The sequence below is a fragment of the Channa argus genome, chromosome 10 (genome assembly GCF_033026475.1).
Source record: "Channa argus isolate prfri chromosome 10, Channa argus male v1.0, whole genome shotgun sequence".
Taxonomy (NCBI): domain Eukaryota; kingdom Metazoa; phylum Chordata; class Actinopteri; order Anabantiformes; family Channidae; genus Channa; species Channa argus.
The window spans coordinates 16855598-16912412 of NC_090206.1; the positions used below are offsets into that span (position 1 = coordinate 16855598).

At 41.1% G+C, this 56815-nt stretch overlaps 1 protein-coding gene and 1 long non-coding RNA gene across 4 annotated transcripts; both read left to right on the forward strand.

Moving 5' to 3' along the window:
• Positions 1–4059: 4059 nt before the first annotated feature.
• Positions 4060–42178, forward strand: LOC137133988 (uncharacterized). 3 transcript variants are annotated; one of them, XR_010915362.1, is made up of 6 exons: positions 4671–5089; positions 24042–24136; positions 24399–24522; positions 24616–24714; positions 24888–25004; positions 32912–42178. It is a non-coding gene; the product is annotated as an uncharacterized lncRNA (long non-coding RNA). The 3 variants fall into 3 exon arrangements; XR_010915361.1 differs by lacking the exon at positions 4671–5089 and adding an exon at positions 4060–4652 and having other exon boundaries at positions 24042–24522; positions 32912–42176; XR_010915360.1 differs by having other exon boundaries at positions 4675–5089; positions 24042–24522; positions 32912–42175.
• On the forward strand, positions 12946–14790 carry sox3 (SRY-box transcription factor 3). The gene has a single exon (XM_067518253.1). The coding sequence runs from the start codon at positions 13162–13164 to the stop codon at positions 14062–14064; it is 903 nt and encodes a 300-aa protein (XP_067374354.1). The 5' UTR covers positions 12946–13161; the 3' UTR covers positions 14065–14790.
• Positions 42179–56815: the final 14637 nt, after the last annotated feature.

The window sequence follows — 56815 nt, forward strand, 5'->3', positions numbered from 1 at the left end:
TGTCAGTCCCCCTGTTGCTGAGGCCACAGCCCGGATTGAGGGGACTACTGATAATAGTTTGACCTCTGGCTGTTTTGACCTTGTTGAGTCAACAGAAGCACACACACAGAAAGAGAGAGGGGGAAAGAGGAAGAGTTGGAAAAAAGGTTGTTTGGTTATCCAGTGCACCGAGTTTCTTCAGGAGTTGAGCCAGGAGATTGGAGTGCAGAACTGTTGCAAGCGGGGGTGTTTTGGGGAAGTGTGAAAAAGATAGGAGGTGAAATGTTAACAAAATCTTATAAAATCCGTAGTTTGATAAATTTTCGCATTTTGAATGAACCAAAGGCGGCTGTGGCTGTGGAGGGCCTTTGTTGGAGGTCCCATTTTCTCTGGCAGAGCAGCACGCTCACAGGGTCAGCGAAGTTACGAAAGTAATTAAAGCTCGGTGATTCACTGCCTGCTGCAGAGAAAAGAAAGCAAGCTGTCATTCTGATTTAGAAAAATAAATTACAATTTTAATAATGGTGGAGGATGGGGTGCGAGAACGTCTAGAGCCTCTGTGGGTTGGAGGGAGGTGGGGTGGGCATGTTGGGTGGGAGGAGGGGGTCGAGGGGGTTGCTGGCTGCCTACTTATCAATAGTTGCAATTTTTTGAAACCGCATCGGTAGTACATTGCGAGAGCACAAGTGCCCTTAAAAAAAAGAAAACCCTGGAACATTAACATACTGATTTCATGCGCATGGCAAAGGGCCTGAGCCAATATCAGAGAGGACTCAGCAGTCCTATTGTCTGCTGGGACTCTGGTCCCCTCTGATATGAAAATTCAATTATTTTATAACTAGATCTGGTGCTGCGTTTTGACAGTCAACGGTAGCGCCTTGCCAGCTGCATCAGTGTGGGGGACAGAGGCTCCTGATAGCGAGAGGGAGGCCTTTCAGACATTGACATGTTTCTGGGGGACAAGATTGCCTAAATGTGTTGCATTTAGGGACTGAAAGTTAATCTAATGCACCACCATTATCTCACCCAGGTAATTCCAATACCATCCTCAATCTATGTTTACGCTCATGCACGCACCCGCATACTCGCACATCTATTCATTCTTCAGCACTTTGAATCTGATTCTCAGGCTTTCTGCATCCAAACAGGTAATGTATTTATTTATTTTTCAGCAGCACACATTCTTGGGGAGCAGGAAACTATATGAAATAGAAGTTGTTTTCTATGAGACATCAGCAGTTTCTAGGTAGTAATTCTGTAGGAAGACACCCAGGTAAACATATCCAATATGAAGTAGTACTCAGACTCAGAAATGCTTTTTTTAAAAGAATGGTTTCCCATGTACTATTATATTTTTTTACATTGCTTTGTGCAAATAGTACATACGTACAGAAGTTATAGTTATATCAAATTCACTGTGAAATACATATTACCCCCCCTCCAAATTTCCGTAACTATCTTTGTCTGAATAAACAAGCAAATAAAAACAACATAATTTCCACTAGTGTGCAATGTCTGGTAGTCATGCATATTGTTTAAATCTATAATTTTCTCTGTGTAGATAGCCTATCAGTACATACCCTAAAACTTTCCTGGTGGTATCCACACAGACACGTAAGCTGGCCTATTTTCTGAGTTTACAGGACCAATCCTTTCATTACTCCATGGCCCATTTTGAGTTTTCTGAGGGGGGTCTGTTAAGATTGGGGAACAGGAAGCAGCCTCCTGGTATGGCCCTCTTTACTCAGACCCCACTGTGTTGTGCTTATTAACCCAGCCTGGGAGAAGACGTACCTGCCTCCCCTCATTAGGCCGTGGTGGAGTACACGCTCAGCCCGCAGAAGAATGGAACATTAATTAGTATTCTCTGCAGGGGGAACTGCCATTAGCACTTAATTAGCAGTAAGAGTACCATTCATTCAGGCAGCCAGTCAGTGTCTAACACAATGTGTTCTGTGTATTTCTCTGTGTCATGGTAAAACACTGATGTAAGACCTTGCTGTTTGTGCATGTGTGTTGAGCACAGTGCAGCTTCTCGCTTGTTCTACATGTTTTTATGACCTTTTTCTTTTAATATGCAGTTCATCACACCAAGTTGTCGAAGCTTCATGTCTTCATGGTTCATTTGTGCCAGATTCTTGTTTGATTTCATACAGCCACACAGGCTGGTTGTAGGGCACAGTGCAGACCTGTATTCCCAAGTCAGCATGTCCCTACCATTATCTCTGTAAGAGTAAACTCTGTGTGCAGCCCTGTCATAGCTGTTGACCTCCATCTGCCCGCACGTCTCAGCCTGCTGTGCTAAAATGGGTGGTTAGGGGATTGAGGTAAACTTTTCCCATTGGATTCACAAAAGTTCCTTTGATCTGCTGAGTAGGCATTCTTCTCTCTTTTCTATGTGTTCTCTGTCCAGCATCATCACCACTGGCCGAGGACAAGGGAGGCTGTTAACCCATCTTGGTCCACTTCTTGGCCTCACCAGTCCTCACTCTCCCCTTTTACTCATCCCTCCTCCTGCCCCACAACAGTATTTGGAGGCTTAGGCGAATGGTAGCCTTGCTACCTCTTGCTTCCTGAAATCTGAGAGGCATAGAGCTGTCATTTGCCAATTTGGCCTGAATGGGGCGGACAGCAGATTGAATGTCTTTTTCCCACCAGGTTGCACCATCCAGACCAGCAGGAGAGGGAGGGGGACACAGGGGTCGAGGTGTAATGCTAGAGTAAAATTAGAGCTTTGATGGTAGCTAATAGCATGTGATGGGTGGCACTGACGTGGATTTCCAGTAAAGACGCCACAGGTTTCCTCTCTCATACCCCCCCGACACACCTATAAGATTATGTGGGCCTCGCTGTCTTTCTCAGAGCTGTAATTTCTCTCTGATCAATGTAATTATACATCTATAACTCCAAGCCTGCTTATGTCAAAGGGCCGTACCGGTCCCGTTTCTCTGTGCACCTTCTTCTCACACACCCACACTCAGATAAACACATATATACACATACACAATTTGAGCAAGTGTTAAATAAAGTAAAGTAAAGATGCTGCAGAACCAGACTCGCAGTGTTGCTTCTCATATTGCAGGGCCAGATGAGATGTGAGCAGGCACAGATTATGTTGAAGTCCTCCACTAGGGTTGCAGAAATGATCCATTCACTTTAATGTTTATGACTTTTCTTATTTTAAGATGAACCGGATTTTGAGATGATAACATATTTTAGAAGACTGGTACAGCAAATAATAAATTAGTTCTGAGGTACTGTTAAATAAAATGTCTTTTCATCGGCTCTGTATATTTGATTGGTCATTAAAAGACTTTTAATTGTTTCTTTATTCGGCGTAGTAACAGTGTCTTATGCTCACATAGGCTGTAATTTTTCACTTATTCAAATGTTAACACATCAATAATGTTGTACATATTGTGTTTTAATAGGGTCTGAAGACTTGCCATGTGTTGCATTGGTTTGTTGCTACTGTATCTTCATAACAGTAAAGTAAAAACAAGTTTAAAAGAAACACTTGTAGAACTGCTAAGTGGATTTTTATGTTTAGCCTCAGAGGAAGAGCTAAGTGCTCTGGAGAGTACCATATTTAGATATGGTGGGTTCATGGATTTGAGTCCCCGGTATCGCAGCTGTTGCCTTCAAGGGTTTTTAAAATCTACATTAGTTAGTCAGGGCCCTGAGTCTCCCCTCCCACTTTGAGACATGGAAAAACATGAAACACGAAACCTAGAACCGCCTTGGGGCTACCAGGCACACATTCACCTTTCACACACACACACACACACACACACACATGTTTTGATAGCTTCAGAGGTACAAGCGCCACTGTGATGCTTTGACGTATGGAAGGTTAAAGGCGTCTTAAATATCCATATCAATCTGCAGGCTTGTCAGCTTGACAATGACAGAAACAGAACACCATTAACAGTGTCAGGCAGTTTGATCCTGATCTGCGCAACATTAGAGAAATAGATGGCTCACTGGTAGACATTCCTCTGGACCTTAGCCAAACCAGTGCAGAGAGAATGAGTTATAATTTAGATGTTTTGATTGGTTGTACATTCATTAGACGTACACGTTGGGTTTGACACACTTGTGTACTTTGGTTTATTTTTAGCAGCAATATCAGAGCATGAGTTGCTTCCTTAAGAAACCTTTTTTTATTTTTTTGTCCTTTCGGCTTATCCCGTGAGTTCAGGATCAGCAAATCATTGGACGTAAGTTGATTTGGCATGTTGATTTACGGATGACCTTCCTAACGCAACCCTCCCCAATTTTAGCCGGTTTGCAGTCCTGGGAACGGGCTGTTGGGGGGTTCAGTGTCTTGCCCAGAGAAACTTCGACATATAGCCAGGACCGGTGATCGAACCACTGACACTGTGGTCCGTGGACTACTGCCTTACCAACTGAGCTACAGCCGCTCCTCTTCAGAAACATAATATCCTATTTTAAAAACACTGCACTTTTTTGGTAATTCCTAAATGCTTGTGGCCATACAATCTGACTGTCCTCTTCCTGCTGCACAGAAAGCTTTGCACTCTGCTCTCCCAGGATGGAAGATGTTTTGTTTTTTGAGCTCTTTCACACCAGCTCTCCCTCATTTTTTAAAAACACAATAGCCCTCTCTCCTCGCACCCAGCATGGCAACCCTTTCAAGCAGGAAGCTCCAGGTCAGTTTCCCTTGCCAAGTTTTGCAGCCTGCCATGTTGTCTATTCTGCTCAGCTATTTAAAAAATGTTGAATATCAACAATGGCTTTCACTGGTGCATTGTCAACTTTTGTATGAAGCAATCTTGGCTGAATGAGATGGGTCCCAGTGCAGGGAGAGCTCAGCTGCCGTGTGCACTACCACACCAGTAACTGCCCGGCTCTCTTGGTCTTTATACTTCTTTTCTGTACTGGGAGATGCAAAAGTAGTGCTAGTCTCTTTTGAATGGTCGTAGTTAGAGTCTGGGCTGGAGCTCTGGGTTGAGGATGCCACTGCTACCATCCAGTCTGTGGTCATGCTCCTGGGCCTGCTGACAGCCAGCTGCTAAAGGTGTGTCTGACAGTGGGACTGGGAAGCAGCAGCAGCAGCACCAGCAGCCTTGGGACCAGTCAGAGCTTGGTGAGTGTCCTCAATTTTCTGACCAAAGTGGGAGGAGGTTAGTAGTAAAGAGAGGAGAGAAGAGGGAGGGGGCATTCAGGGAGATGGTGCAGGCAACCTCAGGGGGTGTTCTGTGAGGTACATATGAACTGTATTTTTTAAGATGTCTGATTTATTCAACTGAAATGACTTTTTTTTTAATGACGTGTCACCTGTTGGTGCCATTCTGATCAGATAAAGTAGAATTAAATAGACAATGTAGAAGTTTTGAAATATGAACACAAAATAAAGGTCACAGTTTTGCAGTCATGTTCTAAAAAATACTGACTCCGACCTTAACTTAAGCTAGCTTCTTTAATTTTACAGCCCTTGGTACAGTACCCTTTCTAAATTAAGGTTTGTCCTGTCTGATACAGAAACTGGATGCATCACTTATTTAATGCTGAGCTCTGTGTGTTTGCACAAGCACATACATCTATGTTTGTGTGAGCGGAGAGAAAGATGAAAGCAAGAATGAGAGCTTGCTTCCAGATAATAGTAGCTTAAGCTCTTTGTCCTGCTGTCAGCCAGGAGAGGAGCGAGGCTGGAAATCACTCCAATGCAGTGGCAACATCGTGTATGTTTCATTGACATATCAGTCCACGGGGCAATGAGCCGTCGCCTCTGCACCCCCGCGTTAGTGTGCCTGTGTGTGTGTGTGTGTGTGTAAAACAGGCAACACATCAATGTAGTTCTTTTTTAGTTGTGTTAGTAAAAAGCAAAGATTGATAGGAGTTGAATGTAAGAGCAAAGCATTATTAGTGCTTTACAATAAATAGAACTGAGACAGCAATGATATCTATCATAGCAATTACAGTATATATTTAGAATTAGGCATTAACTAACTATTTAATTTTGTTGTGTTTTTGGTCTTTAAAAAAAGTTAACTTAATATATTTCTTACCTTAAAAATTTTAAGATATTTTGACTTATTTAAATGAGTAATTGTATTTATTTATCATATTAAAAATGCCAAACATGCCAAAACTTTTAGGTGTGATTTCATACTCTCAATACTTATAGGTTTCATTCCTAAAAAATAATTTATTGCAGTAAAAATAAAGTAACTAAAAAAATTATTTTTTTTCAAATATTTGTCTGAAAGGTCTAAATATTACAGTCTCAGTAGACAGAGCTGAGACATCGCTCTTCTTGGGGACCTGTGTTGTCCTCTGTCTCACCTCTCTAGGCTCAAACCAAGGCAAGGTGACCAAATTCATCTCAGGCCAGCCCATCCATTATCTTGTCAACACACCCAGCTTCCCACCTTAGTTTGCTCTTCTCCCAGAAGACTTACTCTAATGAAATACGCAATAATCACCACACTCATCTCATCGTGCTCAAGGTAATTATTATATTTAGAGGGCGATTGCTAACTCTTAATTAAATTATGCCTCCTTTAATGAGACCTTGACTGGGACTAAATTTATGACCACTATCTGCTTTATCAAGTGCTTGGCACACAACAAAGATTTGTCATTTTCCCCCAAATCACAGTTAGATTACACATAATGGATTTCATGATTTATATATCAATTCATGCTTGTTTGTTTCTTTATTTAAGATTTAATAAATCACCTCCTATAATTACCTTACCTAGTTTCTGGTTCTTAAACTCCCAATTTCTGCAATTAATGCTCAGCACTGTATCTCTGTTACATATTCATTTTGGAGGAGAATACAGATAAAAACTTGGTGGCATTAATCATATTACAAAATTGGGTGTATTTAATTAATTAAAGCTAGACACCAAATTAATTGTGCATTCACACAATATTATCTTAAGCTAATGAAGGCCTGACAAAGAATCTGTTTCATTTTTTAAAAGGATTAGATTAGTGGGATCTCAATTATGGTTAAAACAAAAGGGGGCTTCTTGCTTGGGCATGGCGCAAAGCAAAAAGTAACGATTCAGCACCTTCTTCCCAACAAAAAACATAGAAAGTTTCCATTGTTTTTGGAAAAACTGAACATGGCAATGATTCAAAAGATACATGGAAAATAATGGGTGCTGTAATTAGCCAGAGAAGCAATAACAGTATTTAAAATGATCATCATATAGAGGTGCGTGATAATGCCATTCACAGGCAGCATCTGTCTGCTGACACACTATCATAACTTTAACACAGGAGCAGAAAAAAGCATCAGGAGGCCTAATTTAAATCTTTTTGTTGCACATACAGTACAGCATTTGGCATTACTCAGAGTCTCACAATGCATCTCACAATGCTCTGAAAACTATTACCCTTGAATCCAGCAAATGAGATGTAATATGATGTCTCTATAGGATAAATGGAGATTGCACGGATTAGAGGTTCAAGTGTGAGCTGAGCTTTATCTGCGGAAGTTTAGGCAGGAGACTTTGTTCCTGAGCAAACACAGAAGTGATCATGTTGCGCACTAGATGGCTTAATCCAGCCTCACTCAGTGGCTCAGAAGCAAAACTGTATTTATTGAAAATTTACGCCTAATTTAAACTGAATTGAAATTAGCTTTCAGTGGGTAGCGGCGTATAATTCACTGTAATTTAGTATTTTATTTTTCATTTAACGCATCATATACCAAATATTTTAATATGAATGTCTCTCCTAATCTGCTAAGTAAACGTAAGGAGCCTTTGTCTACGAAATGACTTCAAGGAGCTAATAATCATTGTATATTCTTTTTAAAATGCCTCTACTGATGTCCTCTCCTGTGAAATAATTTCATTTGCTTTTAGCTTCATTAGCCAGCAACCACTGCAAAAAATGCTTGTGTTAATTATGGGAACTCCAAGGGTCAGTGAGTATATGAATTTTTAATTGCACACTGCTGCACGTGATTATATTAAGTGGTCTTGTAACAACGATTAACCCTGTGTGTGTGTCTGCATGCACTTATGCCTCGAGCATACTTGATCAAATGTGTTTGAAATGTGCATCCCTAAATGATAAGCAGCTACAACCAAAGAGGGTAAGAGGGCGATGAAGTGAAAAACTATTCCCTTGGCTAAGTGAGATGGAGCAGAGTGTTGGGTGGTCACGCCTTGTCTACTCATGACAGTGGCGGGTTAAAGAGATTACACCGGGTCTGTGTCAGCAGCCTTGGCCCTGCTCACACAAGAACATAATGAGGAAAGACATGCTTGGCCTGCTGGAGAGAAAAAGAGGCCAGAGTTTGAAGCCTTCTTCATAGAAAGCTAGAGGAGCCTAGCAGCTTTTTGCATGTTGTTTTACAAGAAGAGGTCAATAAATAAGACGCTTAAATTCCACAGAGTTGAACTAGGTGGCAGTTGAGTTCAGACATATCACTCGTGGCCTTCGCTCCCCCCACCAACACAATGAAAACACAAATTACTCTGCTACAGTGAAGAGAAGAATGCAGCTTACTCCATTAGCCTCAAGACTTGCAACGCTCCTTTAGAGCTCTCCTAAAAATCAATGCACATTTCCTCAGACTGTGTGTGTTTTGGTTCTTTTGAAGTTTTGAGTGACAGTCCCCCTCACCTACTGACTGAACTTAGGTGCTTTTACTGCCTCAGATGGGCCCAGAGTAAGAGATGGTCGTTGGGGTTGCATCACAACAAGGGGTTGAGTTTACTAATCCTCCTGCTTCATGCTTTCCAGTTCTGTCTGTGATGACTAAAGCTCTATATACAGCAGGTCTATGATGGAACAATGGGAAAAAAGTCATGATCCAGTGCAGCATCTAAGAAAATCACATTTTTCTTAAAGATCTGCTTGCCCTCATCCTCAAACACATACATTAGAGTTACCACCATTTATTCGCCTGTCTCCTCTTCTGTCAGGACAAAGTGAACACTTAAAATTATCAGACTCTAAACTTCATTTTCAATGAAACTCATTATTTCTTCAAGGGTTTGGTCTTTTTTTTTAAACTTGGTACCAAATTTGCAAATTAAAAAATGTTTATTTCATAATAGAATGGGTATTAAATTAAATGCAAAAAAAATCTCCAGGTCTTTCCCAAGAATATATTTGTAGTTTCTTTAAAGAGAATTTATGGCAGCTGCTTTCAAGTTTTCAGAAAAAAATCTGCAGCATTAGAGTGCACAAAATATTGTATAAATATTATGCTCTTAAAAGTCATTACTTTCATGAGGTTTTATAACAACCAACTCATATATGCCTTGCCTCTGAGAAGTACCCGTAAGTAGTGCAGGTTTATATACCTGTTGCTTGACTAGCTCATAATATTATGATTTTATTCGTCTTCTGCAAATTCATGTATTCGTGGAAAATTAGGAATAAAAATGCACTGTGCAGAAGATTATAGATTTGCTTTTTGCAGATTTATTAAAATACATTTTGACATTAAAGAGGTAACGTCTAACTTGTAAAAAATGTTTTAAAGAATAACACTCTACTGGGTAAAAAGTGTCTTCAATCACGACATTAAACAGCACACATTAAACATTGTAAGCTATTTTTGGTAATTATTTTTATCAAAGAGCGCTGTTATAGGTCACATAGGTCAAATTACAATCAGGACTACGAGCCCCGCTTTGTGAAATAAAGAGGTGGTAATAGCAGCACTTCTATTCCTTTAAATGACCCGTGAATATTATTTTACCTGTGTTGAACAGGGAGGACGCAACCATTCACGCCGACACAAAAGGAACAGCAGACCATGCGTAAATTGCATCTTCATTTGCATTTCGAGTCCAAAAATCATGCAAATCTTAATGAGACAGTCTCCATTGTTGCTGTAATTGAAAACCCATTCTTTATTAATTACTGTTTCTCAAAGGCCGCAGCTTTGCTTGTCCGCAGTCACTGAGCTGAAACAAAAAAAGTTATTGATTCCGGAGGTCGTGGGGTTTAAAATAAAAATAATAATTGCAGGCTTGAGATGCGAGTTTCGATTATTAAAAAAAAAAATCCCCTTTTCGAAGAAGATACACCTTTAAGGCCAGCTCTGATTATAAAAATGCAACAAACACAGCCAAAAATTACAGGCTTTCATGTTTAGCTAAACGGCAGCGCTTGTGTTTTATCTTGTAATAATAAAGTTGAACGTGTTTTGTCCGTCAGGAATTGAAACTGTGTGGCCATAAAGCGGCCGAAAGCCGAGCAAACGATGCGGATTCGAAGACAGTTTCTAAAGATGAGATTAATGTCGTTTTGTGAGAGTTTGTTGACCTAAATTCCCCTAAATCTCTTTGCAAACATAACTAACATTTTTTATTGTATTTTCAAAGCCCCATTCATCAACCAAAGCATTTATTTTCTATGATTCATCTCATATTCAGAGCGGCATCAACACAAATGTCGGATTAAAACAAAACACTCACATCTTTATTGGAAGGAAACGCGCACACAGGCAATGATTTCTTTTTCACAGACTTTAATTGTTTTTTAGGAAAAAACGGTGCCTGCACATGCGCAATGTATCCATATTTAAGCCATTAAATTATCTAAATCATATCCTCCTAACAGGACATTCACATATTTCCCAGCACTCAGCAGTGGGCTCCTGCAGGCGCACCCCTCACAGCCCTTTTTGGCTGTCAGGCTTGTTGAGTTTGAATCTGTGCAGACTATGCTGGTGGTCCTGCGTCCCTTAATTAGGAAATTAGCTGCACAGAGGCCCTTATTACCCAACTCCAGGTTACTCCTGGTGTTTCTCTCTCTCTCTCTCTCTCTCTCTCTCTCTCTCTCTCCCTCTCTCTCTCCCTCTCTCTCTTTGCCGCCGGTCAATTTCCATAAGCAGATTACAAGCGGATCAGTATTGAGATCTGCCCAGATAAACAAATAACCGGTCCCTGAGAATTAGATGTCTACTAATTGGACGTTAGTTTTATTGCTCTTGCTCTGTTTGTAACGCCCCATTGAACGTGAAAATTGAATTCACGAAGTGATGTCTCTGTTCAGCTGATTTACTACAACTATATGGCGGAGGGACCATACTGTAAGATTCCCCTCCTGTAAAGATAACTGATCATTCTTCATTCTGCAGCTATGTCTATGTGTGGCATAATTTTAGCCATAAAGGTTACGGGAGCTGTTTTTTTCTTTAGGCCTTTTATATATTTTTTATATATTTATACGATGGATGCTAAATATATTTTTATTCTTAATGTACTACTTTTTTTAAGTAAACTGGGTTTAGGATTTATATTAATTTTCAAGAGATAGACAGATATTTTTAGTTCATATCTAATTTAGAAGCCCCGTATTGAATCAGATGAAAATAACAGCTTTTGCAAACAGACTTTAGTTTTTGAATGTTATCTTCTCTCTTAATAATAGAAAATAATGATAAATAAAAAAATAAAGAGTGACGCTCCGGTGCCTCAGGCCGACGCCCTGCCTTACAGGAGGCCCACAGCAGCTGCATTTGCATTAGGTTGTAGCCCCGGGAGGTGAAACGCTCTAAAATGCACAAACCAGAAAGCCTCCCGCAGGGCTCATCGAAACGCTGAGGTGTAAAAAGTCGCTTTCGATGGGCGATTCGCTCTAATCAATAGCAGGTGTGAGATTTTCCTTTTGGACCAATCGGTTTCAACAGCGACGCAGCGCTTCAGGTGGACTGTAAGGATCCGGATGCAAATGTAGATAACTCCACCGCGATCATTTTAATAACAGGTAATATTGTCAGCAAATAGTCCCTGACGGTTTTAGGAGGAGCCGCGCCTGGAATGACTCTGCGAACGAGTCTCAAACCAAACTTTTCCTCGGGGACTGCAGAGATGGCCCGTCCCCTCCACAAGAGGTCGTTGATGTATTAAAGTTTTCCGTTGTGGGGACCTCAACGCTGCAGTCAGATTAACTTGCCTTCTATAGAATTTACTATTTATCAATAATACAATAAATAAAACATAAACAAAAGAATTAACTTTGCATTTCGCTTGCTTCGAATACCTTATTCGATTTAAAAAAAAACACCGTCTAATTTTCTTTATATTGCTATAGGCAGTTATTTTTTTTTTTGGTTTGCTTTAGGAAATTATTACACACACTGAAAGTTATAGACATTTTTTTATTTATAACGAAACTGAATAATTGGCGCCGTTCAGCTGGAACGTCTTCATGTATTTTGGGAATTCACGCAGATTTTTTTTCATACAGCACCAAATGGACCGAAAAGCTCCTGAGGTAAACTCACAAGCAAGAGGTCCATGAAAGTTCACCTAAACACATTTCAGACAATCGTTAAAAAACTAGTCTATTGAAGGTTTTGACATTACCGACACCCTAAAAAGAGGCCTGGAGTTTTTTTTGGTTACATAGGTTGAGTTAAATTATATAAAAGTATGTCTGGCAGCAGAGAGAAATGAAATTATTTTTCTCTGCCAAGGGCATATTTTATTCTAATATTGCACTTCTTATCTGAAGTATTTGGACTCATTTATATTTCGACTTTGGCTTGTTGGAATCCGCCTCTGTAATTAATTAACTCACGTTGATTCCTTGTGTTTCCTCTATAACCCACAGCCTACACGCTTAGGTACACAAAGTCTTGAAAACTTTTGCATATTTGACTCTCAGTTTTTTCCCAAATCCAGGTGCATTTTCACAAAATAACATGTTTATATGGTTTCAAAACATGTTCACCATATAAAGCAGAGCCCACACTTTAACTATAAATAAACCGGCGGCATTTTCATCTTGTGAATTTAATAAATCAAAAATTTTCATTACGTGTGTGTGTGTGTGTGTGTGTGTGCTGCTGTTTTAAAACTTTACATCTCCCTCCTCCTCCGAACAAAACGCAGCGCTCTATGATCTGGTTGGTTCTACGGTTTTATGGGAGCTGCGCTCTGATTGGTCCCTTGCTCCTGATTGTCAGCCTGCCAATCTACATCACATGGTCAGCCCTATTAACAGATGAGCTTGGCGAACAAGTTTACAGACTTCTGTTTCAGAGCCGTGGGGGACAGACCAGCTTCGAGCGGAAAGAAACCAGAAGCACCTGCAGACACGTTTGCTGCTTTGGGCAGAACTTTTTGCCTCCTCTTATGAGACTGGTCAGTATCTCTACCTCCTCCACTTTAGGCGCTGTTTTGTGAACCTTTTTTATGTGTTTGTGAGTGAACACTAAAAGTCGCCCGAATGTATAACATGATGGAAACCGAGATCAAGACCCCGATCCCGCAGTCCAATTCGGGCTCGGCGCCGGGCGCAAAGAACAACAGCGCCAGCGACCAGGAGAGAGTGAAGCGGCCTATGAACGCCTTCATGGTTTGGTCGCGGGGACAGCGGAGGAAGATGGCACAGGAAAATCCCAAAATGCACAATTCTGAAATCAGCAAGCGACTTGGTGCTGACTGGAAACTTCTGACCGACGCTGAAAAGAGGCCGTTCATAGACGAGGCCAAGCGTCTACGCGCTATGCACATGAAGGAGCATCCGGATTATAAATACCGTCCCCGCAGGAAGACCAAGACCTTGCTGAAGAAAGACAAGTATTCTTTGCCCGGGGGGCTGTTGGCGCCGGGAGCCAGTGCAGTCAACAACTCTGTGTCGGTGGGGCAGCGCATGGACAGTTATGCGCACATGAACGGGTGGACAAACAGTGCGTACTCCCTCATGCAGGACCAGCTGGCCTACCCTCAGCATCACGGCATGAACAGCCCTCAGATTCAGCAGATGCACCGGTACGAGATGGCAGGGCTCCAGTACCCGATGATGTCCTCGGCGCAGACCTACATGAACGCGGCTTCCACATACAGCATGTCCCCAGCGTACACGCAGCAGAGCACCAACGCCATGGGACTGAGCTCCATGGCGTCCGTGTGCAAGACCGAGCCGAGCTCACCACCGCCGGCTATTACGTCCCACTCTCAGCGGGCGTGTTTGGGGGACCTGAGGGATATGATAAGCATGTACCTTCCTCCCGGTGGGGACAGCGCAGAGCATTCCTCCCTGCAGGGTAGCCGGTTACACAGTGTCCATCCGCACTATCAGACCGCAGGGACTGGCGTCAATGGGACGCTACCTCTCACTCACATCTGAGAGCAACAGGAAAAAAGACTCCAAACTCCAAAAGAGAGTATTTCGGATACTTGAACTCTTTGGTTGCTAAAGAAACATCGTTCAACAGTTTGGTTCAGAAACAAAGTTATCTCCGTATCTTGGGTTGTCCATTTTAAATGAAATTTAAATGGACCGAAACTGAACGTTGACCCCATCAGAGTAAATCGCATTGCAAAGAGGCTTTTTATCACAAGTTTAAGCAATCAACTTATGTAGGAGAACTGGACTTCTATATTTTAAATAATGCCATATTTTCACTCTATGAAAAGGCATGTGGCCTCGTGAAGAGGCTAGTGTATTTCAGAAAAGCTGGATGGAAAGTCGGTTCATAAATGTTTACAATTAATTTGTACAATGTCACTTGTCTCGATTGTGTCCAAATTTTGTAGTTTTTTTTTTTTTTTTTTTTTTCTCTCCCCTCATGACCTAGGTTAACATGAATTAAGACTGTGCGGGTCGCAAACGCAAGTTTTATTTATAGTATGCTTTTTTTTTTTCCTTTTTTTTTTTTCTTTAGCTTGTGAACCCAATGTTTTGTCATGTGGAAAATTTTGTTTTTGTAAAATATTTTGTTCTGTGATGGTTTTGACAGTGTCATGTTTACTCATTATCCTGAACGAAAAGGTTTATTTAAACTGACGTTTCTACATATTTTAAAACCATCCTCTATTCTTAAATGCTGAATAAATTTGTACGAAAACAAGAGATTTGTGCCTGTCTTTTGTGTGCTACATGTGGTTTGTGAGAACTTCTGAAGTCTGAAAATCAAAATTGCATAAAGAACTCTGAAGACACTGAATGGGCTTATTTTCATTATGTTCGTAAGGATCGTCTATGCGAAGTTTTGTTTTGTTTTTTATTTTAAATTAAAAATAAAATTACATTAAAACTGGATACATCCATGTTCATCAGAATGTATGCCTTCCAATTTTTTTTTAAAAGCTTTTAAACAGTAAATGCCCTGGCCTGTGTTTTAGACATCAATTAATGATATGATTTTCCTAAACTATGGGGAAAAAATTGCTTTAGAACTAGCACAAAGTCTAACCAAATTTATCTTTAATTTTTGCATTGAAAGTCGTTTATTAGTGGTTTATTTACTCTGTGAAGACTATTCTATGCTGTCATCGCTTTATTTTTATATTTAAGCACAATCATTTACTTGGCTCAATTATACTTGGCTCATTTAACAATATAAATTACAAAAAAAGCTATTTGGATGTGTATTCTCTGTTGTTTTTTTGAGTGTGTGTGTTTATAAAATGTATACATTTACTTCATAAAACACGAGTTGCCATCCGAAACTGTTTTTGAAAAGTTTTGTAAGTTTATTTGTATGTATATCAGTCCTGTGACATACATGCATCTTGACATGGATAATCTAGTGGATGCCTTTTAACTATTAAACTATGTAATTGTTTTTATGCTGACGAGGGATTTCCTCAATTAGCCTTTAATATCATTTATATATCCAACTTCTGTGCTCACACAGTGTTTAATACGTTACAAATAACTTTGGCAATCTGTCTGAGCTGCTTCTGTTATAGTTGCTGGCATCATCATTTTAATATATTTGGTGGATTTTATTTTCAACAAATTGCACTGAAATTGCATCTAACTGATCTATAAACACGCTCGCTGTAGCTGACACTAATGATGCAAAGGTGTGTGGAAGAATGAACCGGCCTGCTGTTGCAGTGTACCTTGCAATAAATAAGCTCTGGCCACCAAGAGGGCTGAAGCAGTGGCGGTCCTGCTGGCCTTCCCACACTCTCTGTAGGACTTGATCCACAGCTCAGCACAGCAGCCTGGATTAGCCCCACGCACTTTTGTGAAGGGAAAGATTATCCAGACCTCCCTGCATTCACTGACAGGGTCTTAAGTCATTCTAGCGTGCCAGCAGCCACCCGTCACCTAATCACACTCTCAAACTCATTTTTTTGTAATTAAGCAGCTTTTCTCTTCCTCTTCCTTAGTGTCAGATGTGTTTGCCATGGGCTGGACAGAGTGATAGTCTTTAGTCATTTATCAAATTCACAAAACTATATAACTACAGGATGACCTTCACCTGCTCACCTCTTATGATAAATAAATCAATTTGAGTGTTAACTTTCTTCAGAAATGCTGAGGTTTCTGTTATGAAACTTTGAATAGGTAAGCAGAGTGAAATGTTTCTTACAGTTGCTGTTCTGTAAAACTCAGCTGTGCATGTGATCGTTGGGACTTCGGCACACACATTTCATGCCCACTGATGACTTAGGAGTGAAAAATCTGTGTTTGGCTAGGTGTGTGGCTTGACTGTGCGCAGCATTGGATTGTGTTTAAATGTTCTGGCAGTGAGGCCATCAAAGTTGGGCTCCCCACCACCTCCACCCCCCACCCCCTCACTCTCCCCCTGCTGTGCACCCAGAGGGCCTCTCTCTCCTGTCATGTGGAGCTGTGCCCACTCAGCAAGTGCAGGCATATCTCACTTCCATCTGCCTATGACCTCACAGCCCCTGTTTGTTTAACCCCCTCTCCAAAAACTAACCTAATTATAGCCCTGTAGAACATGGATTCAGCGGATTCCCAGTGGATTCTGCTACTGTGTGTCTACACACACCTATGAAAGTGCGTGATGCATGCAAGGCTCCGGCTTAACAGCAGCAGTGCCATAGGCCATATTTGAGTCAATCCTGTTTTTCACTCTTCACATATTATGTCAGAACATGCCCTGCCAGTTGCATGTCTTGTGGGAGTATTTGTGAACACGGTGGTAAAAGCAAAAGGAGTGTGTTTTGATGGTCTCTTTTTACGTCAGTATGATGAGTGGAAAACTCATTACACAAATCTGGCTTAAAGACTGACGTTGGTGACATCACTCACTCACCTGTTCGACTGGCTGGGCAAGTTGTAGTAGGAACACACCTAAACAAACCCTTAACTCTTCATGCAATCTCAAACTCTAATCTGGAACCTCCCCTGGCGTGCAGATCAGACATCACCCAGACAACATTGTTTGAGTGTACCTGATGAAAATATGAGTGCAGCTGGGGACATCACCTATGACAGAGTTAGACTGCATTGATTTGCTGTGGCTGGGATCTCTAGGAACCCCTTTGAGCTGAGCTACAAGGGGCCTAGTTTGGCCTGTCCAGAGCAGTGAGACTCGTGTGAGGTACTTGGATTGACAGCAGAGTGATGTGTGTGTGTTTCTGTGTGTGGAGAGGTGGAGGGGTTGAAGGTGGGGGTTAATCTCTCTGAACTGGGGCAGATGTTGTTAACGAGCTCCTCTCAGGTCGACTCCCTGCGTGGGAAAATGGCATCAAATCCTCCTGGGGTCAGGGCTTTTGGGCTGACCCACTGAGAGCCATCCCTCTCCACTGCACCATCCTCTCAATCCCCTCTCCATTCACTCAGTCACTCTCACTCATTCACTGACAGCACTCACTGGAGACACTACAAAATCACATTTGACCATGTTTTATACCTCACCTTTTTTCAAAGTACATCGCTTTGCCTGAACGTATGTGAGCACAGACAGACTTGTTCCATGATGCAAACAGCTCATTAATGATAGCTGTGGTTTGATGGCCGTGCCTGACACAGCCACAAGGAATGCTGAGTGGGAAATGCTTCAAAAACAAGCATGCCGCCACTCAAGAAACTGCATTCACCCGGCAGCAAGTTATTTGTGTTTATGTCAGTGGAAGGCAAATTAGTTTGAATTAGGCCCTTATAGACTGTCAGGCGCCAGGGCTGCAATAACCTAGGGTAGGTTAAAATAACTTTTCAAAACGGTAAAAGAAAAGACGATGTTCATTATTATGCATTATGATCTGATACAGGACCTGTATCAGTCTTGCAGCTTTGATCTGACATAGATAATCTCTGTTGAAGGATAAGCTGACACTGGTATGACAAAACGCAGTCAAATTATTTCATTTAAGGCAAACAGACAATAATCAGTTTTAAATAACTGCTCGTAAAAAGAAGAGAAAATTCCATAAACCACAGTCATGATGTTTATTGACCTATGTATACACTGTAAAGACTGCTGAGTAATATGTGCATGTCTCTTCCCCACACTATATCAATATGACTGCTTTAGGGTTTATCCTGACTTAAGTTTTAATGTGAGGGTCATCCATTAAGGTGTCTGACTCTGAAGGTGTGTTTACTTAGCCCCAGCAGGTGTGTGTGAATATGAGACTTGTCAAATATGAGACAGGATTACCACTTCTTTTGTCCCAAACAAAACAAATACAAATCACATGAACAGCTGAAATGGGAGGATTTTGTTTTTTGGCTAGCTGGGTTGTATGTTTACAGAGTTTTCCCATCAAAGCTCCTTTGACGTTTTGTTCAAGTAAGCGCTGCTGAGGTTTAGTTGAACTTGTTTTCGCTTGTAATTGTGGTTCCAGGAGGATGTGTAAAACCACACATACACAAGCACACAACTAAGAATCAATCTACATTAGGAAGCTTTTTCCTGAATAACCTGTAAGGACAATTACAAACAAACGGCTGGTTCTAATGTGTGTTGAGGATAGCTTAGATGCTGAGAGGGGCTCTCTAGTGTGTAAAACAGTGTCTGCTGCAGATGGCTCCTTTCTGTGGCACTCATCACTTTGTCTGTGAACACTGGAGCATGTAGCGTTGCTTTTAATTTCCTAAGTTTTGACCCCACTTCTGACCTGTCTTGGAAGCCTAGAAAAATGAGGCCAAGTGTATGTGTGCTGATGTATATACTCTGCCTAGGGACAGTGATGGAGTTAAGGGGTAGACAAGGGGGAAGATTAGGCCTCTCATCTAGGCCACAGATATTGATTAGTGTTTGTTGGGGACAGTGAGAAGGAACACAGATTGACAGATACACAATGGTGGTGTATCAGAGGTCCACTGATCATATCACTATTGTCAAAAGCTTTGTTCTTTCAGTTACCCTTACCTCCCATAAACACACACACACACACACACACACAGACTGTGCACCAAAAAAACCCAAAAAACATTTGCACATGTTAATAACAAGGTGTGTTGTCAAATGCACTGAAATTACAAGCAAAGATGTATTTCCCCGGGGGCACTGGTCACATTGGAGGAACTTTTTTGTGCAGCGTGTTTGTGTGTGTGTGGTTTATGGGAGTGTAACCCTGGGAACACAGGGGGAGGTGGACCCACATTTGGCTATGGGTCAGTTCTGACTGACTCTGTCACTTATTGATTAGTTGCCATGGAGAGTTAGTCAGGTCATCTCTCTTGGAGGTGTGTCCCTGAGGGCCAGGAGCAGTGCCCAGATGATCCTGTGGAGGCTTTGTCTGAGGGGGGTTAGCTTATGTGTGTGTATCTTGTGTACATTGTGTGTACTGTGTGTTTCCTCTCTTTTTTATACTTTTCCATGCACTTCAGGCTTCTTTGCATCATTCTCTTGTGTCAACCTCAACCATATCCCAGAGAAAATCCATCAGTGTTAATGCACACATCTACTCCCGTGGGGCCTGTAATAATAGGGATTGTAAACAAATTGTCCAAATTTATTGAGCTGTGAAATCCCCTTACTAGCCCCTGGATTTGCCCACTCATATGATGCTCTCTCTCATCTCTGGTCTTGTGTTGTCATTATTTCAATCAAACATCAAAATTAGTAAAAGGTACCTCCTTTTATTAATGTTGAAGTAGTAGGTGCAGGAGAGAGGCTCCACCTGCAGTAGCAGAAGACAGCACTAACAGCCCAGCAGGGGAAAGTGAAGGTGGGGGTTTTAACACCTTGTTCGAATAGTTACAAGATTGCAGACCACCGGAAACGAATGTGGCAACATGCTACTGTTTACCTTCATAAGCAAGGTGGAGACAAACAATAAACAGTTCATGACTTGTTGCTATAAATTTTTCCCCCTAGATCAGCTCTTGTAATTTAAATGCTGAACTGTATTGATCAGGCAGTGTCAGTGTCCTTCATCTTGTTTTCATAGCTTTGCCCTTGATTTAACAGTTTTATTCGGCATTTAATTGTTGGGATTGGAGAACGTGCAGACATGGCAATGAGTCACACGGGGCCAAGTAGTTAGACAGTTGTGTAAGTTGTAAACAACCCCCCAGAACACCCTAACTCATTTACATAAAACTGCCATCCATCAGATTTAACACCCCCAGTTTTAGACTTGCCATGATCACTTCAGTTGTTTGCACCAAGTGTAACACTGTTGAATTTTGTTGTAACAGTGTCATCATACTTTCACATGTCAGCAATAACTTTGTATAATGTGTGATGAGTATAATGTTTTCTTAACCGATTCAATGTTTTAAGTAGAGTGTTAAAACATATAGGACTTGATCTTTGCTTAAAGCTGTAAATTATAGTCAGAATGATGCAAAGGTCTTCTCCCTTTAAGAATATGCGCACAAACTTAACCCGAAGCCTGACGATGGGCCCCCACTATCCCTCCCCAATATCACACCTTGGATGCATAAACATGCCTGTGCTCCACACATCACCTCACCCCGGGAGGCCTGCATGGCTTTAGTGCTGCACTGTGACACCAATCAGGGGAGATGGCGGGCTCCTTTGTCATGCAAACACCAATCGCTTCTTGTCTTATTCAAATGTCTGCCCTCTCTCTTTCTCCTCTCCTTCACTCTCGCTCAACCCCTACCCTGCTTCACCCATCAGCCCCAACCCCCCTACCCCCACCTTCAACTCTCTATCTGTCTCTCCCTCTTTCTCAAGTCCAAGTAAATCCTCGCTGAGAGAAGAGGGAGCCTCAAGGCCCTGGGCTGCTGAGGCAGGCCTCTCTCCTGGGGGTCAGCCTATGTCTCAGCGCATGGGGCTGTTTCCAGTCCCGACCAAGTCCATTTCATATTCAAATGTTACAATCAGGCCTCTGACCCACAGGGGGCTCTTTATGGTCGCGGCCCCAGGTCGCAGGGTCAAGATGGTGATTTAATAGCTCAGGCACAGGAAAGGAGCAGGGGAGCCAAAGTGATTTAGGGGATGAATGAGTAATAAAAAAGCATTTCTCCTAAGTTGTCATGTAAATTTCAATCCTTATTCAAAATGAAGCTCCCTCTGCGCTAGAGTCCATCCTCAATGGCTTCTTAGTGGACTTTAGTCATTCAAAATTTAAAAAGTCCATTTTGTGTGTTTACTCTTGACTTGTGGTTGGTGTAAACAGTAGCTGACGGTAATGAGCTCGAGGATTAGGGATGCAGATAAGGACACGTTAAAGAGTCATCATGCTTGTATGGAGCCACTGTGTCTCAGATGTCCTCATCCTGTGGAGTGGCCTGTTATTCCTGTCCCCGAGGGTGTGGTCACAGCTCGGCAGCTCCAGTAACATAGGCAGGATTGTGTGTTCATATATGTTTGTGTGACAGAGAGCAACCTAGAGTGAATGGGTGCCATATTATATGTGTATAGTGGGTAACTCGCACTCAAATCAACTCAACACTTTTTCTACAGGTGGCAGCTGGAGTAAACACTTTGACCTGACACGCCAAGTTGCAGCATATTTGCTGTGTCACTTAAGTGTTTTGTCACTGGGCACAACATGATCATCACTATTTTGTGACTCACATAATGTGTCCTGTCCCGTTGTTTCCTTAACCTGACTCATTTAAACCACATACTCTTCAATGACAAGGCTGCTTTTTTCATTTCCCTTTTACTTCCAAATCTAGATTTGAAACTAGGCCTGTTAATGTCCATCCATGTTCTTACATATTTAAAATGTCAATAGAAATGCAGGAAAGTACAATAAGTGGTTTATTGAGGGAGAATTATTTAAGAGAGATTTAGTAGAAGTTTATATAATAATGTGTCACCTACAGCAACAGGAATTACAGAGAAGAACAAATAATGAATGAATGAATTAAATCTATTTTTGTGTCTTGTTAAAAGAACAACACAATGAAATGCAATCACAATCAAAGTAGAAATTACAACAGTTACTCTATAAATACATAGAGGCTGCATATGTAGATTTAAATTCCCACCTAAACCAATAACCACAGTGACTTTGTACAAATTTGATGTTTGAAATGCTAATTATTACTGAAAGTGAACAAACAAAAGACATATTGTAGATTGATCAATAATCATTGATTTGTAAACTGAAAAGCAATTGTCTCGCATGTTGAAATAAATTCTTCAAATACAATGACTATCCTTTCATGCTGACTTTACATTTCACTCACATTCTCACTTTACCAAATAATTAACTCTTGTTTAATGCAAAACAAAACTAAATTAGCTTGTTTTCTCCGATCATTGTATCAGAATATCTTTAGGTTTTGGGCTGTGAATTGGATAATTAAAGTGGAATCTGGATAATTGTGATGAACATTTCTTACCATATTATGTAATTTTAAAGATCCAACATATAATCAATCTATTAATTCAGATTCAAGCATATTTAAACCATTGCTCTAGATTCCGTAAATACAAATGAAACAGCCTTTGATCTTTACAGAGCAAAAACCAAATTAAATAGTGTGAGTTGTTTGAACATGGAAAAATACATTTTTTAGAAGGTGACATGTACAGATCCTTGATTTCGACTAAATATATTCTATTTTCTTTAATATCAAGTATTTGGTGCTTTACAATATTGTCATTTTATTTATCATTGACCATACAGGAACCTCATAACTGACACACTCAGTTATATTTCTTTTAAGAATTTGAGTACAGATAAATACGTAGCTTCAAACATTAGCAGAGGCCCAGAGCAGTGGGCAACATGGTGAGATGAGGCTGAGGGGCCAATGCAGGGCAAGCCTCAGTGGGCACAGCTGTAGCTCAGAGTCATTACTGCTCCTCTGCTGGTTTAGAAGAAAAGGGCCGCTCCCGCCACATGGACACTCTGCCACGCCTGCACCCTGTCCCCTGCCACACACACACATGCACACACACACACACTCAGGAAGTAGCGCCAGGCAGCACCATTTGCAGTTTGCACTCCTCTCATGTGTGGCAAGGCAGTAGTGCAAAACGGAGAGGTGTTGCAGAGTTGGGACAGCGCTGAGATGGAGGCAGGGGTGAGGGGTTGAGGTTAAACCGGGGTAGGGGGGCTCTGTTTCTTCCTCTCTTATCTCCCGGCTGACCATTCTCTTTCCCATCCCCTCCTCCACCCCACGACACCCTCAACTCCCCTTGCCACCCCCCCTCCCTTTTGTGGCCGGTGCACCTGCAGCCCTTGAGTCTGGGCAATAAAGCTGAAGGATTTGTCTACTGGAGGTTGGAGGAAAAGTGGGGGAAATCATTAGACAGCATGGGAAATACAAAAGCAACAGGTTCAAACTGTGGTTGTTTGATATGGTGCTATGCCATATTCCACAATGATGGGCTTGATGTAATGCAGTTTGACACAGAAGGAGGGAGTTTAAGCAGATTTGTGTCCAGATTTATACCCTGTTTGGGTTAGTGTCACTATGAATCAGTTTGATCAGACACAATATCAGCTCTTAACACTTGGCATGCTTTGCTTCTATTTAGGGGTGTCATGTATATTTAAACACCATGTATGTTAAAAAAAAAACCTCAGCTGTCACAATGCATATATGAAATAATTTATAAATAGTTTACAAAGTTAAAATGATCAATTTGAAAATTTACAGATTTTATTTCAAAATGTGAAATGAACAGTAGCTTCCATAAAGTACTGTTCCTAGTTATATTACATCAACACAAATTGTAACATGAGAAAATGTATGTTGTCTGTTCAGGAAGTCTCACTTACTTTAAAAAATATATTTTCCTATGCACATACTGCTCTTAGTAGATAATTTAAGGAAAGAGCTGATTATATCAATTACTTTTGTATTGTTAAGAAGTTAGTAAAAAAGAGCAAAAACAAATGCCACAGAGAGCTGGACAAAGCGGTTATTGGTCTTTTCACAGGATAACTAAAAAACTCTAACACTGCTAAGTTACTTGTATCTATACCATAACTTTGTATTTTCACTGCCTCATTTAGGTGTCCAAAGTGAAAACGAAGTGATGGAGATACCAGGCAGTTCGGACTATGAAGCTGGTTTAGAATCCCCCTGTGAAGATAAGTGTGCTCCAAAAGTAAAAAAAATGTTCAACCAAAGTGAAAATCGTGGTTCAGTGTAATGAGAATGTATAGTAAAATTGTTCTCATATATGTCTCTGTTCAATTCCCCACCTGTTGTAATGTTATGTTCAGTCATGTAGAACTTTTCTCTCACCCGCTGTATGCCAGACCCCCCACATTGTAAATCGGCGCAAAGGGAAAAAAGATTCAGCTCTTTCAGAGTGTGACCATGAAGGCAGAGGAAATCACTCTAAACGGTCTTAATTCTGCCATTAGATGAGAGGGAGCGCTGTGGGGATTGGCTGGCCCTATGCTCCATATTCACAGAAGCAGGATGAGGCTGAGAAGCCTGCTGAGAAAATGGTGTCGTAATCAGGAGCCGGCAGTTCTGCCTGATCAGGTACACTAGCCCGTCTTCTTGTTTCCTCAAATCCCTCCCCCTCCTCTTTGCCCCCCTTCCCCTCATTTCTCTTCTCTTCCCTTTCCCTGTAAGGAGATCCTAATAAGAGTTTGGATGTACTGAGCTCCTCTTATGTGAGGACCTGGCAGGAGAGAACAGAGATGAGGCCTGACGTGGGGGTTGAAGCTCGAGGTATGGAGTTGTGATGGTGGGATGGTGGGGGGCTTGTTTTTTTGTTCCCACATTTGATTATTCAGGTTGGCTGAACTAAACTAAACCCATAAAATTCGTATCCCCTCTGGGGAACATTTGCATATATTTCAGTAACCCCCTCCCTCACATCCCAATTCTCCTTTTTTTCTCAGAAAGTGAAAGAGAGGGTGAAGCAACCAGGCCTGTCTAGGCTTTAAGATGTCACCGTGGTGTGAAATATGGGCGAACAAGCAAGGTCTTTGAAACTAAAACGAACCCCCCACCAGCCTGTGAGCTGCTACTACACACACACACACACACACGCACACACACACACACACACACACACACATACACGTACAGTCCCACTCATCCTATTGCACTTTACTTGTTGCAGTACTCGAGTAGGAATTCAATTTCATGTCACTGAGTAGTTTTTTCTCACCTTTATGCACCTGAGATACAATCAGGTAACACATGAGTACCGTGCACTGTAGTATTTGTTGTAGCATTAAGAAAGAGTGATAACTGTACACATTATAAACTGCTCCTGTTAAACTTGAGGATGATTCTGTGTATATATATTAAATATACACAGGGGAATGTTCAGGCTTATTTTTAGATATTTAGATATATTTCAACTGTTAGTCACTTGTCCATGTGCAGCTATTTACTAAATAACATACGCCATGACATGTCAGACTGCCATTATATCATCGGGGCAAACTGCTGGAGGCCAGGAAGAGATCCAAATCTTTGATAAACATGTCAAAGCAGTAAAGCCTGGACTTGTAATTATGCCAATTTTACTCTTACTGTTGTCGATGTAGGGGATTAATTTTCAGACAAAAATGTTCTAAAGCCAGGTCTTAAAATTCCATTTAGGATGTGTGCCCCGCAGCATAAAGATGAAGGGAACACACATGTAGCTGGGCACCCAGAGAAACAAGTGGGGTGAAGGCAGGGCTCCACATCGCCAGTCAGCCATAAGAGACACCTGTTCGTTTGTTTGGCTCATGAAGTCGAGGTTTTGTTGTTCACCGTGCCAACCAGGCCTCGCTGGCACTAGTTTTGGCCATCTGTATGGATGGGTGAAGTTAGACGATGGTCTTTGGAAAAGTGGAGGAAGGGGTGGGGGAGTTGATACTTGATGGCATTTTGGTCACATGGGTGAGTTGCTGTCATCCTTTAACCCTCCCCCCCGGACCCCTTTCCCTCCCCCTCCCGTGCCCACTCCGCAGTGCACAGGCAGAATGCAGTGTCAGGAGGGTGAGCACTGAGTGCCCATTGTGTGTGCTAACCAAAGCGGAATGCCCGGGTGACAAAAGGGGGAGGAGTGGGCTCAGGGCACACAAAGCCAGGGGGAGGAGAGGGATGGGAGGAGGATGAGGGGAGGGAAGGAGAGGGGGGCAAACTGCTGGGGGCTAAATAGACCCACTCAGCCCCAAAAACTCTAAGCACCCTAAAAATCTTCTCCCCCCCCCCCCCCCCCCCCACTGCCTTCTCACCCTCAGGAGGCCTTCCTGCCCCTGCACTGGGTTGTACAGTGCACATGCTGCTGGAAATTTCCCGTTTGTTCCCAGCAGCGAGAAAGAGGAGAATGCACTACTGAACTTATTAGGTGTTGGCTTAGGTTTTATGAGTCATGCCGCCAAGGTCTAAAACAGGATGTATTTGCCCACAGTAGTCATGGTTTTCAATCTCTGTCATCAGTCACGGCTGTCCTGTAAGCCACATTTATCACTGTGTGGGGTTTACAAAACAGAATTCTTCTCTAATTGCAAGCATCATTAAACCTAATAGTAACTTTTGTTTTTATGCTGAAATCCACTTTCAAAGTTGCACGGCCAGAATTCAGTTACATAAAGTCTGATTGCTATGTGACATTGTATCTGTGTTAGGTGGAAGGGTGTGCATGGTTGGGGGGGTAGGTGGAGGGCACATGTACTCACCTGCCTCTACTAGAAGCTCAAAGTAATATCAACTGTGCTGCATTGCATATGAAATCCGGGTTCTCAACCCCCACACAGGACCTGCGGCAGCAGTGCGGCCACAGGAGACAAACCCTGAATTAACGTCTTCTGAAAACCAGTATATCTCCTACAGGTGCAAGTAGCAGCAGATCCACTTTAAACACAAACCTTCCAGGACCTTGAAACATTTAAATCTGTGTGTCAGGCTTTGAATATCTGTCCATGGATGTAGGTCTGATGCCCATACATGAACAATGACTTGCATATGAAAAAGAACCTACATTTAAATCATAAATATCCCTCAGCCGTGTGTTTACATGAATTTAGAGTTATTAATTATCAGAGATTATACTCCAAAACTAAGAGAATTAAAATAAAACAAAAATATATAAATGTCTTCCCTGCTGAGCTCATATAATATCATTATATATTGCCCATACCTCTGTTTTGTGGCTTTTTGTATGTTTTTTAATTTTTTAAAAACTTAAAATGAAATTATTATACATATTATATCATATACATATTATTATACAATATTAAAACAACATAGTAACAGCAATCTGTGAAGCCTTTAACATAAAGACATTCAGAAGCTAATATGTGAATTCAGATGGTTTTGTCACACTGGGTTTTGCTCATTTTAGTGAGAACTGGACCAGTGATTATCTGCTGTCAGCTACAGCTAATTTGTAAGAATAAGGGGTTTGACTGTTCTCCAGCTGTCTGTGCAGAGCAACAGCAGCAGCATGTTGGACTTCTGGCATGTTTGAAAAATCTTTATAATGGTAATAATTCATTCATATGATGATATATGTAAGTACTTTAACTCAGTAACTCTCAATACAAGTGGATCAGAATCAAAACAACTAGTAGCTTTAATCTGGGAAGTCCAAGTCAAGCACCATCAGAAGTGTCATTAACGGCGTCATTCCTTCAAAACAAAATGAACAAGACCTGGAAGAGAAATAACACATCTTTCATGCTATAGTAATCTCTTGATATTATAATATTAGTTCACCGTTCAAAGATACTGATATATACTGTTATAGAAAGTAATAAACTTGGTACAAAAGATATAAGCTAAGATAAAAAACAAACAAAATTTCCCCAAATGTTTTGTGTAGTGACAATGTCTATCTAGACAATGTAGAATATGTAAAGAAAAAAACCCCAGTGTGGTGTGTTTGTGTTGTAATTACATAAGCATGTGTCAAGATAACAAATATTGATATAAGTAATAATTTATTTAATTCAATTCAACTTTATTTATAAAGCACCAATTTACAGCAAAGTCATCTTAAGGCACTTACCATAATAAAGTGCCTTGAGACCAGGTACCTGATTATTGCTATGACAAGTAGCATGGCATCACTTTATTACATATTTTTCCCACTTATGGCTCAATGCACTGAAAATAATAATAAATAAATTGATGTATTGTAACCAAAAATGATCTAATGCACCCCCTAAGAGTGGATGCTTCCAGTTGCACTGAAGCTACTTTGGTCACTTTGAAGCAACCTTTCATCTTTTGAGGTCCTTCCTTTTTCCCAAAATGATGACCAAGCAGATCAAAGGGGATGCTCCAAAAAACTCTTGATGGTGACCTCCCCACCTCCCTGCTCCTATCTCCCACTCTACTCATATGCACACTTAACATATGAACTCCCCCTTCTTTCATTCAATCCTCGCTGTTTCCCGCCGTATTTACATACGCTACTGCAGGGCAAAGGTAGTTTTCTATTTGTTTTGGTTTATGTGTTGGTGGTGAAATGCAGAGGGTCAAATGCAAGCCCAGGGGGCACGTTTAGGGAACAAAGTAAACCTGGTAAAGTCAATCACAATTGCTTTCTGACTGATAGAAAGTTTTAATGTTTTTATGACTGTGTGTGTGAGGGTGTACATGTCTGCATGTCTGCTCATGCATGTATGCACATCAGGGCATGACTGTCAGGTGAGTTTGCGCTGTCTGTGCTGGTGCAGCTTCTCCATCAGTGCTGACCCAGGCAGCCATCATTGTTCTCAGGCTGTAAATCACCCTGCTGCAATCAGGGCCCCGATCTAGACTTCTTTGAGCCCTCTCCACTCCAGATGATTCCCCTCCTGATTGGCCTAACTGGACTCCTGTCTAAGGTGGCAGATTAGCATGAATTGTTTTTCCCCCTGGCATACAGATTGAGCCGTGTTAGCATTCACACTTCCACACAGTGCACCAGGGATTTGTAAAGGATCCAAACTACAGAGGAAAACCAGACGTCTGTAAAGGTCTGATAACTTAGAGGAGCAGATGAAATGCAGGTTGTGGACAAAATGACAGGGACAAAATAATACTTCAGTTATTTCATACTGTTTCAGAGGGTGATGATTTCATAATTAATGTTTCTGAAGCCTTTGTTCTTTGCATCAAAATGCATCAAGGTATTTTCCTCAGTATGTAATGCATTCATTAAAAAAAACAATAAATAAAATGCATTTAGATTAGACACTTGTTTAATTAGTCTCAATAGTGGGATGTTGTCAGATGTAAATGCAAGGATTCTATGTGGTTTTAACTGGTAAATGCTAAATGGTGTATAGCGCTTTTATCCAAAGCACTTTACAACATTGCTTCTCATTCACCTATTCACACAAGATGCTCACCTGACCCACCGGGAGCAACTTTGGGTAGAGTGTCTTGCCCAAGGACATTTTGACACGTAGCCAGGAGGGACTTACCAACTGAACTACAGCTGCCCCTCTAAGGGGAAAGCCTAGGGGTCTTTTGCTCTCGCATTGATGGGCCATTAGCCTGAGGATCTTATCAACAACAATTGGGAAGGTAAGCTCATTGCCTCCTATGGAGAGATCCACGTTTATCTATGCAATTGTTATGTGAATGACATTTGGTCTATGATGTGATACCATGTGCAGTTTGGAAATTAGAAATGTATGTTTTGGTTTGGACCAGGACTTAGTTTGTTATATTACAAACACGTTAAACAGCTTAAATAGGAGCTGGTGCAGTGTTTTAGGGTCTCTCATACACACACACTGTCTCTCTCGTTCTCTCTCTCACACACATACACATAAACACACACACTGCAGCCCGTAACTGGTTGAGTTATGTAGTCATGGAGACGGTCATTGTGTAGGCCTCATGACATCACAGTGATTCCAGGCTGTGTGTGTTCAGTGATCACGAGAATCATAGGTATAGGTACTGCATAGGCACATTAAGTACACCACAGCCTGACATCCTCAGAAATGTAACCACAAATTGTGGCCACACAGACCCAAACAACTGTCCATATCCTTCTGCTGCAATGGGATTATCTCCACTGACGTGTGCTCTCTCTTCTGTGTTGGAGTCATTTCAGTGAAAGCAACTACCGTTCAATATGTATTAACTCCAGCAATGTTTGTAGATGTATAAAGGCTCGGATTGTCGTGGGCCACTTGTGTAGCCTACAGTGTAGATTCAACAAAGATTTAAGATTTACAAAGAACACACAAACACTTCTAAGAACATGCAGCAACTTACATCAAAAACTGACATTGTGTTAGGGGAACTGCAACAACCAGTAAGATCTGTGTCCAGGGACCATTCTATTTCCAACCTAATAAGTTTTTTTAATTGAGGACTACCAAGTAAATTATATTATATTGTTGCCAAAAAAGGGGCAATGGAGTAAAAATAAAACTTTATAAAACTATTGGAAACAGGTTGAAAGAATCTCATTGTACTGCGATTTTTAAAAAATAACCTTCAAGGCCTTCGTTTAGGAGTATAATATCAAACGTTACAAAATAAAAGTCACAAAATGGTTAGAAACTATGTATGTTAAAAAAACTCACATACAGTATATGAAAAAAAAATTGCTAAACATTGCACTCTGATAGCAGAATATTAGACAGCTGAATTAAACCAAAAGCGACAGAGGATGCTCAATGCAAAATCTGACAATACAAGTTGTTAGTCAGACTAAGATTATCAAGAGGAATTCTGCAAGGAAAGAGGCAGACAGAGATCGGGTGTGGGGGGGTTAAAGAAATTGCCTCTGGTGTACATATTCTCATGTCTGATAATACCGCCCCATGTGTCTGAACGAGGCTCTCTGACATGGGAGTAATGGTAATTATGGTGATTTACGACTAGTTCTTCCAGTTGGTACCATTATATCACATGGACTGGATGTTTTTCAAGGAAAGGAGCTGAGTGGCTCATAATAATTATCTGTAATAACAAAGGCTTTGCTTTGATTTAGATGAACTGTACATTATTTGTTAACTTGGCCCGAGCAGTTTTGTGTGTGGGTCTGTCTTTTCTTTGCACGATAAAGGCGAGTTTCTCAGGCTTGAGCGTGTTTGCTCTAGTGTTTGCCTGTGTAGTATGTGCTCAGGTATTATGCATGTGTTTGCTTACCGTGTGGGTGTTTACCTCGCTGGGTGGGGCGAGGGGTCCAGAGGGGTGGATGGGTAAGGAGGTGGGTGGTGGTGCTTGGACATCAGCTCGCAGGAAGCTTTTGGTGCTCCGGAAACCTGAGCCTGCTAAGACAATGAGGGGAACACGTGAGACTCTGGCACATGGTGACTAAGGTTACCACTTCACTCTGCCTCACTCTGAACTTTTGGCCTTAGGAGCAAACCCTCCCCACCCTCATGACTCGTATGCTACTCCACCTGCCTTCTTGCTCTCTGTTCACCCTTGAGTTTGTCCTTCCCTTTATCTAGCATTATTGTAAGCATATTTTTCCAAATCATTTGTGGCTGACAGGTTTGTGTCCTCCCTCCTGAAACTCCATATTGCAGGTGCCTATACAGTTCTGCCCCCTGCTCATACTCCGTCACTGTGTTACAGGCCATTATGAAAAATGATCTAAGTGATTTGCTCTCCGACAGAACACCTCCGTTTTTGGTACGATTGTGTGTTTGCTGTCTGTCTCTCCAGACAAAAGACAGGCTGGGGCCTCGCCATCAGATTTCCATCCATCTATAGGTGAACTCCTTCCACCAGCCAGGCAAACCTGACTTTCAAGTCTCCCACCCACACCTATTGGACTGCTGTCCTCTCACCTGTGCAAATATGAAAGAGAGAAAGATGGAGAGAGGGAGGGTGGAAATGAGTGAAATAGAAAGATATCCAGACCTTTGGTTACTGGGTGGGGCGCAGAAAAGAATACAGCACAGCTGAGCAAACCTCCATAGCCATGGGACTTCACCTGTACACTCTCCACTTTTCTCCTCTCTGTTTTCTCTGCTAATCCATTCTCTCTTTCTGTAAATGGCCCCACAGCCATAGCGGGTTATGGTATTCTTTTATGGCCACTGAATAGAGATTTCCTTTGAGGTTATGGAGTTGATACACTCTCCGACGTCACTTTTGTGCTGTGGTCGCACACAAGGTAGAATGATTCACTGCCTTAGGGGACATCTTTAGAAGTGTTCCCATATAGGTGTAGGTATTATGTGGATATTATTCAGGAAATCCTTTTAGAACAATATCCACAGCAGAGGTTTGGCTTAATTGGGAAATGTAGCCTGCAATTACAATCACATACTCTACTAAACCAGCCTGATGAGTAACTCCCCCAGCTGTTGGTGTGGATAGTAGCATGTTTATTTTATAGGAACATGAAACTGAAAGTCTGGAAGCTTAATTAAAATAAAAGCTGAGCTGTGTGAAGAATTAAAAGCTAACTTAAATGTTAAAATCAGCACCACGGGTAGCCTACGTTTTGTACACATTCCTGAAATGCGTGACTGCTGAAATACAATGTGTTCATCAACAGTGTTGTGCTTGGCTGAGAAGGCAAAGCAAAACAATGACACCCAGCACGCTTGCTCTTTGCTGTGTACGATATGAATCTGAACAGAGTCGTAAGGACAAAATTTTGAAGCTGTCTCGAGTGGAAACTTTTACCATCCAACTGGATGCGAACAAGAAGTACATACTATATCTGTAGACATATAGGAACTCACTTTTGGTAGTGCAGGTGTAAATTAACTTGGAGCAGTATACGTTTAGCGGCCTCCCTGTTCAGCATGTTAATTTCCCAGTTCAAAAATGGGACACAATAATAAGTCGGGAGGACCTGTATTTGGTTTGATGTTGCTGGGAGCATTTAGTGATGGTGTGGTAGAAGTGAAGCATATCACACGAAGGCAGGCAGAGTCTCTCACACCTATTTTCTTTCTGTCTCTCTCCCCTCTGTCCCTCCATCTCTCTCTCTCTCTCTCCTCTGCAGGTTTGGGCCTGAAAGACGTGCCAGACCTGCTGCCAAAGCATCGGCCTCCACCTCACCCTGCAGACATGGATGAACACACACATGCATACACACATAAACATGCACCCATGGTAAAAAAACTAAAATCTGTGTGTGTTTTCTAGCATGTATGGATACTTTGCTTTCTCATATTTCCATACTTTCAACATGCATATATGCCCCAGCTTCTTTTATATGCATGCACACATTCTCCCCTTCTCTACATCTCCTTTATCTCTATATGTGACGATGAAGTGGTCACACACTCTCATGCCATGTGACACACCAGACAAGTTCAAGTCACATTCACACGGTCTTCCTCCAAACAAACATAAATACTCACATGCATTCGAATTGTCAGTTGTATCTCAGGCATGCCCTATTTTTAAAACTTGTAAGCACACCTACACACATTCTCCCATGATTGGGCACACCCACTGTGGCTAAAGTCATGCTATGAGACTCACCTTGTCTTGGAGAACACTATAGACAGTTGCAAAGAGGGGAAGATTTGTCAAATAAAGTAAACCTTGACACCTGACACTAGTGGTCTCTCTTTAAAGTTGTTTGCACCACCGCCCCCATACTTGATTGCATGGCACCTAGCCTACTGATTATTGCATGCTTGGAGCGAGGCTGGTAATTGCACGGTACATACCTGTTCGGGGTGTAAGTCTATCCGCTGAACATGGGGCCCCTCTGTTACATGGCTCAAGTTATTGTTGTAAGTGAGAAAAGAAGCCATCTATCTGTCATTCAATGTCATGTCACCATGTCCCACAGTTGTAAAAGACCAATCACAGAAGGGTACATACAGACAAGTAACATTACCACATTTACTAGTTACCGTGTGCCATCAGAACAATTCAGTAATGCTTGACATTGAGTCTACCAGTATTTGAACTTGAAGGATGGCATACTTTTTCCCTGAAGGTTTTCCCTTATTTGTAGTGTTGTGCGATGGTTGGTCAAAATTTTCCGGTAGGTGTTTAGTTTGATTGATTGCTCAATGATGCATAGTCTTTCTCAATGACAGTTCATCTGATCATGTGACTTATATGACCTTAAATGTGCTATCTTTGTATTAAGTGGTTTATGCAGTACAACCCTACTATAATATCATTTTCTACACTGTAAATCAATACAAGTTCATTTAACTTGAAACTGTTAGTTCCCTTATTTCCTAAAAAACATAATTTAACATTGAATAGTTAGTTTGGCAACAAGATATCTTCGTTTGACATCCAGTAACTTAGTTATTTCCTAAGTGTCTGCGGCTCACAGCTGTCTTCAACCTGAAAGTTGATCATAGTTACTATTATTTTTATTATAACAAAAAGAACGAAAGTCAGCACAGTTTGCATGTTTACACCAAGTTAGCAACATAAGCCTAGTTGATTCTATAAATTTCTTTATAAAATTTTAAGTGTGTGTAAATATTGACGGTCTGTTCTTGCTGACAGTCTGATCAAGTCCTGATTCAGGTAAGTCTGAAATTCCGGTACTTGAGGTAGAGTTGCAGAAAATGATTGTTACTCTTACTGTACTGACCCACAGATGTAAATAAACTTTACTCACTTTTTCTACTGAATCATTGGTCAGTTGAGCAGCCTTTGTGACTGCTTCCACTAGTCACTTATGTGTTTTCTTCTTGCAAAATCAGAATTAACTGGACTTGCTCAGCATTTTTATATATTCCACTGAGCATATTTGGATGTTAATTGCTCAATTATACCATGCATTTGACTTGTTTGGAAACATGTGAGTTTGTCATGTTTCTTCACTCATTTATTCATTTTTTTCGTTTCTTTAATTTGTCACCTGTCTGTTCAGATTTGCACTGTAGGCTTCAATCAGCTGGTGTTTTTGAAAAGGTCTCAAATGACCAGTATTTGTTGCTCTCAGGGCCTTAAGATAACACGTAGCATGAGAATTGGCCCTTTAAGAGTTAAGTCATGATGGTTTTCAACACTCATTTAGCATGTGAATCAGTGCACAGCTCTTAAACCTGTGGTTATTTTCCTGACATCTGAGTGAGTCAGGCTCTGTGCATGTGTTTGGAGTATGGTGATGTCTGTGGCAGTACAATATTTAGTCTGTAACCACAAAAGAATTACAAATATCACATTGAAAGATTTTTTTGTGTTATTTCGGGTGGTTAATTTGACCAATATTATTCTGTATCTTAATCTAACAACAGACACATTGCAGGTATTTTCTTTCCATAATTAAATCTGTATCCAGTCTGTCGGTCATAATACAGTTGCAAATGTGCTTACATTCTACTATATATATATCCTTCTGTAGTCGCTAAATGTATTAGCTGTGTTTTACATTTTTGACTTTGATTTATTCAAAATAACAAATTCTTACCAACAAATTCTAAATAAATCACAGTGAGAATGTGTGCAGAAAGGCAAAGTTTTTATTAGCATTGTTCAAAAGTAGGGACAAGTAGAAAAGGCAAGTAGAAATAAATGAAGGCTCACAGAGAGATCAATGTAATTTTGGTGTATTTACATGTTCCAGGGAGAAGCAAACTGGAATGAGGAGTGGCCACAGACGTTTGTCACACAAGTTCTTTCTGAAAACATACTTGCTTTGTGGTGCATTATCAGCGACGTTTCCAAACAACTAAGTATGTTACTCCAATATTTCACATACAGTATTGGTGCACAAGTACAATTTAGGGGTATTCTATCTTATATTACAATTTGCCGATAAATATAGAATTCTTTTCCATCACATTTATTTAACTCTTTTAGTTAGTAGTTATTTTGCACATACAGATTTAAAAAACAGAATTGAATCATCCTACAAATTATAATGTATTATCGTGGATTCACCACCTGGCAGGATGTGAAGTGGTTAAACTAGGCTTAACCAGTTGTGCTGTTGTTGTCCCACACCCAGTCTCTAATTAACTTGTTGATATCAATGCCAAAATGCAGAAAGGGCCATTTTAATTTGATTGCTTGTTAGTTTTATGGTATTTACAGGTTGAAAAAAGAAAACAAATTGTATGTAGATGGATATAATGACACTATATAGGTGCCACATCTGGATATTAGAGGTGACAGTAGAAATAGTAAAGAAATATCTCACATATGAGCTTTTAATAGACCATTTGGTTAGTCTTAAAAAAGAAGATCCATTTAAACGTGTGGCCACTGCCCCCCCCTCTTTTTTTGCTGTTGTGTTGGTTCAGAGTTGCTGGTTGTTGTCATTGCTAACCGCAGGCCTGTGGCTCTTCCTTGCTGACATTAACAGGAGTTAAAACATGTAAATCTCCAGGAGACCTCTTTCCTTCCCACTAATTCCTCGTGGTAGGTTGTCTCAGGGGAGATTTAGAAGGCCAGCAGGGCTGCTTCAGTGTAAGAGAATGTTTTCCTGAGTTTGTGTTAACCAGTGTGGTGAGTGTTAAGGACCACAGGGAATGACTGTGGGTCATGGCCTTAGGCTAGGTGTATGACCACGGACCACAAGCAGGTAACACCATATGGGGTTTCCATGCTTAGTTATGTGTGTAAGTGTGTGTGGTTTTACAGTCCTGGTGGGAAAAATGCACAACCAAAGCCTAAATTAAGAAGAAAGAACACCCAGAGGTCAAAACTTCAAATGTGACTCCTCTTCCCCTCTCAGTCACTGCTCAGTATTTCAGGGCAAGTGTCACATCTGATCCACTCTGTTAATTCTACCTAAATGCTTACAGACTAATGAAAGGAAACTGGGTTTGCTCATCCTTTCAGCCTACATTAGTGTAACATAACACCCAGCCCCTGCAAACTCATCTATCTATTTATCTACCTGAGAGTTTGTGCCTCAACCTGTGTCCTAAAACAAATATATAAAATCACTGTTGGTTCCCAACACTGTTCAAACAACTTTGCAGAGTTGGGACCGGCAGGGGATCATGTCCTCTGTTTACTAGCACCCACTAGTGGTTCAAATCAGGACTGTGGAAGATGACCCCAGAGCTGATTAGTGTGTTCAGTTTTTGTGATGTATTTACTAACTAAAAACAAGAAAGGGATACATTTCTTGTTTTACTGGTATCCATTTAAGTTACAAACAGAATACTTTAGCATTCACATAAACCTGAGGTCCAGGTTTTTTATTACCACAAATAAAATAATGAGGGAAGCCAGAAACACAGTGTTTGAGTGTGAAAACTGTGTGAAAATACTTTTTACTTTCTTCACATAGCTGTCCTCTTTGTGAATTCATGTTGTTGTAGTGTTGAAGTGAATCACTCAGCAGTTCCTGTGATCCCCTCTATAGCGCTGAATCTCCAGTGACAGTGTTTACTGATAATTGAGTAATTACCTGTAAAAGATAGCACCCCCCGTGGTTCTGTTCAGGCGTAATCTTTCCAGTCTGTACGGATCAAGTTTTAGTTTGGGAAGAAGCTTAAAACAACAGTTTAGCGCTACTTGCTTTGTAAATGTGTGTGAGAGAGCTACATTCTGTATGCATAACCTCTCAGTAAAAGTCACTAATAGGAAAAAAGAAAAGTGTTTAAAACCTAATTTGCCTGATCTGACTAGATAAAGGTTGCACATGTAAAACTGCACAAAATCGGAGAATGGTAATTTGACATTCCTTTGTGAGTTTCACAATCCCACAGTGAATGGAAAGTTGTAACAGGCACTTTGTGCATACACTAGTGGCCTCACCCACAATGGCACTTGAAAGACAAACAGCAGTGCATGCTGCTGGCCAGAGCTACACAGCAGTGAAAGTGGTCGTTCTTTCTGAGTTACGGCAGCCAAAGTTCAGCATAATGTCCATGTCATTACAGTGCAAAGAAACCTTTGTAAATCAGCCCTGTTCTCTTCTTTTCTTTTGCTTAAAATTTTAAGTTGCTCTTTCTTTCTTTCTTTCTTTCTTTCTTTCTTTCTTTCTTTCTTTCTTTCTTTCTTTCTTTCTTTCTTTCTTTCTTTCTTTCTTTCTTTCTTTCTTTCTTTCTTTCTTTCTTTCTTTCTTTCTTTCTTTCTTTCTTTCTTTCTTTCGTTCTTTCTTTCTTTCTTTCAAGGATAGATTCACAGTAGTTGAAATATGTCTTACAAACAGCGTTAGGTTCCATGTACATTGATATTTAGCTCCATTGAATAAATGGTAATTCATAGTGGTCATCATGGGATCTCTTTTTAACATGCTTTAAGGTATGGGAATGTTTGTACTAAAATCAAATCTGTTTAAATATATTTAACTCATACTGCTAAAGGAGGGGATCTTTTCACAGCTAATATGAGCACGAGCAATAATTGAATCAAGCAAAACCTGTTCCACAGTTCATATAGGCCAGTTACTATTGTTTGAAAAATGCTTGAAAATTTGTCTTTAATAAAACAGCTGCTCATCATACTCCCTCCTCATCTCTGTACCAATCACTTCACTTATCTAACCTGTTTTTATTTCCTCTGTCCTTCAACCCCCAAACTGGGCCTCAAACCAGAAATGAGTGGTACAGCCTGGAATATTCAGTTACGGATGCATTTCCATTCGATTGTCCTAAAAGGGGACAAGAAGAAGTAAGCGATATGACTTGAGGGGATCATATTAATGTAATGCACACACACAGAATAATGCCACAGGATTTCCATTCCATTCCCATTAGAAACCACACCCAGGAGGACAGGTAACAGGAGAACGCCTTTCACAGGGTCAGATTGGATTAGGTGGGAAAAACGGGCAAGAATGCTTTGTGATTCATTTCAGCTCTTCATATCTATCGGTGCTTCCTTTCTCTTTTAATTTAACACTAATTCATTCTCTTACAGACAAGAAGCTGATCTATTTTAATTCTGGTATTGGCTGATAATTTGAAATGCCTCATGCATGCCATGTGCCCAAGCTGATCAGCCAGTTTCTCTTTTTTCTTCCTCCAGTGTTTGCCTGAGTGTTGGCTCTCTGAAAGGGACAGTAATATGCACTGATGTAATGTGTGAGATAAGGATCTTTTGTGGGTGCGTTATAAATTGTCACCGTAATGCGAGTGTGCAGGAGTTGGGTTAAGGGGAGGAGGAGGGACTGACAGGAGGGGTGGGTAGATCAAGCAGTGTCACTGGAATCCACAGTGTTGTGAGAGCCCCATACCTTTCAGCTTCATTAAACCAATTTCACGCCGAGGTGAGCTAAGAGAGGAAGCTCTGAATCTCAGCAGAGGCAACAATGGTGCATTGAAGGGATGAGGCGAAAGTAAATTAGGTACCACTTCACAGACGGCAAATTAAAATCTGAAAGTTGGATAGGAAAAGTTGAGGGTAAATGATTATGTCTTTATTGTGCCCTCCTTCCTCAATCTAGAAAACCCTCCCTTCCTTTTAGCAACCACCTTTGCCTCCCCACCACCACATCCCACCAACCCCACAACCCAATCCTCTAAGAAAAAATAATGACCTATTTCTTGTCTGGTAATTGGTTTCTAAGATGCTCCCACTCAAAGACCTGATCTCCAATAGCAAGCTGCTTATGACTGTCCTTTCAGCCACTTAATTTGTTTGAGCTTATCAGTAAGATTTCATATCCAGGAAAATCATATAAATTAAACATGAATGTAGGACTTATTTCTGTGCAATCATTGGCCTCCCATGGCCATTGAGTTCCTTTATCAGACTTGGGTCTCTGTGTTTGTCAGTCAAACTGATGTAAAGGTTTCAACAAACCAGATTACTGCCTTACACTTGAGAAGTACTTAGTAAAATATCACTGGATAAATACTGTTTTTCAAGCCCTTAAATGCAAGTTCAAACTTGGTTTGTCTTTGCTATTTGCCCAGAATTTGCATGAACTGACTAAACAAAAATGTTCGAAAGGACATTTTTGGAAAAGATTATTTTTATATAAGTGGTGCAGAAGTAGTGAGATATTTTACTCACTTTATCTTTTTCCAAGTCATATCAAGGTGGAAATACCACATGCTAAAGTACTTACATCCCCTCACCAAGAAAAATGTCTTTTTCTATTCCGTTACATTGTTGTATTTTACTGTATTATATTATTATTGGTATTGCCTTTTTTTTACATCTAGATAATTACATTACATTAATTACATTATTCTAATTACATTTTTTACAAGTTTTGTAAGGCACATTCAATCATTATCTACAAAGGAACTGGTGTCAAAGAAATGTTCTTGAATAAAAAGGACAGCATTGCTCTTTGCAATGTAGGGACACAGATGCACAAAATTGTCAAACAGTGTTTTAAAAGTGTACTTCAATTTCAGTATGTGAGTACATGTGCTCAGTTGTTTCCCCTACTGTCATTTTTATTGTTTGATTGCTTCAATACTAATTACACTTACAGTCGTGTGTTGTAAGGACCAAACCAAAGTTGTGTTGTACACTGGGACGACACATTATATGGTTCTGGGGACCCTCAGTATGTGTGCATGTGTCGGTTTTAATGTATTTGCTTACCTTAATGTAAATGTTCATATGGATGTATGCTAGAAGTATGTGGGCGATCTGCTGTGGGTGCTGTACAGGGCTCTCTTGCTGCCTGCTGGGGTCACCCTGGGAGCCATGGGGGCCCCGCACAATGCCCTGGCAGCAGTGTAGCTTTTACTAGGCCTCGCGCCGCTGGCTTTATGAGAGCCAGACAGACGGATCCCCTTCAGACCATAAAGCCATCAACAAGGGAACAAAGGGGGCAGGTGCTGAGGGCTGCATTGAGAGCTCACCTGCACCCAGCGGGGGAACACACTGTGTCCAGCCAAGCCAAGAGGCCCTCCACATTCACATCCCCACTTACCAGGCACTAACAGGCTAGTGTGGATCTGCCACCAGAAAGAAACCATTTGTCTTTACAGACAGAAGCAGATCCTCAGTACATAGTATACATGATGACATACATGTACTGCATATGTGGTGTTAAATGATTTTGTTCAATGAATGTTGGCCGCTGTTAGAGGCAAAACAGGCTACAACAGGTTGCTGCTAAACTCTATAATTATCATCATTTGACAGGTAACGAGAGTGAGGGCTTTGGGAGCCAGCCAATTAGGATTGCTTTCCAGAATTTTTTTAAAGAGATCGTTTTAGAGGAAGTCAGATATCAGGTGTTTATGTGTGTCATGGGGGGTTTAGCAGGGATTTACATAATAAGAACATTGAAATAGAATGGGAGAGGCCGAGGTGAGGAATTAGAAGGACATGTAGGGAATCAACCAACCAGAGACCTCAAAGGAGAGGCAGATGGCAAAGCTTAGCAGCAGCCCAAAACCCAGCCACAGGTAGGCATGGTGTCAGGCAGGCAGGCAGGCAGGCAGGCAGGCAGGCTGTCAGCGGAGGCAGACTATGAGCTGCTGCCCTGACTGAAGTGACAGATGTGTGGTGAATCTTTAACTCTGCTACTGCCCCACTGTCACTACATCTGTCCCTGCACTCCACAAAGTTCGCTTAGCCCCCTCCTGTGAGAAAGAGGCAGATATAAAAGAGAGCTATCACTGGACTTATTGATTAGTCCAGGCTGCCGTGGCTGGCTTCATTTAATGACCTCTCGGACTCATTATTGAAAAGTTATTGTCTTTGCGATTAGTTCGCACTTTCCCCCTACCATATGGGAATCCTCCTGTTGCAACTTCAAGGGTGAAATTCATAATGTGCTTTAGGTGAACAAAAGTACACTTGTTGACTCATGTGACAGCATGTCTGACTATTTTGATTTTTGTTTACATATCTAATCTGCTTTATAAAAACAATTAGGTCATGTTGGGGGACATGTTTAACAACAATAAAAGAACAAGAGGCCAGCATATGCTCACAACTGAAACAGAAAAATCCTTTGATTGTCTCCATTTAAATCCTACTATTGAAAAACATATCACTGAGAGTATAAATGATACATCCCACTTTATTCTCATTTATACATTCTATCTAATCTCCTCAGATGGCCAAAATGGCATGGACAGTGTCCCTCTCTCTTTCCCCACTCAGCCATGGCACTGCCGAGAGATGGTTTATTTTAATTCGAAATTAGCAAAACAAAACAAGAGCAAGAGGATCCCTGAATGGGGCCCCTTTCTCCGGGAGCTCCTGTGCCGTTGAATAATGCATATGGGAGAAAGTAAACAGCAGCCGTGGGCCTTGCTGGGGGAACAATGGGCCGCACACAGCCCAACCAGGGCGCCTGATTTTATTACTGGCCTGTCAATCCCCCCAGCCTGGGAACTATAGGACCTAGGCCAGGCAGCAGCTGCTGACCGCTACTCACTGGCCCAACACACTGAACAACCTGCAGGATAAAACTCACACACCGATGCATACCTCCACTGACTACATTTCCCTGTCCTAATCTGTCCATTCACTCGCTCAGTACAGGTGCCGATCAATATGAAAGAGAACAGAATTGAATCCATTTCCTGTTTCATTGGAAAATCCGTTCTGTCAAGCTTATCTTCGCTATGCGGGAGTTTATTTTAATGTGATGTGAAAATTTATGTACACATACATTAGATTAAATTCAATCCTGCTGGGAAATGTAATTTGCAGTTCAGTGAGCAACTTCCTCATCACATCTCATGTGAAGGTAGATTTTACTGTAAACATAATATTTTCTTTTACCTTGTTGAGTTTTAGATCAACTCTATCCCATCTCCAAGGCTGTGGTCTGGGGTCACTGTGGCCACTTCAAAACTTTTTCAATCCACTAGAACATTCTTTGTGTGTGTGTTCCCTCTCCGGGCATTTAGATTCTGGTCTTGCTTCTGGCTTCAGCCAAGTCCCGGTTGCCATGCCGACTGGCAACCGGTCTCCCAGGATGAGTAATGATGTGATGTGGCTGTGCTCTAAAGTCCCAACAAAGACCTTATTACCGCTGCAGCACCTCATAACACACCATTGTTGTCAAGTGCTCCTGATATTAACCTGCCTGCACCAGGGCTTCCTCCCTTTACAGAGGAGTTGTGTGTGTGTGTGTGTGTGTGTGTATGTGTGTTTGTGTGTGTGAGAGAGAGCGAGAGAGTGCAATAATTTAAGTATTTTGAGGGCCGATACAGTAAAGTTGATCAAAAAAGTCATATTCAGAATTTTCCTAAAAATTTTGTTATTTGTTGGTATTAGCCCATTTATTAATTAGGTTATTTCTATTTGGCAAATTCAGTCAGAATCACATTGCACACTTACTTATTTCACCAACATGAATACTATTCTCAGAGTTTTATATAATGAGAGTTTTGGCTTTGTTTAACTTGATGTGAGTAAGAACCTTTTAGCGATTCAAGTCTCCCATCAGAAAGATCTCCTCCCCTGAGCAAACAGCAACCAAGGACCTGTAAAACATCCACAGTGGTCAGGCCTCAGCCAAGTGTGAATTGCCATGAAGCAGAGGTGTGTGTGTGTGGCAGGAGGTGTGGGCTGTGGGCTTTATAGACAGGGTGATGCCACAGGATGTTTCAGTGTTTGACTTGGTTAACAACATCCTCTAACAGAGACACCACAGGCTGCAGATGAGGTGAGAGATAAGAAACAACTGTAATTCAGGTAATGTAGCGCTGTCTGCTAATAATGGGGAGGAAAGAGGAGGGGATAAGAAGTATGGATTGTCAAAGAACAAAAAAATTTTTTTATTAATTAAAATGTGTCTTGTGGATACTTACAGCAGCAGCACTCCCCGTGTTGCTGTTTTCCAGCAGGAAAAGTAATTTATGCTAAATTTGTTCACACACACACACAAAAACACAGACACACACACACACACACACACATATATAAAAATATATATATATATATATATATATATATATATATATATATATATATATATATATATATATATATATATACACTGTACCCCATAAAGATGGAGTAATTTTCCTCTTTTTATCAAAGGTTAATTGTGGTTTAATTTTCACTGTGATACGTTTGGATTGATCAATAACGTTTTTAGAAGATATCCACTTTATACTGGATATCTTCTAAAAATTATTCTTGATAGATAAAATGGATATCTTCTAAAAACTTTATTGACTTGCACAATGATTTCATTAGAAGAAGTAAAAAATATTATTTTCCACAAAATTTATTTTCCAGATTTATGAGCAAGAGTGTGTATATATATATATATATATATATATATATATATATATATATATATATATATATATATATATATATATATATATATAAACTCAGCCTGAAACAAAGATATAGCATATATATGCTCTCTTTGTTTCAGGCTGATGAGGTGTACGTTCAGGTTTGTCACACAGGATGTCTTGTCCTCTCCATTTTCCCTTGCCCCCGCTGAGAAGGGGTGCGCCAAGGAGGTTATCAGCACCAAATCACCACTCCAGCTCCATACTCCACTGGGGGGGAAGGGAGAAAGGGTTTCTGGACCTGCGTACATCACTGTCGCCGTGGGAAACCGCATCCATCAAATAAAGTCAAGCATTTACCTGTGTGGCTCAGGTGACAGTGGGGGAGGGGCATGGGGACTGGGAAAAGGGGAGGTGTAGGTGGCTCAGGGGTGAGAGAGCAACCCTGACGCTGTAGAGGTAATGGTGGGGAGGGAGATAGTGAAGAGGGATGAAATGCCCATAGTGGGCTGGGCTGGCTGTGCCCTGTGGCCCGGCCCTCTCTCTTGAAGGCAGACAGTGAATTGTGGGAATTTATCTCTTTCTAAACAGGGCCAACTGTCCCTCGGGAGATGGTCCCCTTTCCAGGAGTATCAGCAGTGCCTCTTCCCATCAACACCATGCAGGACTGGGAGAACAAGTTTGAACACACACTGCTGTTTCTATTATTAGGTGTGATACTTTTATTTATAAGAAAAGTAAAATTACTTTTAGTTATCTATACAGTTTAGTTTATCTCTATTACAATTTTGTCAATATACGACAACCTCCCCATACAACAATTTTCAAAAAAGGAACATATTTTTTTTTTATTAGTTTGCACTTATGAGTGCCTAAGCACATAGACACATATGTGTCATCTATAAAATTAACAGGGTGTGGCAGTTGCTCTACAATGATCACTGGCTATGTCATATTTCATAGAAAAAGTCTTATTTCAAATTCTTAAGGAAGTAATTAAAAATAAATTACCCCCCCCCCCATTTATTAGAAACTCTGTTACAGATGCTGTAGAAAAATTAATTACACTCGGAAGTCATTAAAAGTATACTTCTCCATTTTAATTACAATCATTCTTTAATATGATCACTCTGAAAATTCATCATGTTCCTCAAAACCTAATGAAGATAACTTCCAAATATCACACATTTCCTGTGACATATGACATATTTATATTCCGTTTCCTCTAAATAAATCACTCCTGTGACAATACAAAACAGAGATGAAGACACCTCGGTTGATAAGAGGGATATTTGGTTACACCCGGTGATACAGTATGTAGATAAGATTAAATTTGAGACAGAGGGATGAGGGAATGGAGGAAGGGGGGGTCAGAGGGGATAAAAGTTTCCTCACTAGTGCATGAAGAAAAACAACTAAGGTTGTTAGAAAAGGGACCAGGGGGGTTGTCAGAAGACCTGCAGTCTTTGGTCTGTGTTGACTCTGTATGCTGAGAGCTGGATGCTGGGGCTGAGGTAGACATAATCCTAGGATTTAGACTGAGAGGCAGTCTCAGGACAGTGACAGAATGGGGCAAAGTAGATGGCCAAGGGGTCAAAGGGTTGTGTTTACCTGCAGCAGGTATTTCCTTTGGGAACTGATAAGACTCAGGGAGGGGAAGTGCTCTGTTCCAGGTGAGTGCTGAGGGGCCTGCAAAATGACACCATACACAATCCTCACATACCCCCCCCCAAAAAAATCAGGCTCCACCCTCCTACACGCACACATGCACGCACACTCATACAGACACACAGCTTACTTTTTTGTCTAATGCTTTGACCCGCTTTTGGTTTTTTACATGGTTGCTACATATACACAACCTTTATTTAAACAGTGGCCAATATCTGATGGCTACTCCTGACTTCATGCCACTTAAGTTTACATCTGACCTTTTTGGTTCCGTCGTTTCTGTCATGAGACACTATAGCCCCTACAAGCCTGTTTCAGATATGAACTCTAGAGAATGTCAGGATGTTTCCCTTTTTTCCCATTCTATAGAGTTTATTTCTGATACAGGCTTATGTTGACCAGGATTAACAGTTTTTGTTTTAACTGGCGGGCCTATTGCCCAAGCCTGCAGCTTTTACCAGTTTTATTTCACGTAAAACTAACTAATGTAGTTCAGTTGTTAAGCCAGCCGTCCACGGACCACAGGGTTAGTGGTTGGATCCTCCGTCCTGGCTATATGTCGAGGTGTCTATGGGCAAGACACTGAAGTCCAAGCCCAGTAGAAATTGGGGAAGGTTGCATCAGGAAGGGCATCCGGTTTAAAAACTGTGCCACATCAACATGTTGACAATGATCCACTGTGGTGACCCAGAACTCACGGGAAAAGCTGAAAGGACAAAAAAAAATACAAATAAAAATGTAACTTAAAACTAGCACAACAAGAGTTTTTATTGTTATTTTATTAGTGTTATTGTTAACCACTATCATATACCATGGACTTTAATGACTGCCAAGTTTGCTTATTGACTGAAGAAAATAGGCTGCTGTACCTGGGTACTATTCTGTCAGGCATCATTGGAGCAGGCGGCTGTGATATGGCTGAAGTGTCACCTTGTTTATTTTCCTTCTCTCTTCCTCTTCCTTACCTGGCTCCGCTTCCCTAGGCCCTACCCTCGGGTGCTGAGAGGAATCAGTGAGCTAGAACATGTTAACAAGTGCAGCCTCGACCGCTGTATTGAAAGACACACACACGCTCCACAGAGAGTAACAGCTTTGGGTGGGGGGAGCTCAGGACTGATCAATCAGATTTTTTAAAAAGCAAAAATATAGAATTTATGCAAAGTTTTGAGAGCTGTGTTTTGAGACTAATGGGTAAATTATAATTTTTTTTTATGAGCACTGGTCTGTTTACTGGTCTGACTTATGTATTCATGATTCAATAAAACATGTTTCCAGATAACTTTACATTTAGACATTAAATGTGAACATCGTTAACATTAATGGTAATGTCAGCTATCCATCACCAGAGCTTAAACAACTATAGAGCAAAGCATGATTCTAAGGTAAATGTAAGGTGGAAATATTAAGTAAGCCATGGATTATACTGTGTGAGTTTTGACGCCTCTGTGTGTGTTATCTGTGTATTACAGTCAATTTTTGCTTTGTGTCAGCTGAGCATAGTGTTATCAGTAAAGAAGGTGAAAGCAGTGTGTGAGGTAGGTGTGTAGCACCTCTATTCACCTCCTTTCCACCTCCTCGTGCCCTTTCCTCTCCTCTGCCATCTCCACAGAAAGCCTCATTAGTTCCAAGGAGCTGCTAAGGTAGCACACGGGGCCATTGTGGCCAATCCAAACATCAGGTCCTCTCCATCCGAGCCCCCCACTTCAGAACCCCCCAACCAAATCCCATTTTTAGGCTCCACAGCTGCCCTGCTCTGCCAGAGCACTTAGCTGTGTCATTCTATGCGGCTCTCCGGGCCTCTGAAGAAAACAGGGTTGTTTTGTGCTTGGGAGTCTCTGATATGACTCCAGAAATGGAAATGAAGCTATGGATCTTCATTAGGAGAGGCAGGTGTCCACAGAGACGCAGCCCAGGTGAAGGAGTGGGGAGGGGTGTCTCAGTGAGCAAGGCCAAAGCTGGGTGAGGGCTTATTGGATTGTTGGGGGTTTCAATCCTTAAAACCCAATGATGGGCCTTCGTTACCCCCCCATACACTTACACACGCACGCACATACACGCTTCTATGCCAACGTGCTCCCCGCCCCACACCACTCCTCCACCCCAGCACTTAATTGCCCATGTAATGAGCTGCAGTGAATGGGATTACTTGTGTGGAGGCACTTGAGGACCTTGTGCATTGGGGGCACCTCCTGCAGGCCCTTATCTCCAGGGAATACATTTAGGATGATGTTTTCTATGAAGTACAGGGGCAAAAAACCTCAGCTTTCCCCAATGCATCTGGCCCAGTTGCATTAGGTCCTCCAAAGCTCTCCCCTCCTCCTCCACCCTCTCACCCTCTCAGGGCCTTTTGTTTCCTTAATTATTCATTACAGAGAGGTGGCCTTCGCTTTGAATCCTGTGGAGGTGGATGAGGCTTGGCGCTGACCCACGAAGCACCACAGCATCCTGGAGCCTGAGACGTGCCTTTGTGACAGGACACCTGTTATTTCTCCATCCTTGATCAACTTTGTCCCCTTCCTCTAAGCACACACATTAACAAATTAGTGTTGAAAACAATATCCTCTAATAATATCTTGTGTACATATGAAATTAAGATAATGTCTGTCTCAACTTTCTATTTATTAGATTTTGCTTTTAATGTGTACATTTTTAACCATGTACAAAATTCTGAAGTATTGTTAGTATTGTTGAGACAAGTGTGCTTATTTGATCAATATTATGTAAATTAGCAACACACTCAGAGAGCCAGCTATGCAAATGTTATTTTGGTAGATCAATAAACTAAAACAGACAATATTTTTTTTTGCTAATGTGTAAAGTGTGAAGAAGTGCTCTCCATGGTGCCCTAGGCTGCTTCTCTTCTCACGCTGTTTTTAGTAAAATATTAGCCCCCGCAGCCCTGTGCAGGGCGGCTGACAAATAGAGGGCTGTTGTCCTCCTTCTCTCACAGGGATGAGGGTTAATGATCCCTGTTTCGGGGGGTTACAGCCTGCCAGTAGGCCTTTCTCCTACACCCCAACAGATGTTGCTAGGACTTTAATGTGGTTATCAAATCGGAGTGCCCTCTGAGCCCCAGGAGCTCATTGTATGTTGGTGCATTCCAAGGCTTCGCCGTGGTGACAAGGCATCCCGGGGGCCAAGCTGGGCTCCTGCTGAGTCTTCCAGCGGCCCCTCAGAGCTGACAGCTAGGGCTGCCCTCTTCCCCACACCACCTCCACCACTGCTAGGCCTTCTCTGTTTCTGCCTCTGATCCTGTCCCTTCAGTGTCATAAAGTCATCCTCCATCTCCCTTCTATCCCACAGTGGCACTCACGGTCACGCTGATCTCACAAATAAGCCCACTCACTCACTCTCACTAGCCCACTCACATTTTTGGTCACACACATCCATCTTGCCTAGACACACATATGCCCACAGTGATTGCAAAAACAACATTTTTAAAGTGTATGTAATGTTAAATGTATGTAGAGCTTAAAGTAAAAAAGCAATAAGTTACTGAAGCACGTGCATGTATATGGACGTATACTCTATATGTGCTTTATTATTTGCCACAGTTATTGCAGATCTTAAATCTTGCTGAACTGCAAGTGATTCAGGGGTGATAGGCTCATTCTGTGCAACAAAATATAGCTCAAGCCGATATGGTTTATTTTAAAATTCAAAGTGGTGTTCCAACAGAAACCAAATTTACTGTAGTCACACTGAATGTCTGGGAAATGTGTAAACAACAATGCACAAAACAGATTCTGTTGGATGGAATGATAGAAATGATAGAAAAGTACAGCCTTAATAAGTAAAGTCTAAGGTTTGTGTTTTTTATAGTGCGTAAACATAATACATTATAGCATCAGTGAACAACTTGAACAAACTGATACAGATGATATATGTGATATGGAATAAGACTGTGTTTCCAATCTTGAAGCTACTGGAAAAGAAATAAAGAAAAAACACGAAGGAGAAAGAATAAAGCTTTTGAGGCTTAATTTAATTAAAAAGCTGCCACACTGTACACAAGTGCTACAGTTGGCACCTAATTATTTCTATTTCACTCATTTTTTGTAATGAGACAAACATTTATACAGTGTTCTCTATCAACAGAGCGCACACTGCGGTAAAGAGTATGCGACAGCTCATTTGAAATTGTAAACAGATCAAGTGTTCAAAGGTGTCACAAATACCTCCCAAATGAATGGGTCATGGTCTTTGAGGTAACACCGAAGCCCTAGGGTCAACCTGGGCTTTCTCTGCACTTCTCTCCATATACAGTATCAATGCCAGCAGCTGTGGGATTGTTTGTACACAGATGCAGGGTTGCTTGATGATAATTGCCTCACAGCTGCACTCCGGGGCTGGAACTGAGTTTCCCCCCCCCCCTTGTTGGCTCATTTTGTGTGTGAAGCAGAATGTGGGAAACAGTCGCAATTAAAGTATTCTGTAACTCAATTAAAGTCTCTACCCCCAAGGTCCCCACAGTCCCAACTGCCATCCTACACCTATCCCATGCTAGAGGTGTTCAGTCTCTCTGAGAGCCCGTGGCCTCTGGAGCCTCTCAGTCGCCCGTCCTCAGGCCTTCAGTGTGTAACTAATGTCCCCAATGCCTTTATTTAGAAAGGGGGAATTTGTTAAGAGAAAATGTGAAGGTAAGTGTGGTAAAATGTCAAGGTAAGTGTGGTAAAATGTGAAGGTAAGAGTGGAAGGTAAGACACTGGAGTGGAATAAATGGGGAATTACTGTTCCACAGAGGGCTGTGAACCTGGTTACCATTCAGAGGTGAGACGCTCATAACATGATTCATTTTTCATAGGCGTTTATCAACTCACTGTGCACAGAAGATGGATGGGTGGCCATTATTATGAAATCCTCGAATACTCTTTTTGGCAGGAATGAAGTTTTGAACAAAATCATTACACTATTGTATTATTTTTATTGTTACTTTTTTAAAAACAATTGCAATATCTAAATTAATTTTTATTAATAAAAAAACTTTTTAGCTTTGTAATGTTGTTTTTTATATTCAGGAATGTGGTCTTAGTATTTTATAACAAAATCTATTCACTTTAGTTGAGATTCTAAAAAAAAAACTACTGAGAGACAGAGAGAGAGAGACTGATCGAGAGAGCTTTGAACAATGATAGGCAACAATCAAGGTGCTCAATTAACTGTATAACGATTGAGACATCAATTACCAAATTGATTGATGAGGCCAAATGATCCGATTCATTTTCTCCAGCCAGCGTAAAAATTGGGGGCAGGAATATGAGAAAATTTGTTGATTAATGGTTTCAATGTGCAGGAAGCCCTTTGCTATAATTATCTGTGAAATGTAATATGTTAGAGAATTGCTGCAAATATTATATATAAATATTTAGAACATGAAATATACTAAAATAAACATGTTTTAATGGAGTTGCAATGAGATGTAAGTTGTAGTAAACTAAAGGGAAATTGTCTACATTTTGTTTGCATGCCATAAATAACCATATCTAGCAATACCGTTTTTATTTATTTTTCGATTGTTTAAAAGAGGATAATGTATCAAATAAATGTATTTCTTTTTCTAGTCCCATTGATGTTGATGATGTTCCTCTGCCCCTCTAACAATGGCCAAAACAATGTTTGAAGAGTGCCTTGAGACCAGCTTGGACTAAGGCTTTAGTTTTTATTCTGTCCGTGTCATCAATGTGTAGAGGGATAATTGAAGCAATCCTTGACTATGGGACCTATTTATACAGAGCATAATTCCCTCTGTATTCAGGCATTATCATGGTGTCAGAACAAGCACAATGGCACAATAAGGTCAATATAATGAAACCCCAAAACAATATGGCGTCATTCATATAATAAAAAGTGAGCCACTCCCAGATTGTTTGCCTTGAAAAAGAGGGTTTTATTATGAACTCATTCCAAAATGATCATAATCATAATGTGTATAAGTTCAAATTAAAAAATGCGGTTTATGGTAACATCCTACTAATAATTATGGCAGTGTATGTATTAAGTTCTAAAAAATTACTGTACTGTTTTAGGGTTTCCTCAAGCGTTTAATTGTTGAGTTTTTATAAATAAAATCTATATGTTTGGGTTATTTGTTAGTTGTTGATTTATTGCATTTGTTTAACAAAAATATTAAATTCATTATACAGTACATCAGTACTGGACAGTGACAGTACAAGCAGAGGTACCTTTTTATTACTAGTACTAAAGAGTCCTTAGAACCTAATTTTATTTGTGCTGCAATGACTTCATTTCTTTATTTTTAGTTTTCTGTTATACTCAACAGCATCAGAAGCCAATATTACATCAGTTATCCGCTTTTTCCCATTAGCAGTTTGACAAATACCCCCTTTATAACAAACCCATATCATTCTGCTTGACTTTTCCCTGGGCTTGAATTCAGTTATTGATTGCCTGTTCAGTTTCACTTGGAAAAGGTTGATAAAAGGAGGTTTTCACTTTCTCAATTCGATGTGACAGCTCCCTAACAAGAATAATGGAAAGCTCCCATTCACAGGCAAATCAAGCTAATCCAGCGTGCCCCTCCACTCTCAATGGAGAAGTCACAGTCCTTCCCGGCCCATTCCATCACAAGCCTCTCTCTTCAGAAACCTTCAAAGTTAGTCCAACTCCTCCAAAAGACAACATTGCTTTTTGTATGCCCCTCTCACTCACCATCAAATGGATAAATAGGTTGAAAAATGTATACAAAGTCAGAGAGGAAACAAAAGTGAAGCATAAAATCGGTTTGTTTTTATGTGTAATTTAATTCAGTTGATTCCCACTCCTTATTCTGTTTGTTGTCAGTGGCTGATGTTTAGATATGATCAGACCTGTTAAAATGCACCAGTCAAAATTGAATATATCTACATATTCAATACATAATAAGTATGACTCGTATCATTGTGTAATATTTCAAATGCTACAGGAAATTCTGAAGGGTTTTTTTGGTATAATTGTCTTTAGGTACAGCAGCATGCGTGTGGTATTAGTAAAGTTAACCTCCCATTTCCTGTTCCTTACAGGTATGGGCTGCAGCTTTTCTTCTAATCTTCTTCTGGGCAGAAACCTGGTGGTAAGGAAAGAAATGTTCATGTGATGATCTGCGATGGAAAATGAGTGCAAGTATTTCTTGTGTGGATATGTGTATGCATGCAAATGTGTTTGTATGTGTGTTTTTAAGAGCAATACAGTATATTACAATTGATAACATTTTTTACATTTAAATTTACTATGCAGTTTTTCTTGTGGGGCACTGTAAATATTGAAGCTGCAACACTGGAGGCTGGAAAACTGCAGAACATTATAACCTTAGGCACTGTTTGTATGGTATCCACAGCAGGCTCATTTGTAGGGTCCTTTAATAACATGCAAAACAACAATGAAAAAGTGAAAATACCGCAAACTCAATCTAAGCTTTTGTTGCATTACATGTGTTTAAACAATGTTTTGGTCAAAGTGACTACACAAATCTCATTCATGTTTTAATTTACAAGACTGAACACTGACTTTGTAAGACTTTGGTTGGACCATTAGTGCCACGGGTTCAATCTCATTTTGCTTTTAGCTGAGAGAAAAAGGGAGATTAACATGATTTTCCTTTATCCACCACATACAAGCCCCAGAACCATAAAACACAACCCAAAGGCATCCCCGTCCTGCTCTGAATGTGCACTTGTTACTGCTCTCAATTCGGCTTTCAGCCCCCTCTAAAGAGACAAGGCCCAATCACAATATTGTCAAGGCTCTGTTGGTTTTCTGGTTCAAATCCTTGTTCACGCTGTTTGCTGAGTACTCATCTGCTGTGACAGCCTTCAGACAAACAGTGAGTCCTGAAAGAGGTCTCCCACAACCAGATCTTTCCTGCTGGGCAGCGGCTGAAACGCTCCTTTCTCTCGCCATCAAGTGGAACCCAGGCTATTGAGTTGGCCCCTGGGATCCCTCCATTGAGGTGAGCCATGGGCCAGTGCTTCACCCCTCCTTGCCCCGGGCCACCCTCATTCTCCCAGGACACCTGTACCCCTAAACCTCATCGTGGGAACCTCCTTGCTGCCTCTGCCACCTGAGCTGCTCACTGTGCCAGCTGGGCACATCTGACAACTCCATCAGGAGTCAAAGCACACAGAGACCAAAGACAGTAACATCGTGCCAGCTTGAGTGAGCTCATAGAACTATACATATAGAAGCAAACAGTTGTGTTTATTGAAGCCAGAGATATTAAGGAATCTCCGCAGAAGTTATGAATCAAACGTGTGTCAGTTTGTGATCTATAGCAACCATTTAAGATTTGCATATCTGGAAAATACACTCACACAAAAACATTTCCAGCCTCAGATCCAGCTTCAGTTCTCCCTGCTTACACACAACCTCTACCCCTACCCTCCAAATCTCCATGGCACACTGCAAAAAATGGCATCAATTAATCAACATTCATGAATCGTTTACTTGAGCTCCCCTTTGTGTGCTTCAGGGCCTAATCCAGACAGAGACCAGGCTGTTTTGCAGCAGTGCAGACTGCGTCACTCCACCCTTTGTGGGAGAAACCCATCAACTGGTGTTTCGGGGAAATGTCTCCCCCCACTGAGAGCCTAACCTTCCCCCTCTCTCACCCTCTTCCTCTTGTGCCCTCTCAGCACTCAGGGCAGGAAGCTCTATCTCTTAGAGGAGGCCATCCATCTATCTTGCCTCTTCCAATCCAATTCACAGCCGCTCCACATGTATGAAGACATCTGTCCACATTTGATCAGATATTCCATTTTGCTGCAAATGATCCCACCCTCCATCCCCACCCATGAAGGAGGCAGCTATTTAGATGTGCTGATACTTTCCTGCATAATAACCTGCCAATTCTTTGCCTTGCAGAAGAAGCAAGTTTAATTGGGCTGTGCATTTAGAGCTCTTCTACAATTACACAATTACAGCGGAGATGCATTTCTGCACGTTGTGATGTTTGCCCCAATTTACTGCACTTTTCATACAGTTTAACTCTGGTTCCCTTTTCAGAGGATGCAAATTTGGCTCATTTGGCTTCAAATGAAGCATAATTGCTCATATTGAAATCTACACCTTTCTACAAGAGGTTCCTGCCAGTTAGTTCTCATTAAACCTAAGGAGAACAAAAATTCCCAATTTCGTTTCAGCACACATGCCATCTGTATCATCTTGTGTTAAAAGCAAGGAAATTGGAGACAAAATGAATGCTGAGTGCATGGATGGAAAACTTAAAAATCAGTTTGTTCAAGTTAGTTGAGGCAGAATAACCTTTTTTTTTTCCTGTTTGAAGCCTGTTTTCTAAATTTCTCACAAGTAGGATTAATTGGACATTTTGAAGGAATGTTTTAGTGTTAAAAAAGCTAAGGGACATGGACAATTGAAATTAGAGCTATTTTCATTGTTTTCAAATACAGAATGTGCTTGTTGTGTGTAGCTTGAAAAAGCATTCAATTAAGTGCAGCCTAATTAGTTCGAAGGGCATGTTCGACTGGCCTCTCTACATTCAAAAAGCAGAATGGTGTGTCAACCCTGACATGTGATCACCATCAGTGTTTTCCACTCCTTCCTCTTCTTTTATATCACTTTCTTGAAAGTTATAGAAAAAAACTCTTCTTCTAAAAGGCCCTCTGAGTCTGAAGTGGTGGCCTGAGCCCACTCCAAACAATGCCTGACCAGATACTGTTTAAATTCATATCCGCTCTTTCTTTCTTACAGGGGACAACACAACAAACCACTGACCCACTGATACACAATTAGAAGTGATGCGGCAGTTAAGGCTACAAGCAACTCTGTTTAACAGTCTGTCTTTGGCCCTTCACCACTGAATAAATATAATGCCCTCAATGAAAGTAAGACACAGAGGTGGAGTGAAAAGGGAGCTGGGTAAGATTTTAAGCCACAGATAAGCAGTTAAAGACCTTTATAGAGTATAACACCATTATCCCTGCTGAATAAAAATAGGATTTAGTGTTTTTTCCACTTAATTTAAATCAAAAGAATCCCCACCTTACATATTGCACTGGTAATGTAATGGAGAGAGACCCACAAAAAAGTCTTTGTGGCTCTGACACCTCCTATAGTGGGACTGTGTTGTCCTGTGACCAAAAGGGAGAGAAAGGTTTTTCTTCCCTGCGTTGCTATCTGCTAACACATTCTAATTGATGCTGCTGCATTCCTCCACTGGATGCATTCAGTGAATAACGAGCCTTGGACTGAATACCCATGAATTGGTCCCCACCAAGCAAAGCAGTAAAGCCTTTGGCCCCCCATCCCTTAGCGTCCCTGCATCGCCACCATCACAACCACTACCAAGCACCACCTCCCCTCCAAACCTTCCCCAAAGCTCTACTCTAGCTTTACCGCCCATTAAAGCATGACCATTGTGCAGAGATGCAGTCCACAAAAGCTGTCAATCTCTCCGGGTCCTCCAAAGCTTGGACTCACACAGACTGGAGTGACAGACCTCCCCCTGCACCCCCAAGCCACCCCCTTTCCCCCCTAAAATCCTCACCCTGAAAACTTCTCAGCTAACTATCCCCCACCACCATCTCTCTCTCTTGCTTTCTCTCCCTCTCTCGCTCTCTCCAGCCCCAGCGCACAAAGCATCAATCTGTCTTCAGCCCCAGCACCCTTGGCCCTTTGTCCCATCTGCAGGTGCCTCTGAAAGCACCCACGGTCGCCCCAGCCTCTGCGCACGCCACGCCTAGTCCAGGGACAGGAACTGCTGACAAAGGCCCAGTGTGGGAATGAGGGATGCGTGGAGGGAGGGAAGGGGGGAAGAAGGGGGGCTGCTCTAAGACAGATGGCTGGGGAAGTCTCCCAACTCCTCCACAGGGGCTGTCAGTTTAAATTCAGAACTACGACTGAAACACACAGGGGAAGAACCAGTAAAGGAATGCCCACTAAATTCAGAAGCTACTGTACACTTCATTCAAGTCTGAACCAGCAGCTCAGTCTAGAATTAACATGCAATTGTTTGACATAACTCATTAAAAATAAAAACATTGAGAGAATTTAATAATGTGATAAAAATGTTCTACATCTCAATGACAAATGTCTAAGTGTTTACTTCCTCCCGAAATATTGCTGAAATATTTGGTTGAATTACTTCATCACAACTAATAAAATACTGCTAAAGAAAAGAAGAGAAAACTAATCACAATTTAATACTTAAAAAAAAATCTGCGTAG

Coding starts and splice junctions, on each gene's coding strand:
- sox3 (XM_067518253.1), top strand. CDS start 13,162: ATGTATAACATGATGGAAACCGAGATCAAGACCCCGATCCCGCAGTCC.